Source organism: Camelina sativa, chromosome 7 (genome assembly GCF_030686135.1).
Source record: "Camelina sativa cultivar CO46 ecotype springtype chromosome 7, ASM3068613v1".
Lineage (NCBI taxonomy): Eukaryota > Viridiplantae > Streptophyta > Magnoliopsida > Brassicales > Brassicaceae > Camelina > Camelina sativa.
The window spans coordinates 22323368-22391081 of NC_141886.1; the positions used below are offsets into that span (position 1 = coordinate 22323368).

Consider the following 67714-nt stretch of genomic DNA (forward strand, 5'->3'; position numbering starts at 1 on the left):
TGATCGTGAGCTCACCTTGCAGAACGTGAAGTATGTACCTGACATGCATAAGAATCGCATCTCTGGAACAGTGCTAAGCAAGCATGGTTTTTCCATCAATTTTGAGGCTGATAAGTTAGTTCTTAAGAAAAATGGGATGTATTTTGGAAAGGGTTTTGTTAAGGGTGGACTGATCAAGATGTCTGTAACGACAATCCATCCGAAAATTGTAGCTTCTGCTTTTGTTGTTGAAATGAAAGAAAATCTTATTGCTTACTTGGTTGAGTCTTTTACTACTTGGCATGAACGTTTAGGACATGTCAATTACAAAACAATGCGAAAAATACAAAACTTGAATTTGATTTCGAAATTCAAAACTAACCAAGAAAAATGTGAAGTGTGCGTACAGGCCAAACTCACTAAAACTCCCTCACCACGCGTTAAAAGAACAATCAAACCTCTAGGCTTAATTCACACAGACTTATGTGATTTAAAGTATGTGCAAACTAGAGGCGGTAAGAAATACTTTGTTACCTTCATTGATGATTGCACAAGATATTGTTATGTATATCTCTTGCATAGCAAAGATGAAGCACTGAAAAAAATTTACGAGTTCATCCTCGAAGTAGAAAATCAGCTTCAAAAAACTATAAAGGTAGTTCGAAGTGATAGAGGAGGAGAATATAATGAGCCGTTCAATGCATTTTGCAAAGAAAAAAGCATTATACATCAGACAACCGCTCCCTACTCGCCAGAATCTAACGGAGTAGCGGAACGAAAGAATCAAACTCTGAAAAAGATGATGAATGCGTTGTTGTAGGAATCTGGGTTAGCCCAGAACATGTGGGGGGGGGGGGAAGCTTTGCCTACCACAAATTACATCCTCAACAGGATACCGCATAAGTTGACTGGCAAGTCACCATATGAGCTTTGGAAAGGTACATTACCTTCGTACAAATACCTCAAAGTGTGGGGGTGCCTAGCAAAAGTGGATGTACCACCTCCTAAAAAGGTCACAATTGGGCCAAAGACCGTAGATTGTATCTTCATAGGATATGCACATAACAGTAGTGCATATCGATTTCTGGTTCATAAATCAGATATTCCAGATATCCATGTGAATACAGTTATGGAGTCAAGAAATGCTTCATTTTTTAAAGACATTTTTCCTTGTAGGAAAACTCAAAAACGGACTCGTGAATAATGAGATGCAGCGACCTCTGAAGCTGGCAATACTTTGAGTAATACTACTGTAGAAACAGAACTTGAACCTAGATGGAGCAAACGAGCTAGAAAAAGTAAATCGTTTTGTGATTATTTTATGATGATGGCATTTCTAGTTGAAAATCTACCTAGAACATACGCAGAAGCTATGTCTACACCAGATGCATCTTATTGGAAGGAGGCTGTCAAAATCGAAATAGACTCTATCATGCAACATCATACGTATGAGATGACAGATCTACCACAAGGATTTAAGCCTTTGGGGTGTAAATGGATTTTTACGATAAAACGAAAACCCAAAGGCGATATTGAGCGGTACAAGGCTAGGCTTGTAGTGCAAGGATTTTGGCAAAAAAAGGTTTATATCTCTTTGATACCTATTCACCGGTAACAAGACTATCTTCGATCAGGATGCTCATATGTATTGCAGCCTTGAGATATCTTGAAAACCATCAAATGGATGTAAAAACTGCTTTTCTCCATGTAGATTTAGAGGAGGAAATCTACATGAAACAACCTGAGGGATTTGTTATTCTAGGACAAGAACACAAAGTGGGTAAACTTGCGAAGTCATTATATGGACTCAAACAGGCTCCTATGCAGTGGCATGAGAAGTTTGACAGTATGATGATGTCTAATGCTTTTCGCATTAATGAATGTGACAAATGCATATATTACAAAACTACTCCATCGGGTACCTTATATGTAGATGATATGCTCATCATCGGCAGCAACAAAGACATCATGACTCAAACAAAAAACATGCTCAAAAGTCATTTTGACATGAAGGACTAGGGTTTAGCAGATGTAATTTTGGGGATAAAAATCATCAGAACTGATGAGGGCCTTATCTTGTCTCAATCCCTCTATGCTGAAAAAGTGCTTGATCGATTCAAGCATTACTCAAATGGGACTGCAAAAACTCTAGAGGATCCTCAAATTCACTTGACCAAAAATTCTGGTGAACCTGTGCAACGGGTGGAGTATGCAAGGGTAATTGGCAGTCTAATGTACTTGACAAACTGTACAAGACCGGATTTAGCGCACTCTGTAAATGTACTTAGTCGCTACACAAGTAATCCAGGACATAAGCATTGGATGGCTATAACTAGAGTTTTGGACTATCTACGTTATACCAAAGATCATGGCTTGCACTATGGTAGAGAACCCGGAGTTTTGGAAGGTTACAGTGATGCCAACTGGATCGTAGACTCGAGAAACTCAACATCCACGAGTGGATATGTTTTTACACTTGGAGGTGCAGCAGTGTCCTGGAAATCTTCCAAACAAACTCTGGCAGCTAAATCAACTATGGAATCTGAATTCATAGCTTTGGAGATAGCTATGTCGGAAGCTGAATCACTTCGTAATTTCTTGGAAGACATCGCAATGTGGGCGAATCATGTGCCTGCAATACGTGTACAATGTGATAGCGAATCGGGCAGGGCAAGGAATACCCATTACAATGGCAAATCTCGTCACATCAGACGGAGACATAAAATTGTTAGACAATTTATCTCAACTGGTGTAGTTACGAGTGATTACATCCATACGAAAGAAAACCTAGCGGATCCATTTACAAAAGGTTTGGCGCGAGATCAAGTTATAAAGTCATCAAGAGGAATGGGTTTAAAGCCTACAACTTAAGAGGAGGTTTGATGGTAACCCCACCAACTCAAATTGGAGACCCCATGACCTAGGTTCAAAGGGACAACTAAATCAAGCTGAATCTGCTACAAGCAATAAGAGACTTTTGTCTTTTCCCAGTTCCTAAAATGATGTAAAGTATTTCATGTTTGTTACAGGTTAAGCATATGCTTTTAATGATTTGAAATGTAGCTTTGTAAAATATTTGAAATAATTACAGGATATTTCTTTAAATAAGAGCAGCTATTAAAATTACCTTGTGAGTGGGAAATGGGGCCGTTTCTAGGAGAATATATGAGGCTATACTCTCCAAGTTCACTCATGATTAACCATGCATGTTCAAGGCCACAATGAACACAATAGAGAACTTCATTCTACGAGAAAATGAAGTTGTGTTATGCTTGTTGTCTAAGTTTACATACAAATCCGGATGGTTCAAGACATCATGTTCACCATCTAGCGGAGTAAACTCGACAGGTATAACAATGAGTCGGTTCAAGGTTGAAAAACGCCACCAATTCAGATACAGTTAGTTTTCGCATGTACTCTCGAAAATCTGTCTAGTTTAGCTAGTAGTGTCAGTCTATAGGGTCAGTCTATAGGGTCAGTCTTTTCGTCATATGTTTAGACTTATTTCTATTCATGTGGGGGATTGTTGGAACTGCAATTTTCTGAAAAATTGCAGGTTTTGAGATAGTGACTTTCCGGCCAAATGGCTGCTCGGAATTATCGGGTCGATAGTGCAATGGAAAGCTGGTAACGAGTACTACAAGGTGGTATACTCATACGTCCAAAACGAAGTTGATTTGAATGAGAAATAAGAGTGTGAAGTGAGCTACTTGGGATGGTTTGGGAAATATCCCACATCGGAAATATGACTGATGATTTTTCACTCATATATATATAGTTTCACACTCTTCTAGTTTCAAAAGTGTGTAGAAGGAAGAAAGAAGTTCCCACACGCGCGCCGAACCGAACCGAATCGAACCGGGCCGGGCAGTACTCCGAAAATATTCAGAGAATGTTTTCTGAATATTCACGAGAGACCACCTCCTTCCACTATATATATAGGTGCAGCCTCTCATTATTACACACACATACAAAAACACAAACCCTCCTTCTAATAAGTCCAGCCGCAGAGCACTCTCTCTCTCTCCCTCTCCTTGCTTAGTCCAAAGTAAGTTTTTCTAGTTAGTAGTCTCGAGAGTATAACGTAGATCTGTTCGCTTGAGTTCTATTACTGGTGTGCTACTGTAATAGTTCGTGATCGGTTGTATCCTGAAATTCATAAATTGTGATTATCCGAAAACACTTACAGCCGATTTATTGAATTAAGGAAAGAGATATCATATCTTGCTTTCGTAATTTATTTACTGCTTCATATTATACTGTTGTAATTCGTTTATAATTTCGTTATTTTAAATATAATTTACATATTTTCTCGATTCAATTTTTGTGTTCCTAACAATTCTCACGTCACAAGTGCACATGTCATGACCTTTATCGTTAGTAGTATTATCAAACTCCATTGGAATCAGTGATTCTTTCACCATATTGTACTCCACTCCACTGACTTAGCTCTCAAACAAAAACATAAAAAAGCCAAGTCATTGCTAATTTACGTAATTGTTGTATATGTGTTTCATAATTACAGCACAAGTTATCAAGATGAAAATTTATAAGCACCATTAGTTTCCCAAGGTATGCCTGCAATTGAGATTGTTTTTGGTATGAACATTTCTTTGTGAATCTCGAGTATTAAAATAAATGTAACAATATGGACTAAAAAAAAGAAGAAGTAGATCTTGTTTACCTTGAGATGATCAAAACTTATTATTGGGATGATAGGGCTGACGTGAAGAATGAGGATGCTCAACCAAATTGCATCCATCAGTAGAATTTTTATCCTTCTTCACATCAGGAAACACCACCATGTAGCTTGGATCTCGATTTGGAACGTTGTAATAACTACTGTTCCACTACAAGACATATATGAAGAAACACCACCATGTAGTTCTGTATCCTCTCGCTGAACTCACCACCTGAGGTAACGCCACGTGGCCTTTTGAAAGGCTCGGATTCACGATTTTATTGTGAATACTCTGTATCTTGTCATAATTTAAGTGTGAACCGGTCGAGATTTTCCGGATGTTGACCGGTCCAATCAGGATTCGCAAAATATTCCGGCTAAACTCCATCCGGTAGACATTGACCTAGGCGGCTTGCTTTGGTTACAAGTCAACGCCCCCGAGTCGATCAACCGCGCGTCTGGTGAACCCAAAACTCTAATCCGATCACCGGTCGGATTAGAACCGGGAGGGTCGTTGACTAAACCGGGTATCTGAATTATAGATTCTCCCGGTACGTACGGAAGTAAGATATATCACCGCGGCAGAGAGGACACGTAGCGTGAGAGCGGAGCCAAGCGTCAATGAAGCAAGGATGGACAATACAACGTGGCAGCATTTAGGTATCAAACGCAGCGTTACGTTTTCATCGTCTTCGAACTCGTTTAATTAAACAAACAGGACCCTCGAGCGCTTCTTTGCTGCCGATCCTAAGCGTCTTCACGGTTGAGTATCGAGAAGTAGGAAACGTCTCGATGATCGACGCGTCCAGTTCACGCGTTGGTTGACGGTTCAGGGTAAGCCAGTTAGCGGCGTCGTCGGAGTTTTCGTAGTCCATTCCCATGACTCGCTCGAGACATCTTCGGATGTATAGAAATAGAATAGACGGAGAAGAACCCGAGAAAGAAGAAGATGCTGACGAGGATGATCATGATGTATTGCCATGGTTGGGTCAAACCGAGAGCTATCTCCGGTGACGTCTGAACCGCCGGGAGTGGCTTGACCCGCGGCGATTTGTAATCCTCCGTGGTTGGAGAAGAGGAGAGTAATGGGAGGATGTAACCATGATCATGACCACCGATAATAGAACGGTTGAGATGAGGACAAAACTTTAGTCGGTTTGGCTCTCCGGTCCATGCAATGAAAAACAACAATAACCTTGTTCACGTATCTTTCAACGAAGCAAACCGGTTAGTGCAAATATCGCCAAGGTTTGTTGTTAAATGTGATGGTTCTATAATTGTTTAGTTTCTACGTATTTCGGGCTTATAGTTCCTTTCTATCTTCCAAAATATTTCGGGCTTATATATCTCAGTTTAATGTCAGTGACTTTTAAAGTTTTTACTTTATAAATTTAAGTACAAAATAATAATTAAGTAATTTAACTTGAATATTATTAAGTATGAATATATTATATTTGAGGGATTCTTTATGCCTTGTGTTGTTCGTCTCACTGTGAGTTGTAGAAAGCAGTGAATTTTAAGGTTGATTTCTCGAGCAATGTGAAAAAATTACATGAAAAACATATTTAATCGATTAAAAAGTTATTTTACCTTAAGAGAAGTGATTTGCTCTACACATCTGAAAAAGGTTATAAGATTAAAAAGATTAGATACGCCATATTACTAAACAATGAGAATAATAATTTATTTGCTTGCAAATTCAAAATAAAAAAAATTGCAAATGATATATTCTCTATTATATATATGAACAATTATGATAATAAAAATGAGAAAGAGATATCTAAGATGCAAATGATCAATTATCGATTATCAATTATCCATTTATAGGCTAAGAAGAGTCCATTAATCATTATCACAAATTAGGTTTAATAAAATCAGATCTTTTTGAAGCTGAAAAATATAATGCAATGAAAATATATGTGGAATATTGTATATTACTATTTAGATTTTATATATGGGATGCACAATATTTGACTGTATTAAATATGTTTACATATGTAATATTTATATTTTAAATGTTTGATTTTTAATGTAACAAATTATCATAAAATATGTCACCAAATTAAATAACTTGATTTTATGGTAAAAATTTTAAACGATTTCCAAAAAATTTGGATCGATATTATTTTAAAATTTTAGTATCATTATTTTTTTAATGGTTATGTCAAGTGTTAATTTTTTGGGTGATTGATTTTATTCCGATTTCCTTATTATCTCTAAACAATTTTTAAATATGGTTATTTCTTTATAATCGAAATAATTAAGATTAAAGATTTCTAGGATTTGAATATTGTAGTTGTTACATTAGATACTAAATCTTCACCATTTAGATTTTTTGGTTACAATCACTTATGGATATTATTTAAATTTTTTCTTCTTTCAATATTTTCAAAATTAATATGCCATGTTCATGGAATATTTTGCTACGATTTATTGTGGCAATTAATGGTTTATTTTATTTAGATTTTATTTAATATGATTTTTAGTTAATAGTAAATTACAAAATTATCCTAATCTTCTTTCTTGAAATCCGATTAGTACAGATCATTTCTCCAAAATCACGCTAGCAATCATTTTTTTTCACGATTTTGATGTGTTTTGTACAAAAATATGTTAGATCCATCAATTAACCATTGATTTAGGAGTCAATAACAAAAACCATATTATTTATCAATTTTTTTTTCCCCCAATATGGCATAATTCCGGTGAATCACCACCGGTAAGCGCTTTCTCCGACGTCGTTCTTTGACCAACGAAGGATCGTGAGGGAGAAGAGAACTTGAATTTTCAAATTCACATATGAGAATTTTTTTTAAACATTATTACACATGAAATTCTAAAATTATGTTTATTGGAAAAAAAATTGAAAAAAAAAACTTACCTGTTAACCCGTTTTAAAACACGCGGATCCAATTCTGTTGATTTGCCCGATTTCAAATTTTCGGATTATTTTTTTTAAATAACCCGATCTAAAATACTTAAAAGTTTTATTTAACCTCACTTACATTGTATTCTTTTTTGGTCGTTGAGGGTATTTTCGTCCAAAGGAGAAGTTGTACTTACCTTTTACTAATATAGAGATTTACTGCGCTTTTTAGCCTTATTAATTAGGTGCTTTCTTAAATGAGGAAAAATATTAAGTTGAAATTATGGGCTTTATTGGTTTATTAATTAGTTTAGGGCCTGATAATGCGTTGATTCGGGAAATTAAGGTTTTATAATAATAGGTTTTGATCTCTCTCTTTCCTCTGCCGCACGCGTTACCGTCGACCCATGAAGATCATTGACGATAAATCCTGGTCGATCTTCTACGATCCATGTGACGCATATTTCATCAACGACGCTGAACAATCTCAATTTCCCTGCTGATATTTTCTTCCGGATCGAGAGATCCCAAGCTGAACACAAGCTAGCTTGCCTCGACTCAGACATCTGCACTTGTGGTGTTGTGTTCAGTGAGAGCTCTATTTTGTGGCACACCCCCTGTAACACTTTGGATACAAGTGCGGCCCTCCTGATCGTCCTCTCCCTCCTGGAATACTAGTAGCGAGAGATCACAACCAAACCAAGTGGATATTACCCCTTGATTTAACTGCCAAGGTCAAAGTCTCTCACTGCTCATCTTCCATATTCATTTCTTCTTATGTCTCTTCTCTTTTCTCAAAAGTATATATATATAGGTGATGTCTATGTTAACCTTTACCCTAGAAATTGCAAAGGCCGAGTGCATCTCCACAGCCTTCTCTGCTGCAGGAGCCATCTCCACTCCATCTGCGCTTGTGCTACACTGGAGACATGGAAGATTTTCATAAGCAAGTGCGCAAATATACAGAGTCTTAGTCTAATTGGTGTTCCAATTCGGGATGATGCTCTTTGAGAAAGGGGATCCAAGAAGAATGGCCGTTTCTGGAGTAAATTTATCAATTAACTAGGATCGGACTCGCGCTACAGCGCGAAGGAATATTTACAGAGATACATTTACATATGATTCGTAACATACCGAAAAAATAGTATATAAAAATTGAGTATATATTCGTAAAAAAAGATTTTTTTTTTTTTAAGTTGTAAAGATTGCATTCATAAAAATTACACACTCACAATGTATGTTACTACTAACCCAAAGTAACCCAAAGTAATTAGATTATACTACAGATATATTCTTAAATAAGTAATAATATAAAGTATGATATTGTTGAGTTAAATTTTTTTACATGTTCTGACCAGTTGAAAATTACATATATATATCTTTAAAAATGAATTTGATTAATTACTCCAATAATTGTTATAGGCAAAATAGACCTATATATCGATTTTAAGATGTTCTGACCCATTGAAAAACTACATATATATCTTTAAAATGAATTTGATTAACTACTCCAACAATATATCAATGATGGAGATATGATCTATGATTTGTCATAAAATAAAGAGAGAAAATAAACTTATAAAATACTATATATCAAAAGAATTAATGAAAATAAATATATCTATTGCTGACCATGAAAATACTATAAATATATCTATCGCTGAATTAATTTATATAAACAAAATAAATTATGAAAAGAAATACATCTATCACTGACTATGGGACAGCTAGTTTGAATACAATTTTTTTGCATAAAATTACTCTACAACTAGAAATAGGATTTATTTGAAATTACTCTACATATATGTTGATTCGAAATATTATTTATGATCATGGTCTCTCCTTTCTTTAACCCCCTAATTTCCTGGGGCATATTTACAAAATTTAAATATAAATTTATATATAAGAAAATATCAAATGATAACCTGAAAAAAATCGATATTATTCAGTTTGATAGTTATAATCTGAATGATAATTAGGTAAAATTTTGGATAAAATCATATACATACCCTTATCACATAAGACCATATGATATAATTACAATTTTAGATGTTCTTGCAAATACTAAAAATCCTTAATTTACATAATATTGGACAAAAAAAACTTATTGCAAACACATAAATGGGATGATGAAAGCTACATGAATTAAACAAATAGCTATCATAAATGATTGAAAAAATTACATGAAAAGCATATTTAATCGATTAAAAAGTTATATTACCTTAAGAGAAGTAATTTGCTCTACACACCTGAAAAAGGTTATAAGATTAAAAAGATTAGATACGCCATATTACTAAACAATGAGAATAATAATTCATTTGCTTGCAAATTCAAAACAAAAAAAACTGCAAATGATAGATTCTCTATTATATAGATGAACAACTATGATAATAAAAATGAGAAAGAGATACCTAAGATGCAAATGATCAATTATCGATTATCAATTATCCATTTATAGGCTAAGAAGAGTCGGTTAATCATTATCACGAATTAGGTTTTAAAAAAATCAGATCTTTTTGAAGCTGAAAATATAATGCAATGAAAATATATGTGGAATATTGTGTATTACCTGTTTAGATTTTGTATATGGGTTCACAATATTTGGCTGTATTAAATATGTTTACATATGTAATATTTGTATTTTAAATGCTTGATTTTTAATGTAACAAACTATCATAAAATATATCACCAAATTAAATAGCTTGATTTTATGGTAACAACTTTAAATGATTTCCAAAAAATTTGGATCGATATTATTTTAAAATTTTAGTATCATTATTTTTTTAATGGTTATGTCAAGTGCTAATTTTTTGGGTGATTGATTTTATTCCGATTTCCTTATTATCTCTAAACAATTTTTAAATATGGTTAGTTCTTTATAATCGAAATAATTAACATTAAAGATTTCTAGGATTTGAATATTGTAGTTGTTACATTAGATACTAAATCTTCATCATTTAGATTTTTTGGTTACAATCACTTATGGATATTATTTAAATTCTTTCTTCTTTCAATATTTGCGAAATTAATATGTCATATTCATGGAATATTTTGTTAAGATTTATTGTGGCAATTAATGGTTTATTTTATTTAGACTTTTTTTAATATGATTTTTTAGTTAATAGTAAATTACAAAATTACCCTTTTCTTCTTCCTTGAGATCCGATTAGTACAGATGATTTCTCCAAAATCACGCTAGCAATCATTTTTGTTTTCACGATTTTGATGTGTTTTGTACAAAAATATGTTAGATCCATCAATTAACCATTGATTTAGGAGTCAAAAACAAAAACCATATTATTTATCAATTTTTTTCCCCAACATGGCATAATTCCGGTGAATCACCACCGGTAAGCGCTTTCTCCGACGTCGTTCTTTGACCAACGAATGATCGTGAGGGAGAAGAGAACTTGAATTTTCAAATTCACGTATGAGAACTTTTAAAACATTATTACACATGAAATTCTAAAATTATGTTTATTGGAAAAAAAATTGAAAAAAAAACTTACCTGTTAACCCGTTTTAAAGCACGCGGATCCAGTTATGTTGATTTGTCCGATTTCAAATTTTCGGATTATTTTTTTTAAATAACCCGATCCAAGATACTTAAAAGTTTCATTTAACCTCACTTACATTGTATTCTTTTTTGGTCGTTGAGGGTATTTTCGTCCAAAGGAGAAGTTGTACTTCTCTTTTACTAATATAGGAATTTACTGCGCTTTTTTAGCTTTATTAATTAGGTGCTTTCTTAAATGAGGAAAAACATTAAGTTGAAATTATGGGCTTTATTGGTTTATTAATTAGTTTAGGTCTGATAATGCGTTGATTAGGGAAATTAAGGTTCTATAGTAATGAGCTTTATTGGTTTATTAATTCGTTTAGGGCCTGATAATGGGCTGATTAGGGAAATTAGGGTTTTATAATAATAGGTTTTGATCTCTCTCTCTTTCCTCTGCCGCAGGCGTTACTGTCGACCCATGAAGATCATTGACGATAAATCCTGGTCGATCTTCTACGGTCCATGTGACGCATATTTCATCAACGACGTGTTGATGTTTTCTTCCGGATCGAGAGATCCCAAGCAGAACACAAGCTAGCTTGCCTCGACTCAGACATCTGCACTTGTGGTGTTGTGTTCTGTGGCACCCTGTAACACTTTTTGGATACAAGTGCGGCCCTCCTGATCGTCCTCTCCCTTCTGGAATACTAGCAGCAAGAGCTCACAACCACCAAGTGGATATTACCCCTTGATTTGCCAAGGTCAAAGTCTCTCACTGCTCATCTTCCATATTCATTTCTTCTTATTATGTCTCTTCTCTTTTCTCACAAGTATATATATGTAGGTTATGTCCATGTTATCCTCTACCCTAGAAATTGCAAAGGCCGAGTGCATCTCCACAGCCTTCTCTGCTGCAGGAGCCACCTCCGCTCCTTATGAGCACTTGAATTTTTACGATTGCACTGCACAAGAGCCTCAACTTATCATTTGCATGAGGCGTGCCCACGGGAATATCAAATCACTTGTTTTCGGGTGGCCGTTCTTAACAAGTGTATCAACTACGTCCCTGGAGTTGCTACCTTATAGCGGGTGGGTATATGTTCCTTTAGTATCCTATCCTTTTTCCGTATCCTTTTGGCTTTTTCTGATCAATCTTTTTTGTGATCAGATCACAGCTACGAAGCCTAAACCTCACATATCTTGATGCATCTTATCCAAGTGACTACACTAATTTGTTGGCACCATTCTTTGCTAACTGTCCATTAACAGATTTCGGAATCGAAATCCATAATTACAGGTATGATTCTCTTTCTTTCCTTCTTCTTTTAAGTATAAATTTTGGATTCTATATATTTTTACATATATGTTCCTCAGTTTCAAGTCCATCTTGCTTATGAAAGTCTTTCATAAGCACAGTTGGAAAAGTTGTGCTACACTAGAGACATGGAAGACTTTCATAAGCAAGTGCGCAAATATACAGTCTTAGTCTAATTGGTCTAATTGGTGTTCGAATTCGGGATGATGCTCTTGAAGAAATTATCAAGGTAATAATGTTTTTTACTTGAGTATCTTTTTAATATATATTCTGAATATATATATCAATCTATTACTTCTCAGGGGTTGAAGCTTATGAGAAGTCTCGATCTTTCTCTGTCTGATGGATTCAGTGGGAAATTTCTCTGGTATATCTTCTTTTCTCTTTCTCATTTCCTTATAGTATTTAATTTTTTTTTTTATTAATCTTTTTTTATCAATAATAGTGTTCCATTTTTACTGGGGGTCGAGCTCCAAATTGAGGCACTAGCATTGTCAGGATGCTATGATTTATCCCAAAATGGACTTGGTCACTTTCTTCTCCAGCTTTCTCAAGATGACTCCTCCTACCGACATTTGAAAAAAATGGTAAATATAAGCAACACTTCTTTGACTCTGTTTTTTCCATTTGTTTTTTCTCTGTTTTTTTAATTTGTTTTGTTTTTTAAGGTTTTACCCCCAGCAGTTGGACTTTGGAAGAGTTTTGATGTGCTGTCAGACGTAGGCCTTGTCGAACTCGAGCTCTTATCGGCGCAGCTCACAGTAGCCAGCAGGTTTAATATATAGTTTATGATTCATCCTTGATATCCACTCAAGTTTCATCCTTGATAAAGTTATGGAAGACTTAAAAGCAGACGTTGGAGATGACTATGATGCAGAATTGCAGATGACTTTTTCATCCTCCCACCCGATGACATGTAATCAATCTCTTGGTGAAGAAGGTAACTTTTATGTACTCTAGTATTCTGTTTATACATGGAGCGTTGCTCAGAGCTTTCCTAATCTATATTCTCGTATTGCTTGGTTGTGTGTTCTGTTCATCAATTGATCTTTTGGCAGAGTTTTCGTAATGATTTCTTCGTAACGACCATCAGATTAATGGTCGTTAACATTTTGAACTAAATATTAATCTGATGATTTTCCTTACAAAAGTCTAATTTTGATTCTTTTTCATTTTTGCATTTAGGAACTAAATATAGGAAGGAATTATTTCTGATCTTATTGCCATTCTGTATTTTTATCAACCCTGTGGTTAGAAAGACAGAAAAGGCAGATAGAGAAGGGTTATGTTCTTTTCTTAACATTAAACTTGGAGTTGGAGGTGGTGGAGGAGATAAGATATGAAAAGGATATATATATCGTGTAACGGAATTAGGGTTTTGGTTACCGAAAAAAACAAATTAGGGCTTAACTTAATCCTTGGTTTATGATCTTCTTCGATTCATCGGTGGGTGAATTACAGGAACATTCTTTTAACTTCATAGTTTCGTCTTCTCTAACTATTGATCACTTAGATAACTCTCCAGCGACATGTACACAACTATCATACATTTTTACTCAACACATCGAAGCTACAAGTCCAAGATGATCAGTTACAACACCTCACACCCAAACGGGTTTGGTCCAAAAGAGCTCCCATAAGTCTGGAAGAAGGAAGCTGCCTTCCAGAACAATCTGATCAGCAGAATCACCGTAAACACGGTTCCTCCTAGATTGCATATTACCTGCGAGAAAAAGTTAACAACACACGTCCATGAAACCATCATATATACCTGAACTAATTGAAGTTAGTCTAATTCACAAAATTCTTAAGGTGATCGGTTAATTGCTTACAAACAAGGGCTCATAAACAAGACTTTTAAGCAAGGGACCCCAAACAAAACTTGCTAAGTACACATACAATTCAGATATATTCTGTAATATATCTAACTATCTGATGAATACTAGATGCAACAGGGAAACCACAAAACCCTTAACCAAACCATATACAATTCGATATACGAGTGACTCGAGAGTAAGCAAAATGCTAAATATTACCTCAAGAAACGCTCTTGTTATAGAAAGTGAACCCAATAGCAATATCCCATCTACTGCAAAAGACACCTATAAAACATAGAAACAGAGGTATCAAACAATGTGTAGCACAAAATAAGATTGAGTGAACTCTACAAAACCATTACGAAGCCACAAAATTATAAAGTTGAGTATAAAAGACACAAAAAATGGAAGAACTTTAAAAGTAGAAGAAGAAGGAAGGGAGACTCACGAGTCGAGGAGACATGGCTGCTGGCAAAACCCGACGCGATGCTTTCTTAGCACGTTTCGAGACTTTCTTGAACATGCTTCTCAAGAATCTGATCAAAAGATCGAGGCTGCTCTCTCTCTCGTCTTCTTCATCACCGTCATCGTCATCCTCATCGGGAACCACATCGTACTCGTACCCGCCAAAGAATCGATCGTCTGAATCATATCGCCTACGCGACTAAGAATAAAGAGATTGAGTAAATTCAAATTTTCCAATAACACAAAAATTGAGATAATCAGAACGTACCTGAGAGCTACGGTACGAAGCGAATGAGCGATTCAGGCGGCGGATACGACGGCGGAGGAAGATAGAGCTAAAAGACAAAGGAGCTGCAGAGACAAATCTGTGTGAACCATTGATGAAATGTAGCGACGGTGATAAGGTTGTAGCTACGGCCATTTGTGGAGCAGAGAGAGAGAGACCACTAGTGAGTGTGAGTGAATTGTAAATTAAGAGTGGACCTTTTTGATAATTAAGTACAATTTGGGCTATATTCGTAAGTGTACATAAACATAATGTACCGTTTCTTAAAGTAAACTAGTTTCAGGTGTTATGGACCTTTTTGATTATATATATAAAACTTTTAGCTGTGTTTGGAAAGCTACATAAATATACGGTACAATGTGTGAGTAATTTGTAAATAAAAATTGCCAATTTTAAGCATAAAATAAAATTAAGGATATGTTAGAAAAGATTCATAAATTTAAGGTACCATTTTGTAAATTTACTTTTTTTTTTGTTTGCCGTTTCAAAAAAAATATCTTTTCACTAAAACAGAAGAAAAGCTTTCAGCTTTTGTTTTTGTTTGTCTTCTCCCATTGGTAAAAAAAACCCTACCGCCGCGACCACCGACACCGAGAAAGTTCGCCGCCGTTAAACCACCAGTGAGGAGAAGCTTTTATCAAAGACTAGTTCAATGAAGAGGTGAATGTGCTTTTAGAGCTAAGATTCTTTATATCTTCTCCGGCGGTAATTTCATAAAATTCGATTGTTTCTCTTATAATAAAGCTTTCTGCTTTATGAAAAAAGACAAAGACTTTGTTTTAATGTTATTGAGAATTTTAGGTTTTTGTGTACATTGGTTTCATTGTTTCTTGAATTGGAACTTATCTGGTGAAATTTGTTTAGTGTTTTTATTGCTTTTGTGTAGGAGACAGAAGAAAGTGATGATAAGCAATGAGATGGATTTGTCAGATGCAGTGATTGTAAAATCTGGGAGATTGAAATCAGTTGTGTGGAATGATTTCGATAGAGTTAAAAAGGGTGAGACTTACGTTGCAATCTGTAGGCATTGTAAGAAGAGACTTAGTGGATCGAGCGCTAGTGGGACTTCCCATTTGAGGAATCATTTGATTAGATGTAAGAGGAGAATTAATGGTAACGGTGTTGCTCAGTATTTTGTTAAGGGGAAGAAGAAAGAAGGAAGAGCTGTTGAGATATCGAATGAGAGGAAGAAAGATGAAGAACAGCTTAGTGTAGTGAATGTTAGATATGAACATGATGATGATGTTGTTACTGGTGTATGTGCTGGTTTGGATCAAAGGCGGAGTCGGTTTGATCTAGCACGGATGATTATTTTACATGGGTATCCGTTGAGTATGGTCGAAGATGTTGGATTCAGAATGTTTATTAGAAATTTACAGCCTTTGTTTGATCTTGTTGCGTTTGAAAGAGTTGAGTCTGATTGTATGGAGATATACGCGAAAGAGAAGCATAAGATGTTCGAAGCCTTGGATAAGTTACCTGGAAAGATTAGTATCAGTGTTGATGTTTGGAGTGGTTCAGATGATACTGATGAGTTCTTGTGTTTGGCAGCACATTATATCGATGAAACATGGGAACTGAAGAAGAGAGTTTTAAACTTCTTCGTGGTTGATCCGTCTCATACTGGTGAAATGCTTGCTGAACTTATCATAACATGTTTGATGGAGTGGGATATTGATAGGAAGTTGTTTTCTATGGCGTCTAGTCATTCTCCACCGTTTGGTGAAAACGTGGCTAACAAAATCAGAGACCGGTTGTCGCAGAACAAGTTCTTATACTGTAACGGCCAATTGTTTGATGTAAGCTGTGGAGTTAATGTCATTAACCAGATGGCTCAAGACTCCTTGCAAACTTGTTGTGACACAATAAACATGGTTCGCGAGAGTATTAGGTATGTCAAAAGCTCAGAATCTATTCAGGAGAGATTCAATCAGTGGACTGTTGAAGCTGAAGCTGAAAGTGAAAGGAACCTATGTATCGATGACCCAGTGAGATGGGACACAACATGTACCATGTTGGAGATTGCTTTAGAGCAGAAGAGCGCGTTTTCACTCATGAATGAGCATGATCCTGATTCCGTGTTATGTCCATCTGATTTGGAATGGGAGAGGTTAGAAACAATTGTCGAGTTCTTGAAAGTCTTTGTTGACGTGACAGATGCATTCACAAAGAACAGTTGTTTACCCGCCAACATATACTTCCGGGAGATATGCGACTTACACCTCCGGTTAATCGAATGGTGCAAGAACCCGGATGATTTCATTAGCTCTCTAGCTGTAAACATGAGAAAGAAGTTCGATGATTTCTGGGATAAAAACAACCTGGTTATAGCCATTGCTACCATATTAGACCCACGGTTCAAAATGAAGCTGGTGGAATATTATTACCCTCTGTTTTATGATACTAGTGCTTCAGAGTTCATTGAAGACGTTGTTGAATGCATCAAAGCGCTGTACGATGAGCATTCTATAGGATCACTGTTAGCATCATCAGATCAAACCCTTGACTGGCGTAATCATCATCATGGGTCAAATGGTGTTCGTCATGGGAAAGAGCTTGACGATAGATTCATAGAATTTGATAGGTACATTAACAATACAACTACTACTACACCAGGTCATGACCCTAAATCGGATCTTGAAAAGTATCTAGAGGAGCCGCTTTTTCCCCGGAATTCAGATTTCGACATACTGAACTGGTGGAAAGTACACACACCGAAATACCCAATCCTCTCTATGATGGCACGTAACGTGTTAGCGGTTCCAATGTCAAATGTCTCATCAGAAGGAGACGCCTTTGAAACTTGTCAAAGGAGACAGGTTAGTGAAACTTGGCGTTCGCTAAGACCGAGTACTGTGCAGGCCTTAATGTGTGCACAAGATTGGATCCAGAGCGAATTGGAAAGCTCTTGAAACTCTTTAATTTTGTCCTGAGTTTTGTTTTCTTTGTTAGTTTAGATCTCTGCTCCAGCTTGTTTGTTTATTGTCTGTACCTCTACCTCTCATCAACAGTTGTTTTAGTCATAATTTATATTCAACCTAGCTAGGGCTTTTACTGTATAACAGAAGCATCGTTCATTTCTCTGTACAGAGTTTGGCTACAATGGAGTTCAGTGATAGAGTGGTTTCAGTTACTTGGACCATTAAATCTATGTAACTCTCATATCCGATGCACAACAAAATTACGGGTTTTTAGAGAACAATGGATAGTTTAACAAACACAGACATAAAGGAATATGAAATTACAAAAAGTGGTTAAGAATAGAAAGCAAAAGAGAAAAAGAGCTAGTATGTGGAATAGCAATTTTAGTTCTTTTGGTACTTACAAAAAATAATCTGGAGTCTTGCGAGTGGTTTCGGGTTCGATTTGGCGTGGGGCTGGATCAAACTGAAGGAAGTTCTGGTCCATATTTTCACCAATCTCTAGAATCGCAGCCATGTTGCCACAACGGTAGCAATAATTTGGGGCACTGAATACAGTCACAACGTTCTTTTCTTGGCACCAGTTATAACCTTCCATGACAAGTTGGTGTGCTCTTGAAATCAGAGAGAGTCCATTGGTGTGGTTAAACTGAGTAGCGATATCTTGTCCGAAAGTGTAGCCTGCACCACGAGGAGATATTCCCCAACCACACCGGTCATCTGGATCAGACCATAAGAGATCACACATTGGTCCTTCATGTGGAACCTACACAACAGACAACACACAAGGGTTATTGTCTCGTTATGTAATACAACGTAGAATCATCAGCTTTTGTAGGTTTGTATTTTGTAACTCACCTCTTGAATTCGATCTAACGATCTGATGTTGTCAAGTGTATCTAAAGAAGGTGAAAGACCTCCATGTAGACAGAACACCTACAGAAAACAAAGTTTCATAGTTTCAAGTCCAAAACGGGCAGAAGCAGATACAAGACTGTAAAAAGATGATTAGTTTAAAATACCTGACTCTCAATGAGAGCTGTAAGAGGAAGATAATCAAAAAGGTCAGTGAAGTGCTTCCATACATTAGCGTTTCCATATTTCCTCAAGCATTCATCATAAAATCCATACCTGTAAAAGGTATTTTGTAATGAAAGGCATTTTGAGACAGGGGACAACTTCATACCGAGAATGCACAGAATTCACAACTTAGTAATGAAAATGCGTACACTTGAGTAATTTGCCGGCTTTCATGATTCCCTCTTAGGATCGTAAGTCTATCTCTGTATCGAACTTTTAAGGCCACCAAGAGTGAAACCGTCTCAACTGAATAATACCCTCGATCTTCAAAAGTTAAACAATTGTGTTAGTTACCTAGATAAGTGACTTTAAAAAAAACAGAACAATAAGCACTTAACATAGATATAACAAGGTACTCAGAACACATGAAGTTTTCGCCTTTTCTTAAGCAAAAGCTTCCAAAGTAATTGCAAACATAAATCCAAATCCAAGTGCTCAGAAACATTAAACAAGGCTACAATGGAGTAAGCGCTTCATACAAGAAGCCTAAGAATAATAATCAAAAACTGCTAAAGCAAAAAGTTTAACCTTTCCAATAGCAAAGATCAAAACTTTTGGATAGATGAACAAAACAAAAACAATAAATTTTACCACTAATGGCTAAACACTCCCAAATAAGTACACATTAACCCAAAAAAGTCAAAACATTATCAAAATCCCCAAATCAAGTAATACGGTAGAAAACCCTAAAATTTTATAGAGAGAGAGAGAGAGAGAGAGAGAGAGACTGACCTACATAATCACCCATGAAAAGATAATTAGTATCAGGAGCAGAACCACCGATCCGAAAAAGCTCGATGAGATCATAAAACTGGCCGTGGATGTCACCACAGACGGTAACCGGACATTTAACCGGTTGAACATTATACTCCTCAACGAGAATCGTCTTCGCTTGCTCACACAACGTCTTCACCTCCGCTTCAGATAACGCTTTACACTCCATCAACTGCTCGATCTGACGATCGATATCTCCGGTCGCCGGCGGCATCTTCTCCGATCCGATCTATGTATATAAACAATCCGGATTCTTTTTAATCTTGGATCCGGATCTTCGTCTCTTGATTCAATCTATCTATCATCATGATGACTCCATGGATTGGATTTTTAAGAAGATAGAGAAAAAAAAAATTGTGAAGTTCGATTTCGTTGGAACTTTGTATTTTGTATTTTCTTTGCAATTAGTTTTTATTTATTTATTTATTTTTTAAAAAATATCTCATCGGAATTTGATTATTTTATTTTATTTTCTCTCCGGCAGCCGCACCGAGTCAAAAGTCCATCATGGGGGACTGACACGTTTCATTTTTTTTTCATGGCCCCTTTAGACACAGGGCTCGTTAATCGTTATAGATGGGTTTCTTTAAATTAGCCCAATCGGCCCAACAACCTTGTTAATTTCTTATAAATAAAATTCATCTTTTAACATCATAAACTCTAGTCTGACCATAGTTTTAAGGTTCGTTGAAACGCATAAATCTTTTAATCCTGAATTTAAATTCTGATGGTGATTAGCAACATATTTGGTCTTTATAATGGTGATAAACCAGAAATTTTAAATTTCTAAGATTATATATGGTACGTGGATGGGAAAGTTTCTTACATATTAAATTAGCAAATATTAAACGATTTTCATAATTTTATCCTTTATTCTTTCACTTTTTAGTTGTCTTTCTTATTAAGTAATTATATGAATAAATTTTTTGTTTAATTAAAATTTCTAGAGCGAGAGGAGCCGTCATATATGTAGTTCAAATTAATGTTATACAACTTTAAGACTGGTCTTCAGTTACTTTTTTTATTCTCGACGACTGGAACCAAAAAGAAAAGGTTGATTGATTATTGTGTCTCTGTTAAGTCTGTCTAATGCGTTACGTTTGGTAATCCATTCAAATTAAAGATATTCAAACGCTCTTACAATTGTGAACTTTAGAACGAAATATCGATTCGTTTGAACTTAAACTAAATTGGAAATATGTCGAGGTCACATGATCACTTTTGTTTAAATTTACAATTATATTTCGGAAATTATTATAAAAAAAACAGTAATGAGATTTTGCTTTATATGTGCAGATGTGATCGATAGTTACTTGTACCATGATAATATGATATAACGAAACCCGTGTTTTCGTAGAAGAAGGCATTTGCATATATTAATTTAATTTGTAATACTGATGTGGATGGTTGAAGTATAGTATACATAGAGGATTTTATGGAGCCGAACCGGAACCATAAACTCATAAAATTTATATATTACATTTTTTTAAAAATGTTTTCTTTATTACTTTAATTTATTTACAAATAAATAATATAATCTACACTATATATTTGGGTTTTCGGTTTTATCTTATATGGAGATGAGTTAGTAATTCTTTCTCCGAGAACCTTCTCATCACATAAACTAGTTATATACTACGATAAATCGTAATACCTAAGGAAAAATATACCAACTAATGAAAGAACAAAATGTTGTTTCATGTTCTATTACTAGTTCTCTTTTTGATATATATGTTGTGTACGGTGGTGATGTAGTAATTTAGTAAGCTAAGTTTACTAGTCTTTTTATGTTTTCACGATAAGTAAAATTAATCTACAAATAATGGAAAAGAAATGTAAAAAAAAGAGAGAAAGAGTAGTGGTGGAGTTAGCCCCACAAAAGAACAAAAGAATAAAAGATGGGAAAAAGCATAACACTAAGAAGCATTGTGGTCTCCTTTATTTAGAAGAACCATTACACACATTCTCCTTTTCTAAAAATTTCGGCATTTGGAGCTCATATTAATTTTTAAATGTATATACATGCTATGCATTTATAAATTACACAAAAAAAAAAAAAAAAAAAAATCTTTATGTATCCAATCTTTGTCGACATCTCTTTTATTTTCCCCCGAATAGATGCTTTCAGAATACATCAATAATAATGGATTCGACATTTTTTTAATGATTGGATAAGACTTTCAAAGTACAATTGTTCTTTACACAAACAAAAACAAAAGAAAAGAAATCCATCTTATATTTCTTTTGCAAATGTTTTTGTAATCTACGATTTCTAATCGTATTATGAGATTTAATTACGTCAAAAACTATGATGTTTTTACAGAACACTTGATCTATCTCTTATTAAATAGCATGTTATTTAGAACAACATAGGGGAATATTTTATAGGATATGGGAAAGAATGTTAGTTACAAAAACACTACTCGCTCGTTTTCGTGTGTTTTGCACATTAAAAGCTCTATAATCATCTACCTAATAAAATAATTGTTCATGATCATTTGGTGCTATTACCCAATATATAATTGTACAATACTACAAAAGTGAGAAAAAGCATCTAGACGTTATTTAGTGATGGATCAAATTAGAATTAATCCAATATAAGTTATGCAATATGTGAGAAAAAACGTTATGCATGTACGTATATTTCTTCTTTTCTTTCTTGAAATATTTTTTCATAATTCAGTATCAGCGTATTCATTTTTTTCTAATGTCTCCTAAACTAATATTGAAAAGTAGAAGTGTAGGGTCACAAATATTTTGAGCATATTTAAAAGATTCGATCCCAAATGAAAGGAAAAGAGAATCTAGCAGCATTACAAGACCTATGAATTTGCCAAACAATTATACTTCTCCCTCTCTCTCTCTCCCTGCTTCTTTCCCTAAGCTTCCACCGTACTTATGCTCTCCCCGGTGGTCGTCTTGAGTTCCTTGCTCTCCTGTATTAAGATAACGTAACATAGGTATAAGAATTTTAAAAAATAAGTTAATCCAAATTATGTGTAAACGATAACAAAATTATACAACCTTCGTTTCTTTATAATACAGTTTACATGAGTACTTCCTTTTACAAAATATGATCTTAAGTAGGTAACTAAGAAATGAGGAGAAAAAAAAAGAGAGAGGAAAAAGAGAGTAATTAAAGAGGGCTAAAGCTTCCATAAAGGAAAAAAACAAAGTTTTTAAAAGAAGCCATCTTATAGTGAGTCATTGAAAACAGATTGTTAACGTAAAGACTGAATAAAGCTAGCAGACAGCCTTTTGCGAGCTTCTGTGATATGTCTCACCGAATCTGAGTTAGCTAAAAGAAACAAAGTGTTTATTTTTTTTGGTAAAATTGTGCTAGAAGTATATAAGTAGTGACCCCAAAAATAAAACTTAACATAAGATGCAAATTGAGTCATATTAATCGGATTTATCACTAGGCCATATATTGTCCTTCTTAGACTTAGCACCGGATAAGTGGTCCGACTAATTCCGGGAATGAGCATGCCCCTTAGTAAGGAGTTTCCCGTAAACTCACATGTAAATTAAGCACATGATGAGTAGAAAATCCAAGTGAATAAGTGATCCACATGTATAATTTGCGCGTAGAGAATTTATAGGTTGTAGCGAGTTTAATTACACCCTTGACCTTAGACCCAATACGAATGTGTTACCACACGCGGGTATAGGCAATATATATTGTTATGTTGAAAAATCAAACAGCAACATGCAACACACATATATATGTATGGGTAAGAACTTGGTGAAAGTAACAAGAAAAAAAAACAAGAGGTTAGTAAAAAGAACCTGTTGTGTATAGGATCGGGTCCACGAGGCACTTTTCTTTTGCTGACAACGTAGCTAAGATCGCCGTGTCTTGATCTATCTTCGTCATGTTCTTGTTGTATTTCCTTGGCGTGTATAAAGGACGCCGCATTGGAATCAGAGTTGTTCATTGTCGCAGCTGTAGTAATCTCTTTTGTTTTGTCGGTCTCGTTGTTGTTTTGTAATACAAACGCATCGATCATAATAAGAGTGACTAAACCGACCGTAAATAGCGTACGGATCAACAGTTGGAGACGAAGGGAACGGTGATTTCGCATGGTTTCCTAGCCTTTGTGGATTTTGTTTTTGTTTTATCCTATCTTCCTTGGTTGGTAGAAATAAAGACAGATATTAACATGGATCAAAGTAGTAGGGTTTATATTCGAATTTCTTGAATGGAAACTATAATAGAGAACAAAGATGAGTGACAACAAAAGCAAGAGAAAGAGAGATAGATATAGAAGAAAGTTAGATAGAGAGAGAGAGAGAGAGAGAGAGAGAGAGAGAGAGTCTTATCACTTTGATGAGTTAGGATGGTTGGTGCTCTTTATAGGTTCCATGGTTTTTATTCGGTTCAATATGGTTTGCAAACTTTACTCGAAACATTAGGATAGAGAGAGATATATAATTTCTGCTATGAATCTTTATATATTTCCGTGAGATATAGAAATAATGTTATCTTTAAGCATGAATCCGTATGTGTTTATGTCGTCACTTTCTTTTGTCCTAATAATTAATCTAAACATATACCAGAGATATATATTTATTAAACGCAATATTCTATTTGAAAAAAAAATAGAACAAACAAATATGAAAAAGAGAGAGAATGAGATATAGAACAGCTGGTCCGAAACGTGACATCAAGGGAATTTATTTACCGGAGTATTATAATTCTTGTGTATTTTTAAGTTCATGCAGTTTTAACCAGAGCTTCTAGTTCTGGTGGTAAAGGACCCTCAGCTGAGGTATCCGCCATCATGAATTCGAGCCCCGACCACTGCGGAATTCACATGCGGGCTGCAACGTCTAGGAGGCGACATGTAGAATGTCATTTGGCAGTCCATGTAGCTAGTCCAAACGAACCGATAGCTAACATGTGGACCCTTGTTCTGTCGGGTATCCGATAGCTAATACGTGGATTCCTGCTCTGTCGTGGATAGTTGGGATACAAAAAAAAAAGGTTCATGCAGTTTTATGTACTTAATCACTAAAAATAATATACTGCACTCATATAAAATTGCACGTGCCAAAGGGTTCCCTCGTACTTTTCTCACGTACAATTCATCTCTTTCGTATCCAAAAAGTAAAAGCTAAGCACATAACTATGCCATGCATAACCTAACTTTTATACTATACATCTATAACCATATTTTATAAACACATAACAGTTATTTTCAGGTATATTATTCATTTCACAATTTTTTTTTCTATAATAGTTAATTTATACGCATGTGTGCATATATATATATATATATGTCGAATTTTGCACATACATAATATATAGTATCTACCTAGTTCCGTTCAAGCTTTTTATTCCTCACCGTATTTTTTGTGTTCTTTAATGTATCTAGTAGTGTATAGTACCATTTATAATATAATATATCATTACAAGAGTTCCCCTATGCAAAACATCGAATAATATATTTTGATTTGTCGAGATATGATCAGCAATAATTTACATTAACAAAACATAATATGCGTTAATCACCTTAACCATTCTTTATGTTTCTTAATTAAGATTTGCATATTTTAAAGTTTTTCCTGCAAATAAAGATGAGAATGACAAGATTGACTAGACCCATGATTAAAAACTGTTCCTTGGGAATATATTTATATCACTGTCACATAGCAGCCATAATTTATAAAATTTAGGAGGGCCAATGAAGCATATGGTACATAATTCATCTCATCGATCAGATTTGTTACGATTATACATGAATCCCACTTCAAAACAAATTACCTTTCCTAAAAGAGTTAAATGTATATTTTTCCTGAGAATCTTATGCCTTTGTTGTGTTACTACTCACTAGCTTCTACTCGAAGTAACCGAGAAATAGCACTTACATATTCATTTTATCATAAACCATATTAAAATAGTAAAAAGGTATTTTGTACGCAAGCTCCATTGCTAATGTGGTGACCACTTCTCCCTATAGTATTCCATATCCTTCGGTTCTCTATTTGTATGCGGGCTTAAACATTGTCCACGAAAAAATATCGTTAGAAGAATTGTTTGACTAATTGATATATTGCATATCGCTATATAGAATTTTTCTTTTCTATCATCATCAGTCACATTGTACTTATAGCTTTTTTTGATAAGTTACTTAATTTTACAATAAATTAAATATGCTGAAGATAATTTTTCATAAAACCAAATCAAAGTTTTAAGACCTTTTTTTATTATATACTCTCCACTCGGAAAAATGAGCTATTTCCCCCTAAGAACTATCATATCTCGCTGGATGGAGGCCGAACTTTCGACACGATCTATATAGCCATGTCCACTATGACCAACCCCTATTTCCCCCCCCCCCCCCCCCCAAATCAAAAGTTTAACACTTATATCACCCCGAGCCTGAATTGCGTCGGTTTATCAGGTGAACCGCAGACCAAACGATATAAACCCGAAATTAAACCAATTATGACCCGATCCCTACATAATTACGACCTGATTCCTTACCCAAAAATTCCCAATTTTCAAATATCACGAACCCTAAAATTGACTTGGCATTGTTCTTCTTCTATCTTCCGGTCTGGGTTCCCATTATCGAATTTGAGCTTCAGAATGAGCAATTTATCAACAAAGTCGACCGGATCATCCAGTTCTCGTGCGAGAGGAAGAGTGTTCGGTGTGCCAAAGAGATGTTGGTGCAAGGAAGCTGTTATGGCATTGATCTCGAAATCTGATCCGAATCCTTACCGGAGATACTACCGTTGTAGTTTTGCGGCAACAAATAAGGTAAAAGTTATGCTTTTATCCTCTTGTTTCATGATTTTGGTTGTAACTAATTATTGGGAAATTGGTAGTTTCAGAACGATGAACACACGTTCAAGTGGGTCGATGAAGCTTTGCTGAATGAGGTAGATGCATTGATCTCGAGGAATGCTGGACTTGAGCAACAGCTGAAAGAGCTTAGGACAGAAAGGTTGGAGTTTGATACTATGGTTTATCAGAAGATGGAGAAGGAGGTCTTGGAGAAGGTTGAAGATGGTTTAGGTGAAGCCAAATCATGAAATAAGAAGATGATGAGTGTTATATTGTTAGTTTGTATGGTCATGATTGGACTAAGCAAAGTAGTTGGTTGAAGATGGTGTATGCTCATGGTTGTAACCTTTTGTGTTAAGACAATTTGTATTTCAAACCTTTTGTGGTAAACATGAAGCTCCATTTGTGTCAAACATGAAACTATGCATTCATACAAAATACAAAAGAGATAGGGAGCAAAGAGATTAAATTCAATGTCATAAACGTTAAAATAGATCATACAAAAGAGATAAGAAAGGCAAGAGTTGATGTGGTCGAAAATACATTATAGGCAACCACAAATTTCACCATTTGAGACAAAAGAAACTAAGCGACCTAGGGGAAGACAAGAGTTTATGTGGTCGAAAAATACATTATAGGCAACCACAAAATTAACACCCTAGTTAGAAGTAGCTACTTGATCATTCTTGAGTTAGTGAACCTTGACTTGGTTCAACTTGAGAAGGCTGTCGAAAATGCTGCAAAAAAAAATTAGAAATTTAGTAAAACCATCAAAGTTAGAAATTTAAACCATCAAAGCAATAATGCATCATACCTTGGCAAATTCAGCCTTATGGAACCTAGAGTTATGGTTAGCTTCCCCACAAATGCCACAATGCATTATTTTTTTCTTCTGTTTTGGTTGCTTCTTAGTAGGTGACTCATTCACACCCTTCTTCCTTTTCTTGTCAGCCTTGGTCTGGTTTTCTTCAGGTGGTTCTGCATACACTTTATTCCCATTTGTAATAGGCCAAAACTTTGCACTTCTTTGTGGAGTTAGGCCTTCTTCATAATTTCTCCTCCATATAGCTGTTCGGAACCACTGGCAGACGTAGTCTTCAGCCTTTAGCGTCTTATGAATGATGAGACCATATGCATGCTCACATGGGATGCCACAAATTTGCCACTTCTGACACGTACAAGTCATCTTCTTTAGACAGACACGGTGAGAGTCTCCACTGATTTTGACTTCAAATGTGCCATTTGTGCTTATTGATACCTTAGCCGTAGACGCTGCTTTGTGCTCAGCCGCAAGAAACTTAACAACATATGGAGTACAGATCCCTGCAAACATTTGTGAAAAACATGAGTAGTATAAACCAAAAAAATAATACATAAGTCGCAAGGAGAATATATGTTTTACCTGTGTGAGAATTAGATAGGGCAGACCTCTTTGCAATTCGCACCATGGCCAGTCGTCTTATTGCCTCTAACATGGCAACAAAAGGCTTCTCTCTTGCCTTGTTGATGGAGCTGTCAAATGACTCAGTCGGGTTATTGTCGACATCTTCGCAGTAATTACCAACCTTGTGGAATGCTCTACACCAACTCTTTGGATTTGTCCTCATTACATCACTGTAAACGCGAGAATCATAAGCAAATATCCTCTCCAAATGCCGCATATACTCTGTCTCATTGTAAGACCATGCCAAATCCCATAGTAGTGGCTTCAATCGAGATTTATTTCCATGAACATTTTTCAAGTTCCCGAAGATGTGTTGAACACACATCTGATGCTCTATCTTTGGTAACTCCTCAGAAACAACTTTGATCAATCCCTGAGATAAAAGCATAAGTCAAGTTAAATAAGAGAAGCCAAAATAAAAGCATAAGTGAAGTTAAATAAAAAGAATAAACTTTCCTTTTGCCTATCGGACATCAGGATGAATCCATCACCATCATTTAACCCAAAGTCTTCTTTCATCAACTTAGCAAACCATAGCCAATTGTCATAGTTCTCAACCTTGACAACTCCCCATGCTATTGGATATATACCATTGTTTGCATCCCTGCCTAAAGCTACCAATAGCTGACCTTTAATCTTATTCTTCAAAAAGCAACCATCAATTCCTATGATCGGCCTACAAGTCGCCATCCATGTTCTTCTAATGTTGTCAAAACAAACATAGAACCTGTTGAACATGTCCTTCCCTTCATCGTTCGTAATACACTCGAACTCTACATGTGAATTCGGGTTTGATGTCATAATCTCAGCTGCATAATCTCTTGATCTATGGAACTGCTCATCATACTCCCTCTCAATCCACTTTCTAGCCGTCTTCCTAGCAGCTTGACACTGAGGCCTAGTGATACTGATCTTCCAATCTGACTTTATGATTTCTTCAATCTTCCTTGGCATGAAGTACTCTGGATCATCCCTAATCTTATCAACAAACAACCTAGCTATATGAGGCACTATTAACATCTCACACTCTCCATTTGGAATACAACTATGCTTATCAACGAACTTATTGATCCTCCACATCCTATCATTTGATAGAATCGACGCATAAACCTTCCACTCACACTTAGATCCATCCTCATCATTAACACCAACGCATTTATACCCTATTTTCGCTTTATCATACCTGTACTGTTTCAAATTTCTCCCAGTTTTGAGAACATAATCGAGAACCGCCTCCTTGAACGCAACTCCATTGAAAAACGTCTGCTTATAGAACAACTCCCCACTACCACGCCTCATATTCGTACGAGCTCTAACTGGACCGTTTTCATCGTCGTCTTCACTCTCTGGGTACACATCGTGGCGGATTGGAGGTTCGTCGACAAACTCCTCAACAAGCTGTTCGATGTAAAATTGGTCTCTATCTTCACCTTCTTCGTCGTAATCAGGCGTATGGCCGCCAGGATCTCTCTCAATTAACGCCATTGAATCTCTCAATGAAAGGAACTCGAAATCGCACTTTTTAGGGTTCTTCAAGTTTTGGAGATTTTTCGATTTAGGTTTTTTCGAGACTTTTGGGTTTGATAGAATTTTTAGTCGGGTCAAAACTAAGTTAAATCGATAAAATTCGGGTCAAATTCTGGTTAACTCGACAAATTCAGGTCAAATCAGGTTTAATCTGGTCAAATTTGGTTTAGACTTTTCGTTAGACGGTTAAGCAAATAGTAAACCGTCACAAACCCAACTCTGGGTGTAACTAGATCTACAATTTTTTATTCGGAGTGGTATAAATGTTAAACTTTTGATTTGGGGGAAATAGGAGTTGGTCATAATGGACATGGCTATATAGATCGTGTCGAAAATTCGGGCTCTATTCAGTGAGATATGATAGTTCTTGGGGGAAATAGCTCGTTTTCCCCTTTCCACTCACTCCAAAACAAATTCAATTTTGACGGTGCGACACTACCCTACAATAGTATCTTCAAAGTCCAGTTCTGATATATATTATATGACTTTGTAAAACTTTGTATGTCATTGACCGTGAGTCCACAATTCTTAGGCATACTCTGATAAGTGCATGTTTCAGTTACTGACCAAAGCATACTGACATTACGTATTGACGTACCAAATTAATGCGATCATTGCATTCATATCTTGAGGTTCTTGTAGGCACCATCACTCGACCACGCTCCACCATCGTTTAGCGACTATCATTTGACTGTACGTGTAAATACGAGAGATCTTCTAGTTGATCCCACATCCATCCATTTGCCTTCCTCTGTGTTTCACAACTCCTCCTCTCTATTCACTATATGTAGTGAAGAGATATTTATCGGAAAATTCTTGATTTGGGTAAAGATGTTGAGTGGTTGGGTCGGACTGCTCAAGTTGTTCCATGAAAGCGATCGACTGTTGTGTGTTTTTTCCTATGGATCGGGACATGAAACAGCTATGATCGTTAGCGTAGTTATTTTGTATGCCATGGCCGAATAGTACTGAATGTGCCTCTCCGTATGAGTGTAAATCACTAGTCAACTCTGCATGGAGCTTTTTGCGCAAGTTGTTGACTAGAGATATAAGTGATGGGTGCTGGAGCCGAAGCTCCCAAGACCATTGGGATACTTGTATCCGAGACCATAAGATAGGTGGCATCGTAAGCTAGTTGTTGGAACTGGTTCTTCTGGTTGAGCGAGATTGAATCGTTCGTAGTTCTGTGTGAAATGGGTTGCTTGACGTGACATCCACATGTTGTGTTCTCATTGGCAATCGAAAAATTACACCCTAACAGTGTGTATATTCTCAAGTTTTGTTTGATAAAAGCTTACATGAAAAAATTATGTTTAGCATATATTCAAAAGTTTCAACTAATAAAAGAAAAAACAAATTACTATGATGTCCCACAATCCACCACCTGCCCAGTGATCATTGAAAATGTTTTATACCATCGTAACAGATTAATTTATCGGTGAATAAACGCATATTTTCATAATAATGATTCGCACAAACATTAACTTGTTTCTGTAGGGTTAGTTTTAACATTAGTTCCACAAAAACAAATAAAAAAGTTCCTTAGTATTAATTAGTGTTTGAACAAATACGGCTACTCATAAATTTCCGAAGTATGTATGGGTTTACCCGACATCTTTCGGTCTATTTTTTTTTGTTTTTTCTTCTTTTTTAAAGTATTGAAGGAAGGAGAGAAGGAAGACATACTTTGTGAAGACAATGTCTTATATAGTTTGAATGAGAAGTCAAGTAGAAGATTAAATCCCAAAGTAAAAGATTAAATCCAATTAAAATTCTAATAAAAGTTGAGATAACGTTAGTTTAACTATATATTCATTGAATAAGAGTATTCGGGATTGTTGATACAGCTCATAGTCATTTTCATACTTCAGTTCTGAGACCAAGCTTAATCAAGATTCATTAGAGTGTTAGCCAAAGAATAGAAACGGTTAGTTAAATATCATAATTTCAAAAGATTTTTTTTTGAAAAATTTGATTCAATAAAATCAAAAATACGGTTTTAACTGACACAATAGAAACAAAAACTTAGTTAGTAGACACCTCCCCCAGACTTAAACAACATTGTCCCCAGTGTTACCAAGTAAGGAAAAGTAAAAAAAACAAAAATGTATTAAAAATTGTAAAGAAAAGTTGAACTGATTCTCGGGTTACTCATTGGTGTCGACCGACACTCTCGGCGGATGGTGAATTTTGGCTGAAACTCCTTGTTAGTTGCATTGATGTTTTGCTGGATCAATCTTTAGATGTTAATTATGTTAAAAAAACACTCAAACACAAGTTAAAAGCAACATGATAGATAGATAGTTCATACAAATTTCAAACACAAACTAACTCAATGCAAGAACTCAATCCTAAAAAGGGAAAGAAAACCATGATCACAAGCTAAACATCATCTGTGTCTGGACTAGTAGGAGGTGAAGATGGCGAAGGTAACCTGCTCCTAGTAGGACGAATGCAGCTACACCAAGACAACTGAGCCATTCCGTTCTAGATGGGACACATAGTAGAAGTCAGATACGCCTGATAAGCTCCATAGTAGCAGAATGCTATGGTGGCTCTGGAAACTCAAGTGCCGCGGTCCCAGAAGAAGAACCAACCTCAAAACCCCAACAAGGTCAGGACCATCTAAGTCCACAACAGCACCTCTGCGGCGACGAGCAGCAGGTGCAGCGACAGAATCCCTCATGTTAGGCTGAAATGCCAGCTGACGGTAATCCTCGCCAATATCAGTAAGTGCAGGGCGTGGCATCTCAATCATACGCTCTCCAATGGTGGAACGGAAAAGCCAGAATATAGGCTTCTTCATCCACTGAGTATGTACCATATAATCAACATCCATAAAAGGGCACTCAATAATGATACTGCAACTATCCACATCAATTTGAAAATGCCTGAAGATTGGAGTCAGAAGACTCCCAACGTTTTTTGTCTTCTTTCCTCTTCCAGTGAAAGGCTTGGTCTTCAAGGAATCCAAATGATGCGCAAAAACTGCTCCCATGTTAACTGGTCTATCTAACGCGGATACATGGCAAGTGTCAGCAACCAATTCTCGCAAGCCAAAATACAATAAGACCAACTATGCCACTCGCATCTTGTAAGGCTCCATCTTACACAATAGTATATGTCCAATAACTCGACTGACATACCTCAGGACCAGATGTCTAATATATGTCTGTGTAGGTGACTTAGAATCATACTACCCATGTCCAAAAATCTTGCACATGAGGAAACTGAGCAGGAAGTGAAACCTCTGTAAAATCTCTCTCAAAACCATAAATACCACAGAGATCCCTAAGTGGTAGCCTATAACGAATGCCCCTAATAAAGAAAGATAGAAATACTCATGTGCATTCTTTGCAGCCTTATTCTCATAATAAACTCCCATTGTAGCTATAAACTGACGAACAAGATCTGGATACGTATATGCAATGGTTCCCATACTTATCATAATTTTCTAGGGTATCATTTTTTTTTTAACCCCTTGCTCTTTTTTATGATATTGCGTATTGAGGGTAAAGTTATTTCTATGCTGGATAGGATAACAACTTTAGGAACCATTGCATCTAGGCAGTATGATATGTATCCCGATCTTGTTCGTCAGTTTATGGCTACAGTGGGAGTTTATTATCAGAATGAGGCGGCAAAGAATGCACAAGAGGAGTTTCTATCTTTTTTCATTAGGGGCATTCGCTATAGGCTACCATTTAGGGATCTCTGTAGCATTTATGGTTTTGAGAGAGATTTTACAAAGGTTTCACTTCCTGTTCTGTCTCCTGATGTGCAAGATTTTTGGAGTTTGTTTGGACATGGGCAATATGATTCTAAGTCATTTACACAAACAGATATTAGACATATGGTCTTGAGGTATGTCATTCGTGCTATTGGGCACACACTATTGTGTAAGATGGAGCCCAGCAAGATGCGTGTGGTGGAGTTGGTCTTATTGTATTTGGGCTTGCGAGACTTGGTTGCTGACACTTGCCATGTACCCGCGCTAGATAGGCCAGTTAACATTGGAGCAGTTTTTGCACATCACTTAGTTTCCTTGGAGACCAAGCCTTTCACTGGAAGAGGAAAGAAGACATAAAACGTTGGCAGTCTTCTGACTCCAATCTTCAGGCATTTTCAAATTGATGTGGAGAGTTGCAGTATCATTACTGAGTGTCCTATAATGGATGTTGATTACATGGCACAGACTCAGTGGATGAAGAAGCCTCTATTCTAGTGTTTCCGTTCCACCACTGGAGAGCGTATGATTAAGATACCACGCCCTGCACTTACTGATATTGGCGAGGATTACCGTCAGCTAGCATTTCAGCCTAACATGAGGGATTCTGTCGCTGCACCTGCTGCTCGTCGCCACAGAGGCGTTGTTGTTCCTGCTGTGGACTTAGATGGTCCTGACCTTGTTGGGGTTTTGAGGTTGGTTCTTCTTCTGGGACCGCGGCACTTGAGTTTCCAGAGCCACCACAACATTCTGCTACTATGGAGCTTATGAGGCGTATCTGACTTCTACTATGTGTGCCATCTGGAACGAGATGGCTCGGTTGTCTCGGTGTGGCTGCATTCATCCTACTAGGAGCAGGTTACCTTCGCCATCTTCACCTCCTAATAGTCTAGACACAAATGATGCTTAGCTTCTGATCATGGTTTTCTTTTCCCTTTTTAGGATCGAGTTATTTTTCTTCTTGCATTGAGTTAGTTTGTGTTTGAAATTTGTATGAACTATCTATCTATCATGTTGCTTTTAACTTTTGTTTGAGTGCTTCTTAACAAAATTAACATCCAAAGATTGATCCAGCAAAACATCAACGCAACTAACAAGGAGTTTCAGCCAAAATTCATCATCCGCCTAGAGTGTCGATCGACACCAATGAGTAACCCGAGAATCATTTCATCTTTTCTTTACAATTTTCAATATATTTTTGTTTCTTTTACTTTTCCTTACTTGGTAACAATGGGGACAATGTTCCATTGTTACCAAGTCTGGGGGAGGTGTCTACTAACTACTAACTAAGTTTTTGTTTCTATTGTGTCAGTTAAAACCGTATTTTTGATTTTACTGAATCAAATTTTTCAAAAAAAATCTTTTGAAATTATGATCTTTAACTAACAGTTTCTGTTCTTTGGCTAACACTAATGAATCTTGATTAAGCTTGACCTCAAAACTAAAGTATGGAAAAGACTTTGAGCTGTATATCATGGTTAAACTAATGTTATCTCAACTTTTATGAGGATTTTTAACTGGAATTAATCTCTTATTTTGGGAGTTGGAATACAGTGGACTAGACTTCTCCTTCAAGCTATATAAGACGATGAACAAAATGTTAAATCTGTTTACGAGTGAGAAGATGAAAGCTAACATACTGAAAAAGGGTTTTCTTAAAACCGAGAATTGCTTTGTGATCTTGCACCTGGTATCTTCTCTTCATCTGCAGAAGGCACACAGCTTCTGTAAGTTTTGTAAGACTGAGACTTCTTCACTTTCGATACAGGCGAATCATCATCCACCAACTTCCTCGTTTTCGTTTCTTCGCCGTCGTCGCGGTTCGATTGACCGTTCTGTGTTTCATCTCCTTCATCTTTCTTGTGTTTATCAACTTCTTTCACCTCTTTACATTTGAAAGCTATACGATAACCAGTTTCACTACATCGATACTTCTCTTTCCTCTACAAGAAACCCACACCATACTGAAACAATGAGTCTCCTTCACAACACAACAAATCATACCCAAGTCCAATTCACTGTATAATAATCTAATTGACTGAGAAATCACTGATTAAGCTAATTATGTAACCCTAAATCACCAAAATCAATCCTAATTGCGTAATCACCATCAAAATCAATACAGATCCGAGTGAAAGCCTAGAGATCTTTACCAGTTGAGCTATTGGTTCTTCGTAATTAACCTAATTCTGAAACCCTAAATCACCAAAATCAATCCTAAATGCGTAATCGCGATCCAAATCAATACAAATAAATCACCAAAATCAATCCTAATTGCGTGATCACGATCCAAATCAATACAGATCCGATGTAAAAAACAGAGCAATTAATCAAATCAGAGAGGGGATTTGAAAAAAACCTTTTCGGAGGAATTGCAGGAAACACAAGGACCTGAAGGAGAACATGCGAAGGTAACGTTACTTCCTTTTGGAGTTTCTTTAAAACCTAGAAGGAACCTACGGCCAACGCTTCTGATCTCTTCTTCATCATCTCCGCCTCTGTAAATCAAAACGAGTCAGATCGAGAAGCGAGATCGGAGTCTAAATTTAACTTGAAGAAAAAATTGTAAAAGTACGAAACTGTTCATGTGCTCTGACGAGAAGAGAGGATGAGATTGAAGCAGCGTAGATGAAGATGAAGAGGATGACCAAAAAAAGTGAAGAGCTCTGAGAAGCCATTTTCACTGTTTTCGTCTTCGCAGCGAAGAAGACGAAAAAAAAAATGCAGCGAAGAAGAAAAGGAGAAAGAGAGTAATATTTTTAGAAAAGCCCTGATATTACCTACTATTTACTAAATAAACCTATTACTCAGTGTCGTGCTTAAGGTTAAGAGGAAAGGCCATTTGCCCTAAGCCACCAATAATTAAAAAAAATTTAGGCCACATTTTTGTCTGCTATCTAAGCTGTATTTAAGTTGATAAGATAAACGTGTATGTAAAATAGGTCTTTTGTTTATAAAGTCCATGACATTATTAATAAAAAACAATACCTTATATCTATAAGGAAATTTCTACAGATGTTTTAAACTCTAAATATAATATAATAATAATAATACTTATGGAATATAATTAAAAATAAACGAAATCTGTTTTTGGAATAATCGGCATATTAATTAAAAAAAGAGATAATTGGAAGAAAATAAACTGATTTTGAGTTTTCGTTTTTCGAAAAAACCAATCGCTTGTAAATTTTTTTTATTAAAAGCAAGATTAGTTTTCGGGTTTAAGAATCGTTCACAATTGATAACATCAGTTTGCTAACGATTATTCACTGTGTCATTTCATAAACTTTTTTTTACTTCACTTTCATAATGTGAGTTTGGTAAATGATTTTTTAAGGAAAAAATAGCAAAATTGTGATTTAAGATTTTTTAAGTTTATTTTTGTTCTCTTTGAAACAATTTTATTTTTAATTTTGATATTTTTAATAATAAAAGCCACATTTTTTTACATGCCCTAACCCACATTTAGCCTTAGCACGGCACTGCTATTACTTAAAACTGTTTTAAATTAAACCTTGGTAGTTTCAATCGGCCAGAGCTCTCGTTTTGATAACCTTGGTGACTCGTAACAGTTGGTTTCCCGATTAATATCATGTTCGATTCAACACTTTGAGCTCTCTAACATTATGGGTTCCCTTAACTGTTAATTAGTGTTAGGTACGTAACTCTCAAACTTCACAGCTGATTAGGGCAAAGTGCCCCGCTGTATTGTGATTTACTAGGCAAGAGTAATATAAAAACTTTTCTATTTTCGCAATGTATGGATAAAAAAAAATATTTTTGATAGCAATATTATGTTAAACTAATCTTAAAGCTCTATTTGAAAACTGTATAAATAATAAAATAAATTTAAATTACTTTTAAAATTTTATTCTATGTTAATATTAATTATTAATATTTAATATGATATATCTAACATTTAATTTACAAATTTTATTTTAAAATCAAATGTAAAATTTATTAGATATACATTAAAAATAATATTAGTATTATCATTGAAATTTAATTTATTTATTATTTAATATATTTTAAAAATATTTTTATTATCTAGTTACCATTTACTAAATTGTTTATTCTCTGAAGATTTTCTTTTCATTCTTTTCATTCTGCATTGTTCTTTTTATTCATTTTTTTTTGTTATTCTAATGGTTAGAAGTAGGAGCCAAAGACTTCATTAATGCAATGAGAACCAGCATGTGTTACACATTATAATGCTAAACAAAAAACTTTCTTAAATAAAAAAAAACTCAAATTTTATTATTGAAATAAATCATAAATACTAAACCTGTTTGAGAGAGAAATCTTTATAATAAATTGGAGCCAACACATTTTGTAGACAAGATAAAACTTTCTAGTTTCTCTCTAACTACATTATTAAGAAGCAAAAAAAAAAAAAAAAAGCTGTTTAACCATCCGACTTCGTCACTTCTTGACCATCCTTCACACACAAGTATCCCATAACAGCAATTGCAAGGATAAGGAGGAAACCGAATAAAATGAAGAACAAAATATTCATCATTGTATATAAGAAGACTATTTGTTTTTTTTTTTGTTTTTTTTTAGAAGACTATATTAGAATGGAGGATTTCGTAGAACAGAAATAGAGAACTGAATAGTTGAGATTAAAGAATTTCAATTTCTTACTTATATAGAGAAATGGTATAGAAACTATTGTGTTTATAAATATTTATTATTTAGTGTAGCATCTTGCATCTGCCAAATGTTGATATACGTAGTTTCCAATTTTTCTACTTGGTTTCATTGTTTCCCATTTATCAAACTAATATTTTATTTTTAATTTAATGAAAAACTACTAAAAATGTAAAAATCAATAAAATGAATATTCTCATCATCTTTACGTCCAGTTTTACACTTTTTGAATTAGAAAATTTCCTTAAAAGAATTATATGTCAAGATGTGCAAAAATCTAAATTACGTGCTGAAGATTATAGAAACATTAACCGTCTTGAGCTTGGGAAGCCCAATTTAGTGCGAAGCCCAATACATTTCTGGTCTTCAAATATTTTTGGATAATACAATATATTGTAGCTGTTTTGCTCTTATCGCCAAAGTGATATTGAGTGCATTCCCTCAATGTATGCTGCAAACTGTAGTACGTGATCGATCGTTAGCTCAAGAAACTGCAGTTAGATTGAATTGAGGGAGGTTTTTGCTAACCAAAACCTGATATTACTTAATAGATGCAATTTGATTGATTATACAGCAACTCTTCCACAAGATATGTCCTTGCAGCCCTACTGTTTCTTTCCAGCTAAATATTATCAATAATGATGTTCTATCAACAATATGCATTGTATTGAGTTCAAATCTAGCTAATGAAACAAAGACTCAACACTATACTAGTACGTAGTTTAGTCACGAAACTACCTGTACTCTTTTTTTTCTTCAGTTTATTATATCCCAATGCAAATCATTATACAACAATATTTAAGCAAGAAGCTCTTCATCAGACAACCATTATCCTTATTAAGGATTTTTCCCTTGACATAAACCGTAAAAAACAGTATGAATTACCATATTTTTTTGATTAAAATTCGAAAATTTTCTGTTAAATTAAAATGAAAATTTTACTCTTTTATCAAATAATTTATAGCCTTCAGACCATTATTTGACAAAAGCATATCATAATATTTATGCTAACAAACTTCTCGATTAATAGTAGAGATGTTACAACACACTAAATGAAGAAATGTAAGAAAACCTTTTTCGATCAAATTACAAAGACTACTCTCAGTGTTCTTGTTTGTTAAAGATGAGAGGAAACTCATCACTATACTCAGGGAAGAAACCATATTGATCTCCCAAATTCTTCAAAGATTCATAAACTTGAATCATCAACGGTCTTTCCTTAGGCCTCGATACAACACAGCTACACGCGATTCTCAAAACTTGCATTATCTCATCATCATATCCTTTACCATATATGCTTCTATCAATTGCATCTTTGCTTCTACCATTACTCAAATGCTTACCCACCCAGTCTACTAAACTCTCTTTAAACCCTTCTTGACCATTGTTAATGGAAACAGGCTTTTGTCCAGTAACAATCTCAAGAAGCACAATTCCAAACCCATACACATCTCCACTTAAAGACGCAACCATGGTGCTTGAATACTCAGGCGGAACGTAACCGAATTCCCCTAACTCGCCGTCACTTAACGAGCTATCCTTAGAATCCCGGGAACTCACTAGCTTCCCCAAACCGTAATCCATAACACGAGCATCAAAATCTTCATCTAAAAGAATCACATTCGAGCTAATGTACTGATGCATACACGGCGGTTGGCTTGCATGATGCAACCAAGCTAGCCCTCTAGCCGCTCCAACAGCAATTCTAACCCGAGTTGGCCAATCCATAGGACAATCCTGTAACTGAGAATACAACGTCCCATTAGCCATGTGCTTATACACCAACAACCTCTCATCTTCCACAACACAAAACCCGAGAAGCGGAACCAAATTCGGATGCCTGATCTGATCTAACCTGCTCATCTCAGCCCTAAACTGCTTCTCACTAACCTCCCATCCATTACTAAGCCTCTTAACCTCCAATGCAGACCCATCAGGTAAATCAGCTTTGTACGAAACTCCAGTTCTTGACGTACCAACGATATTCCCGGGATCAAAACTGTTAGTAGCTACAATTAAATCAACCAATTTAATCTTCACTATTGGTTTCTGAAACAGAGTTACCTGAACAAGCTTGTGTGATCTCAACAAACCAATCCAATCACTATCATCCTTACTTTTTCCGGCGCCATAACTATTCTTGTTCCTCCCATCTCTTATAAAGAACCACCAAAACATCCCAAATCCAACACATAACGACCCAAAAGCACCAATAACGCCGGCGATCGCAATGATCGTCAAGTTTTTACCGTTTAACGCACCGCAACTCGATAACGGATTCCCGCAAAGTCCGGCATTGCCGCGAAAACCGTCTTCACCAAAATGAGAGAGCTCGGAAGGAATCGAACCGGAGAGATCATTGTCAGCTAGAGAGAGTCGCCGGAGCCGGTTTAACCGGGTTAACTGAGAAGGAATCGAACCGGTTAACTTGTTCTTGTTTAGAGCTAAAGTATTCAAGAATTTACAGTCAACGACCTGAGACGGTATCGAGCCACCGAGTTTGTTACGGGAAAGATTTAAAGTGACAAGATAAGGAAGCCATGAACATATTTGTGAAGGAATCAAACCGGAGAAACCGTTATCGGAAAGATCTAAAGATTGTAAACTCCGACATAGCTTGAGAGATTCAGGGATTTGACCGGAGAGTTGCATTGATTGAAGCTGAAGAGAAATAATTCGATTCTCTTTAGCGTTCCAGCAAGAAACTCCGGTGAGTTTGCATATTGATGAAGATGACGATGATGAATTGGGGAAAGACCAGGTGCTGAGTTGGTTTGAAGGATCTTTGAGTGATGCTTTAAGGCCTTTGAGACAGAGCACTTCGTCTTCGGCGTAAGACGATGGGATTAAGATGATGACAAACAAGAAGATAAAGATCGTCTTCATGATGGGTTTGGTTTGTTTCTTTAGGGTATCGTGTAAAGAGCAAAGCTTTTTTTTTTGTTTTTCTTCATTCTATGGCGGAAGAGACGGCCATTGACTGTTAAAGTTTCAAGCTTTGTGGATGGCACAAATAAAAATTTTCAAACTTTGCTGACTTTAAAAACAAATAAAGTGTATCTTTAACTAAACGTTGTCGTTTGAGAGCAGTATTCATTTTTTTTTTTCATTATTCAGGTAGTGAGTGTTTTGATTGATAAAAGTAGGTACCAAAGCACTTTCTGCGCAAGAATCAATTTCTTTTTTTTTTTGTTTAAAATACATTTTGTTTTGGTAAAAGTATGTATTATTTAGATAAATTGATTAAGATCAATGATTAATGTTGCACCAAAATTCTTTTATTTGACCAGAAAGATATATATAAAACGTGTTGAACTGTTAGTGTGTAGGACAGTCATTTTTGGAATGTATATTATTTTTTTTTTTGTTAAACATGTTCTGTGAGCACTTCAAGTATAAGTAGCTTGAAATGTTGAATGCTTTTTTTGATATAAAAAGCTTTAAATTTAAATGCATATATAATTTAAAAAAAAAGAGTTATAGACATATGATTTGCGATTATATGGTTTGTGAAAGTAGAGAAAGAGTTATACAAAATAGAATTTAGAAAGGAGAAAATTAGATCAGGACGAGAAATTAAGCCTCTACTAACTTTAGGAACGATTGTGCTCGACCACCACGACCATGCTATATATTGAACCGACAATTTCGATTACATGAATTTTGTTTTCTTTGGTTGAATTCTGTTTTGTGCGAGAAATTATTGATTTAAATCAAGATTAACAGGGGAGAAAATCAGTGGCACTTTTGGCTTGGAGTATCAAAATATATAGAGCCGTTGCGAATGAGGAATGACCATAACGGAGACTACTACAACAACCAAGAAAGAGTGTATTTCTCAAGTGTAATAAAATATCGTTAGCTCACCGATTGAGCCCATTAGACCATACTTATGTATTGGGCATTCATCAGTGGAACTGATTTTGGGGCTCTCAGCTCTACTACTAAGTATTAACATACACAAATTCTCCTTTCGACAATTTTACACTAATTTTTTTGTTTCCAGTTAGCAAGAACTCAAAAATAGACAGACCTTTGACCCTTCCACAAGACTTCACTTTTATAAAACTTACAACCACTGATAGTATATCCTAAGTTTGACGAGTTTTCCGGTATAGTTTAGAGGTGAAGAGTATAAATGGTTCTGGTTAGGTTTGTGTTTGAAGTGCATACTTTATTTTAGTTAAAACAAATTATTATTTTTCAAGTTAAAAACAAAGTGACAAATGACGATTAAATAAAAAAAAACTCATACCCTAATATATATTTTCGATATATTCTTATCTACACTTCTGGTATGAGACATTCTAGTAAAAAGTAACAATGTATGCATAAACTGGTATAGTTTTAGCCTTTTAGGCTGATATGTACCCTACAAGAATTCAATATATACTATGCAATAAGATAAAATGACATCAAACATAAAACAAAATGCGAACTGTTACTATAGTAATATAACTGTGTTTGGTTCATGAATGTGACACACACCCCGAGAAAAACGGCAAATTATATTGAAAAAGTCGTATCAGATAAGAAAAGCATATCAGATGAGATGCACTTAACCTTAACCCAATAACCAATTCTATGACACAATTAAATTCCATATAACTACCTTAAGCTTGAAGATTGAAGTAGTCTTCGACTTCTGAATCCGATTGAAGTCTTTGACCAAAACAACACAGAGACCTACTTGTTGTTTCACTGCATCATCATCATCCATATTATATTAAACACCAAAACATAACAAAAACGACAAGTCGTTTCTTTTCTCCCTTTCCCGAAAAAGGGCAAAAAAAAAAAAAACTGTACACAACAACTAATTCAATCTCTAAAATTCACCAGAGAGTCTGATCAATGTATCTAATTAGCCTATCTCTCAAATTTTTTTTCACATTAATCATTATCATCATTAGATATTTTTATCTTTATATAGTATATAAATTAATTAAAACATTATCTTCTTCATCAAGCCACTCCCATTATACTATCTCCATTACTCGACATTGCCTCGAACCCCGAGGCAAGTGATCCGCCACGTGCCTTCTGTTCATTGGACGATGAAGACGAAGACGTCGACGAAAGATTCAACGACAGCGGAAACATCTTCTCCGTAGTTGACGCTGGAGCTTTCTTGCTAAGGTTAAGACCAGCCATTTTCCGCGACGGTGGAATCGGAATCGGAACTGGACGGTTTAGTTTAGATCCTAGAGGTATCCCTTCAAGTGGTGTTCGCATTTGACTCTCTTCTTGTATAGATTCTATAAACTGATGACAACAGAACTGTATGTGTCAGTTTCATATGTTCTTTTATAATTCAAGATTTTGATAATGAATAGTTTTTTTTGTTACCGAATCAGGAGTGATATCGAAGAGGCTAGATCTACGACGGCGACGATTCTGATTTGTCCGCCGGAGAAAGTATTTCTGAGCATGACTCGCTACCTGAGTCGGAGTTCGAGTTTTCACAAAGTTTCTTGAGATCCCTCTCCAGTCACCTTTTCCAACTTTATGCAGTCCCGTGAGGAACAATCTATGTTCATCCTCTGTCCATGGAGTTCCTAAAAATTTCAAGAAAATGGGAAAAAAAAAGTAAGAAAAACTTTATAAAATTTCAAGAAAGTAAGTAAAAAAAAAAAAAAAAAGTTAACCTCGTTTGCGTTCACGGTTTCTACTACCGGAAGCGTGAACGACGTCGTCTGAAGCGTAACCACCACCGTCTTCAATAGGGCCGTTGGAATCGAGAGTTTGATCGAGTTGAATGAGATTGTTCATACTGACAGTTTTTCTAACAGAACGTGACGAAGCTTCCGTGACGCGGACGCCGAACAGCATGATGCCTTTTTCTCCGTCGCCGGCGTTTTTGTTGTCGTCGCCCGTGGTGGTTATTTCTGTGGGACAAGTGCGGGAGTTGTGGCCGTTGTTTCCACACTGTGAGCAACTACGAGACATCGAAGCTGCTCGCGAAGAGAGCAAAACACTACTTGATCGGAGATATAGAGACAGAGAGATATTTTGGAGATGAGAAAAAAAAAAAGGTAAAGAGAAAGAGAAGGAAAGAGAGGTTTAGGTTTGGTATAAATAGGAATGATTCCACTTTTATGTTGTGTTGAAGAGCCCTTCACCACAAAAACCTTTTGACTCTTGTGTGTTTTATCTCAAATGACTTTGTTTGTCCAATACAATTATTTTCTTTTGTCATTTCCTTTTTTCATTGGTCCAATGAAAAAGAAAAAAATCTCCTCTTTTTACTTTAGTCTATCTATATATTTTTATTCAATTTTTTTCCATAACGCCAAACACGGTAAAAACTTCTCAGTCAAAGTAACAGTTGCATGAGACGATTGGAAGAAACGACTGAAATATGTGGCTGCAGAAGACGGTTTCAAAAAGTTGTCGAGTATCGACAACTTAAAAAAGCAAAGGTGAGTTAATACATTTAGATATTTTTTTGGATTTTATACATATTTGAGATTTTGTGTCGTTTTTCTTTTTATTATTTATTTAAAACACTCCAATTTTTTTAAAAAAATCATCTTTATTTTTGTAACGGCTAACCACGACGATTAGAGTTCAAACACACTAAAAATTATCGGTCAAAGAAATGGTTACATGAGACGATTGGAAGAAACGACTGAATATGTGGTTTAAGAAGACGGTTCCAAATAATTGGCAAGTATCGACAACATAAAAAAGGTGAAGGCGAGTTAATGCATTTAGATTTTTATTATTTTTTTATTTTTTATTTATTTGAAATTTGTGTTGTTTGTACTTTACAATTTTGTTTAAATACTCCAAAAAGATTTTAAAAATCATTTTTTGTAACAACAACAACGATTAGATTTTCAAACGTAGTAAAAATAGTAAAATAATGAGAAGATTGGCAAATTTAGTTGCAGAATATGATTTCAAATAATTGGCGGATATCGACAAATTTAAAAAGCAAAGCTAAGTTAATCTTTGTATTGTCTTCCAAACAATATCAATATTTTAGTGATATTTACCATAATTTTATTTTGTGAAAAGTCTATAAAATCATGAATCAATAACATAATAATTGAATTCATTAACAATCATATATTCTCTTGTTTTAATTGAATAACACAAAAATTTTATTGACTTTATAAAAGTATGATACAATAACCCAAATTTATTAAGATTTTAAATGACTTTTTATAAATCACAAACTAATAACACTGAATTTTAAGAAAGTCTAACAACATCTTGATCTGATAACAGTAGATTCTACATAACATTTAAAACCTTTAAAACTTTATTCAATTTACAAACCAATAACACCCCCTTAAAGATTTAGTTTAAACACTCCAAAAATATTTTGTAAAAAATAATTGGGGTGAACAAACTTTTAATATGGGTAGAACAGTAACTTATTTTTTTTGGACAAACAACAATAACTTCTTCTATGCAAGGATATTGCATTGAAGTTTGCCTAAAAAAAAAAGGATATTGCATTGAAAACATCGAAAGACGAATTTGAACAAGAACTAAATTCCTCAAACCACAAACTACTATCAAATCCAAGAAATATCAATTCGTTTGTTTCAGCAGAGAAATAAATAACATAAATACTTCATTCAATTCATAAATAAGTGATCTAAGTGGCATACGATTCTATTGGCAATATTTCAAAAGTTTCGAAAACCTCACATTTGCTATATAGAATAATTTCTGTAATTGATAATTTTAACACTTTAAATCTTCTTATCTATGTTTTTGCCAATCGCCACTTACAAGCGTGGCCAGTTTTCGACCGTTTGAAGAAAGAAGACGTGGTTCGTATAATCGTATATACATGTATGGATTCGTTGTCGTTACGTATATAAGTATTTTAGTATTTGTGGCCAATTGTTAGGTTCGTGGACTTTTGTGAATGCTAGTAGTTATTGACATGTAAGTGCAAGTTACGAGAAGCCCGAGTGGATGAAGTTTTCTTTTGTCGGCGAGTGTATGAAGTTTCGGAGAAGATAACTGTAATTTTTATCGATAACACACAAAACAACTTTGCATCAAAACGTAAGCAAAAAGAGGAAAACTAGACCGTCGATGAAAATTTCTTTCTATTTCATAGATTGATTTTGATGATCGGCAGCTGACTAAAACAATTGCTATTTAAAAAGAAAAAGAAATGTAGCGATATATCGTGAACAAAATGTAACCATGATGTTTTAACATTCATCAAAATATGTTTGTTTGATATTTTAGTGTATGTGACTAGATTATATTTAACTCGATAAATATTATACAAAAGTTCAACATAACAAATACAAGATCACACACATGTATGGTGAAAATCTAGTTGATCTAACAAATTAGTTTAAACTATCAAAATAGCATGGTATAAAAGAATTTAAATGGCTATTTGTCATTTCCCTCAAAAACTATGTTTTCTATTGCCATATAATTAGTACAATTTTCTTATAAAATAATCGACCGTCCACGTAACTCCGAGTGGATGAGACGGTCCATCATTGCACTCTCCGCTCCATCATTGCACTCTCCGGGTGAGGATGCTCCTGCTCCATCTGAAGCGAGTTTAGTCCGCTTATGGCTACACTCCTCCGTGATCCATTTCTGATCATGCTTCAGTTCCCTCCAGCAATGTCCTAGCAGAAATGGCTTGCCCTTGTCGTTCTTGTAAAGCTCATACGCCATGCTCAATACATCATCTTCTGATTCTCCACTCTTTCTTCTTGAACTCGCTTGTGCGTAACAGCCCACAAACTTATTGACTCCATGGTTTATCTTGCTCCACCTAGCCTTACATTGTGTAGGCCCTCTTGCATTTGAAACAGATGACCCATAGTTAGCTTTGTAGTAGGCAGCAACCCTCTTCCAGAAACTTTGTAGCCGCTGCTCATTACTTACAACTGGATCCTTGCTTGTGTTTAACCAAGCGCTTATGAGGTTAACATCCTCCTCTGCAGTCCACCGCTTTCTTATTCCCCTTCCTTCGTCTTCTTCATCCTCATCAACCTCAACCTCGATACAATCATCATCTTCAGATGCCGGCCTAAACTGAAACGGCTGAGAAGAGAATCTAGGCCCACAGTTGACAGGCTGAGAAGAGAGGGTTTGGGTAAAGTTGACAGGCTGAGAAGAGAGGGTTTGGGTAAAGTGGACAGGCTGAGAAGAGAATGTATTTGGAAGAATTGGATTATCTTGGGAGTTAGAGTCTTTTTGAGAATTCATAAGATCAACAAAATATGTATGTGGATTACGAATAAGGCTTCTAGGATCCATTGGTTGTTTTAGTGAAAGCTGATGTTAAAAGAAAAGGGTTTGTATAGAAAAAGTTAATGGTTTATGTTAGTGCTAACATGGAGGGTTTATATTGAGCTCAAGTGGTTTTGGGTTTTCAAATTTATGGTTGTAAATTAACTACAACAACCACAAATTTATTACATTAAAACAACCTACTCGACAAGTATCTCTCTAATCAAGTACTATTCGTATTTAAGAACTCCAACAAACAAAAAAGCAATCATCAATGTCCTGACTTGACTATTACCTAATCTAACACTAATTCATCCCAACACACAATCGCAAACAATAACTATCAACAACATATGAAAGCTGTCGTACCATACCTTTTCAAATAAGAGAATCCAAAACGCTGCAGTCCGCTTCATGAATAATCATTCCAAATGATCTCCATTTGACCTCGCACAAACATGTAAAAATAGTCAATATAAATCACATAAACAGAAACAAAAACATTGTACTCTTAACAAGAACAACAGAATAATCTCATAATAAAAAGCAAACCTCTGGTGGTTTCGAGAGGAGCTTAAAGAGCCCCACGAAGTTTCACCTTTTGCAACCTCTCCATGTTTACACTCTTTGGCTGCTCTAATGGCAATCCAAGAGCCTGTGCACAAATCAGCTGAAACTAGAAAGAGAAAACATCATCAGAAGCAGGGTTAGTAGTATAACTTGGTAAATCTCAAAATTCATGTAAAAGAAGAAAGAGAGATGAACATAGTTAATCAGTTAACTTACATAAGCCACAATGATGGTCGTCGGTTTTTCAACTCCTAAGAGGAAAATAAAAAAGCCATATCAACAGTTATTTCACTATATCAAAAAAGAGAGTAAATATGGGAGAGATTAGGAAAACAAACAAAGAGAAGACTCCACTCTTTCTCAACCATCACCGAGAGATCTTAGTCCCAGAAACCACAAAAGGTCTTGCGCTTTGGCAAGTCATCATCTCCATTGATGCCTTTATCTGCTAGTCAAGAGACAAATCCTTGAGGCTGATGCAACAAAAAAGAAAAGAAAACATGCATACCAAAAGTTAGCTAGAGACAAGAGATAAGAAACAAAATAACAAGACATATATATAATAAGCAAGTCTAAGCTCATGGCTGCAAACTTACTTGTCCCTTCATATTGCTGCTAGTTGTGATCCATCCTTTGACAAAGCTTGCTGTTCGGGAGTAATTCCAAAAGAAGACCTGCAACAAAGAGAGAGAGAGTGAGACCCCCCCAAAAAAGAAAAGAAGTCGTTAAAATCAAACAGAGAGTGACAAGAATGAATAAAAACCCAAGAAGATCTTAGTGCCCTCCTCCTCAATCAAACCATCAGGGAGAGATCTTAGTATCCTCCTCAATCGCCGATCGATCAATACTACAGTTATCCTCCGCAATCAATCAATCTGGATTTACAAAAAAATATAATAATAGAAATATGAGTAAATATAAGGAATTCGAGTGAATGAAAAAAAAACCCTATGTAATAGAAATCAATTTAGAGATCAAACCCTAGAAGAAGTTGAGATTTCAGAGACGAAAGCCATGCTTCCAAAAAGCACCTGCGAGAGACAGAAGGAGAAGAAGAAGAAGAAGAAACAAGTTAGTAAAAAAAAAAACAGAGGAAGCAACACGATAAATCAATCACCGAAAGATCAAAGCCAAATCCTAGAAGAGGAACTCACCTAGAGGCCGTGTGAGCGACAATCAGATTAAACTTGCTTTAAAAAACCTGCAACAAGAGACGACGAAGAAACAAAACAAAAAAATCAGAGACGCGACGCGTTAAGAAAAAGAATAACAGAGCGATGCAATTGGATTGAGAGAGAGAGAGAACAAACCCTAGAAGGATAGGAACGAAACCCTTAAGAATGAAGAAGATCACTTGGGCAGACTGCTTAATCCAATTGATAACTCGATTCTTCTCTCTTTCTTCTTTTCCCGATTACATATGAATCGCCATTTCTTTCGCCGGAGTTCTCGAGAGAGAAGAGAGAGAGACTTTGGGGAAGAAAAGAAAAGAAAATGAGTAAAAAAAAAAAAAAAAAACGCTTTTATATTTAACAAACACCCATTCACAAGTCGCCACGTAGCGTTCTTCAAGTGTTGCTCAAACTCCTTCCCAGGGTATCGATTCTTCGATAATGGACCCATTTTTGGGTTGTTTAATATTATTTTGGGGCCCAAATAGTGGAGTAACTTTGTGAGTACTCCCCACTAATCATGCTCTGATAGATTAAACAATCTTCGGTTCCAATTAAAATATAAAGCTACGACCATTCAATTTTCATTAGATGTTTCTTATTTTTTTTGTTAGTGACAATTATTGATAGAGACTAGCAGAGTTAACTATTGAAATGCAATTTTAGATGCTTTATTGGAATTACTGATTGTATAAGCAACTCATGCGTGTCAAAATTTTAATGTTAGTTTTACCAAGAAGACACAGACACGTTTTCCTCACTTGAATTGAACTAGTCCCAAAATTTTATCATTATTATGGCAAAATCATAAGAAAAGATTCGATGCGTTTTACTATTTGGGTTAAAAAGTAAACACCCAAAATTTGATATGGTTTGGTGTACACATGACCTGCTTGAGTGCACTAACCCATGGTATAGGAGCATTTTGACAAACTTATTTTTTTTTTGGTGTTGGGACATGTTTCGTATGTTAGTATGGTTAATTCAATTAGAATTATCTTAAAAGTGGCCGCTCTAATTATTTTATCCTTTTTTTATGTAGTTTTGTTCTTGTTAATCACTCAGTAATTTAACATAAAATTTATTTATGCTTTAACTGTACTTGTCATAGTGGTTACATTATTACGACTGCATGCCATAATCACACATTTAGTTCATTCATTGTAGGTGGACCTAATACCGAACATGTCAAAATTTACTTTAGAAAAATGTAGATTAATTTAAAACCCACTCATGCTGAATTTCTTATAATACAATTTTCAGAAAAAGAAAAAAAAATCTAATCGTTTTGGATTTCATATAATACTCTTGAAGCTTTATTATGAAAATACAAAAATGTTTAACTCCTAGATACATCTCCCAGTGCTAATGTAATGTCATCAAGTAAAGAAATAAATATAGAGCGTTCGTATGTGTAGTAGTGTACGTGCTTAAGTGACCTTCTACCAAAGCTGTTTTGTGATTGGTTGATAGTGATATGTCATGTGAAAGCCTCCAATCATATTTAGATAATATTTGTCTTCTTTCACTAATTTATAAATGAATCTAATTTTAAGCGTATCAAAAGACGGAAAGGATGAGCAGTATTGGTCCCTTGAGTACTCCAATGATGCATTACATTATATATATATATATATATAAACTAGTGGAAAATGTCTTTTCTTTCTTATTTTGTCCAAAAAAAAGAAGAGCAAGTGCCTATACTTCTGTTGCAATCTATTTTCACCATTTGCACATTCTAAATTAACAAAAACATTCACTGTATAAAGTATTTGATGTACAAGATCGTAGCTCTTTGTTTGTGCTCGTGACCTGATATAGATTTCATGAGTTCTAACAATTTTGGTATGATGGACATTAAAAAAAAAAGAATGAAAAAGATAACTATATACCATACATCTCATTTTCTGTTATATAATTTTATTCAGTATATAACCATCAATTTTTAGTTTATAATTCCAAAATAATTATGTAATATGCAGCTATATATATATCCACAAAAATAATTCTACAAATCTATCTACTAATACGTCACTGGACAAAATTTCCGACCGAATAATCTGAAACAAAATGTCTATATACACACTAATGAAAGTGATTCTTATAAGAATTCAAAGTTTTATGGCCAGATCCAAAATTGTAATGAGTGTATTTAGAATCAAATAAGAAGACAACAAATGGGTTGAGAAAAAAGAGTGGTGGAGGGAACAAAGAGTGAACGGACGGTGAAGGAGGCATATTCGGTCGCTTCCCTTTTCTTTTGTTGAAAAAGATTTAGTTGTCACTTACTGCCTTCATTCATTCTTTCTTGTCATGGTCCCTCACCCTCACCAAAATATTCACTTGTTCCCAACTATAATATTTTAATCCCTTTATCAACATTTCACAATTATTGTCTACATATTTTTTTGTATGGTTTTGAATTAAAATATCAATTGAGAGACATGTATTATATGATTAACTTTCCCAGAGTTATGTGGACACAACCTTCCTACTTTGTCTAACATGCATGTAGAAAGTGACCGTCAGAAAACGATCCTAGACAATATAATATATTAATATGATATTTACCAAAAAAAATATATATATATTAATATGATGATACATTGTGATCTGTAAAATCATTATACAGTTCCCATACGCCATACCCCATGCGCAATATTTTTTTTTTCTTATAAAAAACAGCATATCGTTTGATTAGTTTTCTTTCAAAAAATTATTCGTGTCAAGAATTAATACCAAAATAGAATTTTATTTATTGTTAGAAACTATACCAGCTTAAGAGCCAATATATATATATATATATACACATATATATATATATATATCTTTTCTACCGCATACATCTCCTATATAATAAAACGAAAGTAAACAACATTGTTTTGTATACTATATAATTTTAATAAGTTGGTTACAAATAGGTTATAGATTAATTGGTTACAAATTAAATAGTGAGTACAACCTTAATTTATTTTCGGAAGATTTTATTATTATAGCACATTGTTTCCAAAAATCTTAAAGAGAATATTCTGAAGAATCATTTGATATAATCTAACTTACCATATTAATTTCTTTTATTAAATTATTTATCAAATAAAATCTTTTGATATCTAACTTAACATATTAATTTTTTAATTATCATTATACTTCACATCTCATTTTTATATATGAGTCTATTTTGTGAAACAAATAAATTATCATATTATTTATTATAAATAAAAAAGAATCTAATTTCCGGATATAACATAAGTTGAATTCTTAAAAACAAATATAAATGGTTCAATCTATAAAATATTCAAGTTTTAGTAATATTATTCTTTAAAAATAATATCTATTGAATTAAAATAATATCAATCCATCTCCAATAGTTTTCCCTATTTTTTTTTATCTATAATAGAGAGCTCTATAATAGAGACATTTTTGCTCCAATCCACCTCTATTCTCATCTCTAAAATAGAGATTGCTATTTTTTCCTTTATATCTAGAGGAACTCTATTTTTTTCCTCAATAAATAGAGGAAAATATAGCAATCTCTATTTTAGAGATGGGAATAGAGGTGGGTTGGACCAAATTTGCCTATAAAATATATTGCTATATTTTTCTCTATTTATAGAGGAAAAAAATAGAGATGCATTGGAGATGCTCTTATAATCTCTTATTTGCAAAACGATATGGGTGTTTCTTTTTTCTATGTTCCTTACTAAATCTACTTATTTATGCAAATACCATCAAATTCTTCCGCTTATTATTATTTTGTAATTTTTTTAATCCTTGGTATATATCTTTGTCCATGCACAAAAGAAAAAAAATCGTTGGTACCTAATACAATTTATGTTTCTTGATAAAATTATTTACGTATATAAGTAGACTAGGTAACAACCCGCACTATATGCGGGATAAATCGATTTAAAGAAAATTATTATAAGTAAAATTATTATTCTAGAACTAGTATTTGTTTGTGTCAAACATAATATGTAACTAAAGTTTTATTTATTTATTTAAAGCTGCAGTTTTTCATGTAAAAAATATGTTTCACCCGTGAAATCTTTAAATGTGTAAGAGAAAATATTGAAAAAATATTACTATTCATATCACTTATGTTTTATTTTGTAGTCATAACAATTTTACATGTTTCTTATGTAACCATAACAACATATACTAAATTACTCAGTAGTTTAATTAATTTTATTATATGTTAGTAACAATCGGATTCTAAACTAAATTTTCTGAAAATAATCTAATTTACTGATTTAATATATGTGAGTAGGCTATTTAAATCTTTTGAGTTAGTCGGTTTGTTAGTATTTTCTATAAATAACGGATTATTACTAAAAAACCATTATGAAAAAATTAATGAAATTTCAAAATCAACGTATTCGTGTAAGAATACATTTCACCCGTGAATTATGTGAACGTGGTAAAGAAAATATTTATAAAGTGTTACAATTTATGGAAATATATATTTTTTGTGTGCTTTAAAAATCAAAATTTTATATTTATGGTTAATCGAGTAACTATAACAATCTTTCATAATCTAATAATCACTCATTTTAAATATATTATGATTTTTTTGGGTACTAAGTTTATTTATAATGATAAGATTCATTTTTAATAGCACATAGACTAATGTACAATTAAAACGTATATTCCTATTCAATTATCAATATTTCCATTTTTAACGAATAATCACACTAAATGTTGAGTTTAATTAGTTTACACACTTATATATATATATATATATATAAATAATCACACATCATGATATTCCCTAATTTATTGTCATTTTTATATTTATTTATGAATATATATAAATCTATATTTCTTGGGAATTAAGTTTCCTTTAATGAGTTGGAGATAATTCAGGAGTAATATATTTCTTTTTATAACCAATTATAATAACTATTGAAAGATTTTTATTTAAATTATTATGGTAATAATACTAACATAAAAATAACATTTTTTATATGATTTTGTTAATAAGTTATATGTTCTTTATTTTTATTAACTTTATATGTTTTTATAGCCTTTTTAGAATATTTTACTTATATTGATTTTAAGAATCAATATTTTATATTGATTTTTTAAAAATAATATAACTTTGACTTGTATATTTGTAATTAAATTTTAGTGAAATTTTGACTTAAAATAGTATGTAATTATTTAATTAGTTTTAATATGTGATATTTAAATTTGTGTGAGAATTGATGATATATCTAATTATTATTCAGTTAATTGTTTTTTTTTTTGAAAATATAATGGCATGTTAATGTAATTAAGTAGAAAATTTAAGGTTTTTTTTGCTAAATGTGTCTCGAGCTCTCTGGCAGCGACACATCAGCTTTTTGAAGACAATGTTTCTCTATTAATATATATGTGATACTTGTTGTTAGAAAAGAATACTACTGTAGTAGTTTTTCTTGTCTGGAGGGCAACTACAGTACTACAATTTGGGTGGCGACTAAGAAAATACTGATTCAAAAAGATTATGCTACCAAATTGGATGGTAAAGGTATTTGTAGTTTACCAATTATATATATTCAGAGTTTTCCAATCTATATTGGGAAATAAATAGAATATAAAATTGTAAGATATTATTTGTGGTGTGAGGACAGTGATGCTGGGCGAAGATAACACAACATGGACCCATAGATCATCACCTTCTTAACCTTTTAAAGTTTTATACAGTTTTTGTTTCATTTATTTATTTGTGCAGATTATGTTTTTTTTTTAATTATTCTTCTCTTTTCATATGTTCTTCCAACAATTCAAGCACATTAATTAAACGGGAATTAAACTGATAACACACCAACTATTAATAACTAATGTAAGAGTAGTACTTAGACTTAATGACAAAAAGATAAAATAAAAAATAAATGACATAAAAGAGAAAATATAGGTAGCAAAAATACTAATATAGAAATGATATGGAGCTAGAGCTTATGCAACGGTGAGAGATTCTTAATTGATCATATTATAATAAATAAATTATATATTTAAATTTAAATAATAAAAATCAAAAATAATTTATTAAATATTGACAAATGGCAAGCAACATTTCCTAAGTTGCTTCAATAAGCACGATACTCTCATTTTCTCCATCTTTTTCTCTTTTTTTTTTTTTTTTATTATTATTATAATTATAAAATGGTACAAGAAACTCACATCAGTGGACATTGGTAAAAACTTTTCACTTTCAAAAGGTCGCTCTAATTCTCTCCCACCTCTCTCCTCTCTAAAAACCCAAAACAGCGCCGCTCTTGTTAACCGCCAATGTTCGGTGGCTTTATAGCTCCGGCGTTGTGCTTTTTTGTCTTTTTATTTATGTTTTTTTCTTATGTATCTCTATCTCTGGCCATTGATTGGTTTCTTTTGCTGTTTCGGAGGAGTCTCGCTTTTCCCTTGAAGATCCAGATCTGGTTGTTATGATGCTCGGTAGTTTATGTCCGAGGTTTTTCTTCTTTTGGGGAGGTGTGGTTGATTCTCTGTCTGGTAATTGATGTCAATTTCATCAAGTTAAGCGTGTATGGTATATCCCATGTTTGCTTGATGGAGGCTTTAGTATTGTAGCGGGTTTGTGTAGTGTGACCATGGTTTCATTTTTAGGATTGTTTAGTTTATGTGAGGTTTAAATTGATGGATATGACTTGTTGTCGAGTTTGAAATTGGATCTTTGCTCTATCTCTCCTTCAAGTCCTCTTGCCGGTTGTGTGTTTGCTCTAGATTCGTTCTTGGTGTGAGCCATTTGGAGGGATTTCGTTGCTGAGTCACCTACTAGCCTCTCTTTGAGTTTTCTTTGGATTCTTTGGAGTTATGCTTTAGCCGAAGCAGTGGAATCGGTCTCTAGTTCTTCTCTTGCGAGGACGTCACCAGTTTTATGTCTGTAGGTGGCTGAAACTGTGGTCGACGAGTGTCCGCGTGTAAGAACAACTGATCTTGCATGGTTTGTCTCCGGTCGATATCAAAGTTTTTTCTTTGTCCCTAGGGTTTCATGCTCTCTACATCTGGCTGGTGAGGTGCTATAGGAGTTGTATTTGTGTCTTTGATCGTGTGGGTATCTTGCTTTCCTCCCTGTCGGTCTGCTTCTGGTTTGGCTTCGGTCTAAGGTCTATCCGGCTTTATTGGTGCTCCCGGTGTTTAATGGTTCTATAGGGAAGCTTTGTGAGAGTCGCTCATGCCATTGTTCAATTAGTGGGCTTAGGTTACAGTTTTCCATTGACTTTGCTTTTTGGATTTGTGTTTTGTGTTTGTTCTTAACATGCATTTTCGTTTCTTGAGCTTTGTTTCTTTTTTAGACCGCGGGAACATTCAGTAGTCCGTCGCCTAATGACCGTGAGAACTTCAAATTGTCCATCGCCTCTTGTAATCTTAACTTAGTATCTTTTCTGGTGTTCAATAATAAAATTCAGATGACAAAAAAAAAAAAATATACCACTGAACATGCCCTAAAGACTAAAGAGAAAGCTGTTTTTTTTTTGCTCGTGTTGGTTCAATCAATTCTTTATATATTTAGGTACGTCGAAGATACAACGAAACAGCTGTATTGTATATCATGAAAATAATATTACCTTGCTTTAAGAGGGTAAACGCCTCCCAAAACCTGAATCGGGCAGTTTCTAGGTTCTCTACAAGAGTTTGTATTATTATCTTATCGTAAAGCATGCGAATATCTTATTTTCTGGACTTTAGATAATAGATTATCACACACACACACATGTACGTATGGTGTGTGAGGGCAAAAAAGATCATCAATATATATATATGTGTTGGGATACGAGATCGAGTACGAGAAAAGATTAAGGTGTTGATTGGTTGCTTCCAGTTGTCATCTTCATGACTAGTAGAACATACTTTAGAATACACAAGCAGTTACTTTTAATTTGAGATGCGGCGGTAGGTTAAAAAATAAAATATAATATTAAATTTGCTTAATTCTTAAAAAAATAATAATTACAATTATTCTTAGTCTTCTTTCTATGATTCTTAGCCAAAGAAGCTTGGATAGCTCAAGTCATAAGTTTTTATCATTTATGGTACTTATTACTCAACATTGGAAGAGATTAGGGTTGTGTAATTTATATTCGTTGGCCACATCATACTCCATCCACATCTACATCCAAATACTCTAAAGCCCAATATAAGGAACCTCTGTCTCACAACTTAATGTTATTTTCTAATTTTTCTTGTTGCTATACAATTCAAGTGTGTTTTCTCTCCCATACACGAGAATCGAGGAGATCTCATCAGTGTCTTCCTCCGACGTCGGCGAAGGAGAATTTAGCCGGCGTCGGGACATAACTCGTTTTCTTTCCCTGTTTTCTTGCACTCTTTGTTGTTTTTTCTCCTTAGTTTTCGTTAAAATTTTACTCCCCTTTAATCCCTCTAGTATCCTCCCCAACCACATGCATTCAATAGCCTATTTCAAATCCAAGGAGGTGAACAATTGGTCGATTCTTCACAGCTCTTATCCACTAACCGCCTCTTTCTCGGAAAAGCTATCCAAAGAATCAGCAACCGCCAGATCTAGGCTTTTGATCCACCAAGAAGAGATCCCATACCAGGTTCCAACGATGGCAGGAGTGAATCTGCTCGGTCCATCTCTTGCGTCTGGCCTGGTGGAATCGTCGACGGCACACGACGGCCAGCTCATCTTGGTGTCGACTCCTAGAACCGGAGACCTTCAGCTCCTTCTGATTTCTTCTGAGGCCTCAAGCTCTGCTATGAATCGACAACCGACATCCTTTCCCCTTCGGAGACGCTCAAACCCTTTAATCAAACCTCGTCTCCGTTTGGCCGCCGCGTGAAAACCCACCCGTCCCCGATTGGAAAACTAGGGTTTCCGTTTGTTGGCTTACCTTTTCTCGGCCCATTAAGCTTCTCGAGCCCATTAACAAACGATGATCCGCAAATTCTCCTTCTGCGTTTATCCAGGTTCGTTCGGAACTTAAATCTTTCCCACTCTATTCAATCTCTGTGTAGCTTTATGGAACCATCTCGGAACTTAAATCTTTTCCACTCTAGTCAATCTCTGTGTAGCTTTATGGAACCATCTGTTCGAAGACTGCATTTGGATGATAAACTGCCTTTGTTGATAGTTTGGTTAAAGATTTTATTAGACAACCTGTTATTAGAATCATCTAGGACTCTTGCCTTTGAAGTTAGCATCTTGAATGACCTCGGCATTATGATCCAGTCCATTCGGAACTGTGATTACCGAAGTGTCTTCATGCTCCCTTCTTCAATCCGACTGATTCATAAGCCCGTTAAACCGCCTCTCATCAACTTTTTGAAGTTCACACCAAAAAACCTGAAGATTAGTGGCATTATGATCCCAATTCAAAGTAGTTGGGGTTACCACAACATCCTCAAGCGTTTCACCCCTGAGACTAAGACCTCAACCAACCCCAGCTCTATCTTCAATCAGAGCACTCCTAACCCTGCTCCAACCCTTGGCAAAGCTCTCCTTCGGGTAGACATCCTCATTCCGGTGAGGTTCTCAGCTTTAGTCTTCTCAACACTACTTAGTCTTCGATCTAAGACAATGGTCATCTTCTCCTCCATCGAAGTATTCATGGAAGAAGCATCGTTATTTCTTGACCTCACAAGTTCCAAAACCCTTGCAAGGAGTTGGTGCATAGCTCTCAAGTCTACAATTTCGATGACCCTTATCTATTTTTATCTCTTTGTTGTATTTGCTTTGGAGATTGTCTTACTTTGCTGTTTCTTAAAACTCTGATCTTCGTGCTATATGTTGTATTCTATTTTAATGGAATGAAACATATCTTTATTAAAAAAAAAAAAAAAGGAACCTCCGTCTGACTAACTCGAATTGACAATGCAATCAAAATACATACGTAAATACGTACTTTTTAATACAAAGTAATAATAATAATACTATTTTCAGTATTCATCCCGTTTGATTCTCGCAATGTTTGATGTAATTTTCAGATCAACAAGACAAGGTGATGATGATCGTCGTGTTGTTTTTCATCATCATCTTAATTGTACATAGAGAACAACAAAACAGGGATGAAGAATATGAGCGTATCAGAAACTATGTCCCGGATATTATAATACCATCTATGGATTTAGTGCTTAATCTGACGGAGACTCGTCGTAGTGTTAAATGGGATTTAGTGATCAGGATCCCTTCAGACCTTCCTGGTTACTATACGTGTCTCAAAGGATCTTTTCAGACTTTCATACTTTACCAAGGTGTTAACATCGCTAATTCATCATTGAGGTTACACTTTCTTTCTTAAAAATTCTGTTTTCTTATATTTTTATTTTTTTTCTTAAACGATTTAACTTATATGTTCACATATTTTCGTTTTAACACTTTTTTCTAATGACGTTCTATCAGTTACAATCTGATACCAAATTGGCCTCAGCTGCTTAATACGTCATCGGTTGCTTTCGAAGGTGATATGGACAGTGTGGTTGTGAAAGACATTATGGAGGATATTAAGGAAAGAAGAGACATGCGGTTCGGAACACAATTGCTTTTTCCGGATTGCAGATCTGGAAGGACGATGAACTATACGTGTGATGAAACCGCGTTGCGGTTCGAGCCTGGCTCTCAGAGGAAGGCAGCTACGTTTGAAAAAACCTCCCCTGTATGCCACTATATTCGCCCTTAATTATTTTTTCATCAATATTGCTTCCTCTTTTTTTTTTTTTAGTTTGCAGATGTTGGACCTTCTTCTTTTGCGTTTCGATATATGAAATTGTAGCACATCGGACATCCAATGTTACACATTTACACTCTTTTACACTATGTAATATCTTTCTTTTTTTGGACAAACATTGGGTAATTTTTGATATAAAATCTTAAACTCCACCAATCCACCATCAACAAATTTGTGCGCCACGAAATTCAGATCATCTTGGCTGCTAGTGATCTTATTAGCCCATATTAACAGACGTCTGATCTTCATCACAACATATTATGAAGGAGGGATCTGATGTGTAATTCCTATATAGTTGTTGTATAGTTTGGTTATTTACTATCCGCTCCTAGATTTTGGTTTTTGATCAAATTCCAAATATCTCTTGGAGTATTTTGATCACCAACTTGGAGAATAAGTGATTCGGAAATTGACTGGAAAATCTATGTTGTAGCAATGTCGTTATTGTCAACATTGGTTGAACCAGGTTCTATCGTCTCCCAAACCTTATGTACGCGCAGCACAATCCTCATTTGCATAGCCCAGACAATATAATCTGTGGCAGTTAGCATAGGGCATTGGTGTTAGCTGCAACAATTTTTTCACCGTCAGCCATGGCTCGGCCGATGATATGTTCAAGGATCGATTATCCTTACAGCTCTGATACCAAATAAAGTTTCTCAAGCACAAAAGTGTTTATATAATTCTTGATGTTTAGTAATATAGCTCAAAAACTAAACACCTCTCAAGCTCTTATACTTTTCTTAATGATTATCACAACTCAACAATCTTATTTATAGAACTAGAAAACTTTTACTAATCCTATTCCTGTTAGAACTAGATACCTCCTAACTCTTAATAAGATTATGATGAGCCTCTCTTGTCATTATCCAACTTGATAAGGATATCTTAGACTCCAAGCTAGTTGAAGCTTATCCAACAATACCATCGCTAATTCATCCCAAAATCTAAATTTGACAATTATTACTTTCTAGGTTCTCAAAACGAGTTTATATTATTGTAAAGCACGCGAATATTTTTAGTTTTTGAACTTGAATTCCACATAAATTACTAGTTAGTACTCCTTAATTAATTAGGAAAATATGCCAACTTTTCGACACAGAAAAAGAAACCTAAATCTGGTGTACATATAAATATACACATCTCTTTCTCTCTTCTTACTCTCTGCATGCGTTACAATGGCTTATGGAAACGAAGAATTAGCTCCCAAATCCAACTTTTGTGCTAGACTTACACCACAACAAAATACGATATTGGAGATCTGTCTCGGGCTTTTCATTATCTCTATCATCATTGCTGGTACCATCGTTTATGCCTGCTTTGAAACAAGACGCTTCCGTGAAGAACAGCGTAAAGAACAGCAGTTTATAGAAAACTATGCCCCGGATATTATAATACCATCTATGGATTTCACGGTCCTTAATCTAACGAAGACTAGTCTTAGTGTTAAATGGGATTTAGTCATCAGGATCCCTTCAGACCTTCCTGGTTACTATACGTGTCTCAAAGGATCTTTTCAGACTTTCATACTTTACCAAGGTGTTACCATTGCTAATTCATCATTGAGGTTACACTTTTTTTTATTAAAATTAAAAAAGTTCCATTCATCTTATTTTTTCTTATTTGTTCACATATTTTTGTTTTAACTCCTTTTCATGTCGTTCTCTCAGTTACAATCTGATACCAAATTGGCCTCAGCTCCTTAATACGTCATCGATTGCTTCCGAAGGTAATATGGACAGTGTGGTTGTGAAAGGTATGATGGAGGATATTAAGGAAACAAGAGACATGCGGTTTGGAACACGATTACTTCTTCCGGATTGCAGATCTGGAAGGACGATGAACTATACGTGTGATGAAACCGCGTTGCGGTTCGAGTCTGGCTCTCAGAAAAAAGCAGCTACGTTTGAAAACAACTCTCCTATATGCCATTATAATCACCCTTAAGTACTTTGTCATCAAAAATTGCTTTTTCTTTTTTTTGGTCTTGTTTGCAAACGTTGGACACAAGTCGAACCTTCTTCTTTTGCAATTTGATATGAAATTTTAGCACATGGGACATTCAATGTTACATTTACTATGTAATATCGTTTTTTTTTTTTTTTTCCTTTTTTGTTTAACATCTTCAGATCGACAAAACTTGATCCGTCAATCTATTATGCGGGTAAAACACTAGAGAAATACAAGCAGTACCTAAAATCCTGCTTACAAGCAGTATCTATTACAAGTGCACCAAATATGGTGTATTCAAAGACCAAAGGTCAAAATACAAGCAGTACCTAAAATCCTTTTAGAGAAATAAACCATTTACAGATCATATACCAAATCTTAAGTCTATATTGGTCTGTGCTTTCTTTGTTGAAGTAAGTGCAAAGGGTTTGATTCGAGATTTGAACCTTAACTAAAAAAGATTTGAATTATAAATATATATATATATATATATATATATATTACATTTACACATCTCTCTCTTTCTCTCTTTGAATTACAATATAATGGCTGAATTCAAAGATTTTAGATTCCTCTTCGTCTTTTGCACGCTCATATTGTGTGGATCGCTCGTTTTTATCTACTTTGCAGCCGTGCAAGATCGTAAAGAACATCAGCGTATCAGAAATTATATCCCGGATATTATTATACCATCTATGGATTTCACGGTCCTTAATCTAACGGCGGCTAGTCTAAGTGTTAAGTGGGATTTAGTCATCAGGATCCCTCCAGATCTTCCTGGTTACTTTATGTGTCTCCAAGGATTTTTTTTCAGACTTTTATACTTTATAAAGGTGTTACTATCGCTAATTCATCTTTAGAGAGGTTACATTTTTTTAAAAAAAAAATTCTATAATCATTTTGTTTTTTTTCCTTAAAACGATTTAACTTCTCACATATCTTTTTTTTGCTAAACTTCGTGTTTTTCTAATGTTCGATCAGTTACAATCTGATACTAAAGTGGGCTCAGCTGCTTAATACGTCATCGGCTCTTAAAGAATATGGTTTCCAACAAAGTTTAAAAGACTACTCGTTATTCACCTAAACAATATGGTTTCCACCAAAGTTTAAAAGACTACTCGTTATTCACTTATGCGAAGACGTATCCATGTTCTTGTCTACGTCGATGATCTCATTGTCACTGGGAATTCTTGTCAGGTTATCACCGAGTTTGAGGTGTACTTGAGCTCTTGTTTTCATATGAAACGTCTTGGTATTTCTAAATATTTTTTTGGCTATTTGAAACGACCCGATCTATTTTTTTTTAAATAGTAAATAATAATAATAATAATAATAATAATAGTAATAATAATAATAACAATAATAATAATAATAATAATAATAATAAATAAACTACAACTAGTGATTCCATACCAACTAGCCACCTAACCACAATCACAACCAACAACAGAAAAATAAGCAGTACCAATATCTAATAAATAACCAATAATAAACCTAATATTATAACATAAGCAATATCCAAATACCAAACAACAGGAAACATGAAACCAGCAACCTAGCAATGTTTCTAATGACCCAACTCTAGCAACCTAACAATACCAGACAACATCCAATCGAGTCCCTAGAACATCCTCCTCTTCATTGCCTTGATTGCACTATCACACTTTGCCTTTACCTGCACCACAAACACAAATTGAGATGCATGAGTATTTGATAAACACTCAGTGAGGCAATCCTCCCATCTACTGGGCTATACACACAAGCAATAAGATCTCTACATGCCACAAACAACAAACAATACAAACAAACCAGGAAGTATGCAAAGCATCACGTCATCGTTGTAACTGAAGAAGGGTGTCGACCGACACCAGGTGGTGTCAATCGACACGTGCTCGACAAAACCCGAAACCCTAGTGGTGTCGACCGACACCTCCACATGGTGTCGATCGACACTCGCTAAAGTTGTCGAGCCGTCCTCGTGTTGGTGTCGACCGACACCGATGCCGAACATCGTTTTCCTTCGATTAGAAACTCCGAATCTCGCCTCCAATCTTCTCCAATCTGTTCATGCATCCCTAGAAGTAAAACCCAGCCAAAACAACGACGAAATACCATAGAGAACTCAAAGGAACAACCACCTAAGCACCAAAACACACAAAAAATAGAGATCTTAGCTTAGATAAGACATGGTCATGCACTCACCTCTTTACAGGAAGTTTCTGACCAACAATGAACGAATCCACACTCCCAGCAAGCTTCTCACACGTTCCTAGCCTTGAATCCTCACTCCCACAGCAAGATCTCACCCACAAAGCCTTGAAATCTCACAATCTTTCTCTAGAACCTCAAGAACAACTTTCTCTCTTTGTTTTTTCTAAAAATGGCGAGACAAACACCAAAACACGACCTAGGTCGTTTTCCTCACTTAAAAGTCCGGTTCTGTGGTTTTCTCTAAACCAAACCGACCAAAATCGACGATTAAATGAATCTGATCGAACCAGATAGCATTGGTGTCGACCGACACCACCCTTGCTGTCGATCGACACCCACCCCCAAAACACAGAGTTTTGGTTCACGGGTGTTACAATATTGAAGTGGCTCGGAATTCTACTATCATCTTTCTCAACGGAAGGATACTCTTAATATAATTTATGATACGGGTGTACTTGGGACACAACCCGTCTCTCATCCGATTGATCAAATTCATATGTTGGCTAGGGCTACAGGTGAACTATTACCAGACCCGTTCTGTTATCGACGCTAGGTTGGTCGCCTTATCTATCTTGGTGTTACTAGACCAGAACTTACCTATGCTATTCATATCCTGTCTCAGTCTATGAACGCTCCAAAGATGGAATATTGGGAGGCTGCTCGTCGGGTGGTCTGTTATCTCAAGGGTAACCCAGGTCAAGGTATTCCTCTCCGGTCTGGTACTGATCTTCGGATCACGGCTTGTTGTAATTCTGACTACTCAGGCTGTCCATTGACGCGTCAATCACTTACCGCTTGGTTTATTCAACTCGGTGGTTCTCCGGTTTCTTGGAAAACAAAAAAGCAAGATGTGATTTCTCGCTCTTCTGCTGAAGTGGAGTATAGAGCCATGGCCGAGATAGTTTCCGAAATTTTATGGTTCGTAAGGTGCTAACCTCCATGGGTGTTGATTGCTCTGCTCCTGTGCCACTGCATTGTGATAATCAGTCTGCGATTCATCTCAATAAGAACCCGGTGTTTCATGAACGGACCAAACATATTGAATCGAATTGTAATTTCATTAGGGATTAGATTGTGTGTGGGGTTATTGTCCCTCAATACGTTTCTACTAAGGTTCAGTTGGCCGATATAATTACCAAAGCACTCGGTCAAAAGGAGTTTGATACTTTTAAGCTCAAGTTGGGTATTCGAGACTTTCATACTCCACCTTGAAGGGGGTATAATGAACGAGGGATCTGATTTATAATTTCTATATAGTTGTTGTATAGTTTGGTTATTTCCTATTATGTATCTAGGCCAATGTTGTAAGCACATATATAAGGCGCAGCCCTCATGACATTATGAATAAGAAAACTTTTTACAGTAAACAAGGTTTTTGACACAACAATAGATTTTTTTTTTTCCAATTAAGCAGCAAGGTTCTCGGTCCGATCCTATGAAAACTTTGATATGTGGAACAGGAGACAATCCCTCATATTGCCTAAGACCATCTCCATCCCTCATCTTTATAGAGAGATATATTCATATTAAAAAAAATTATAGATAAAAACATAATATTGATTAAATTATTTTGGAATCTTTAAACTTAAGATATTGTGTTTTTAATGTCTTGGTGAAGACATTTATTACACAATGTTCAAAGTTTAAAAACACCAAAACAATTTAATTAATATTTTTTTTTGTTTATTATCTGTTAATCTAGAGACATCTCCTTCTAAAGATGAGGGAAGGAGATGCTCTAAGGTTAACTTAGGTTAGCAGTAACATGGGAAGATTAGCGCATGCATCAACCAAATTTTATTTGTGGTCAAATACAAAGTCCAAATGCCCCTAAGCAGTTCTTGTGTTGGGGATTTGGGTATAAGATTACAATTTTTTTTCTATTTATCAAAATCTTCTTAGAGAAGAAAACTTAATTACACGTGTACTAAATATGGTGTATTCAAAAACCAAAGGTCAAAAATAAGCACTTACTAAAATCCTTTTAGAGAAATAAATCATTTACAGATCATATACCAAATCTTTTCAATATATATATAAATACATAACTATATACATATATACATCTCTCTCTTTCTCTCTTCATGCGTTACAATGGCTTATGGAGAATTAGCTCCCAAATCCACCTTATGTGCTAGACTTACACCACAACAAAAAAAAATAGTGAAGAGGTGTCTCGTATTCTTCAGTATCTCTATCATCATCGCTGGTACCATCGTTTTTGCCTGCTTTTATATAAGACGCATGCGTGAAGAACAGCACTTCATAGAAAACTATGCCCCGGATATTATAATACCATCTATGGATTTCACGGTCCTTAATCTAACGGAGACTAGTCTTAGTGTTAAATGGGATTTAGTCATCAGGATCCCTCCAGACCTTCCTGGTTACTATACGTGTCTCAAAGGATCTTTTCAGACTTTCATACTTTACCAAGGTGTTACCATTGCTAATTCATCATTGAGGTTACACTTTTTTTTATTAAAATTAAAAAAGTTCCATTCATCTTATTTTTTCTTATTTGTTCACATATTTTTGTTACTCTTTTTCATGTCGTTCTCTCAGTTACAATCTGATACCAAATTGGCCTCAGCTGCTTAATACGTCATCGATTGCTTCCGAAGGTGATATGGACAGTGTGGTTGTGAAAGGTATTATGGAGGATATTAAGGAAACAAGAGACATGCGGTTTGGAACACGATTACTTCTTCCGGATTGCAGATCTGGAAGGACGATGAACTATACGTGTGATGAAACCGCGTTGCGGTTCGAGTCTGGCTCTCAGAAAAAAGCAGCTACGTTTGAAAACAACTCTCCTATATGCCATTATAATCACCCTTAAGTACTTTGTCATCAAATATTGCTTTTTCTTTTTTTTGGTCTTGTTTGCAAACGTTGGACACAAGTCGAACCTTCTTCTTTTGCAATTTGATATGAAATTTTAGCACATGGGACATCCATTGTTACATTTACTATGTAATATCGCTTTTCTTTTTTTCCTTTTTTTTTTAACATCTTCAGATCGACAAAACTCGATCCGTCAAATCTATTATGCGGGTAAACTAGAGAAATACAAGCAGTACCTAAAATCCTGCTTACAAGCAGTATCTATTACAAGTGCTTCAAATATGGTGTATTCAAAGACCAAAGGTCAAAATACAAGCAGTACCTAAAATCCTTTTAGAGAAATAAACCATTTACAGATCATATACCAAATCTTAAGTCTATATTGGTCTGTGCTTTCTTTGTTGAAGTAACTACAAAGGGTTTGATTCGAGATTTGAACCTTAACTAAAAAAGATTTGAATTATAAATATATATATATATATATATATATATATATATATATATATATTACATTTACACATCTCTCTCTTTCTCTCTTTGAATTACAATATAATGGCTGAATTCAAAGATTTTAGATTCCTCTTCGTCTTTTGCACGCTCATATTGTGTGGATCGCTCGTTTTTATCTACTTTGCAGCAGTGCAAGATCGTAAAGAACATCAGCGTATCAGAAATTATGTCCCGGATATTATTATACCATCTATGAATTTCACGGTCCTTAATCTAACGGCGGCTAGTCTAAGTGTTAAATGGGATTTAGTCATCAGGATCCCTCCAGATCTTCCTGGTTACTTTATGTGTCTCCAAGGATTTTTTTTTCAGACTTTTATACTTTATAAAGGTGTTAATATCGCTAATTCATCTTTAGAGAGGTTACATTTTTTTTAAAAAAAATTCTATAATCATGTTGTTTTTTTTTCCTTAAAACGATTTAACTTCTCACATATCTTTTTTTGCTAAACTTCGTGTTTTTCTAATGTTCGATCAGTTACAATTTGATACTAAAGTGGGCTCAGCTGCTTAATACGTCATCGGTTGCTTCCGAGAGAGATATGGACAGTGCGGTTGTGAAAGACATTATGGAGCATCTCAAGGAAAAAAGAGACATGCGGTTGGGATCACGGTTGCTTCTTCCTGATTGCAGATCTGGGAGGAAGTTGAATTATACTTGCATGTGATGAAATCATGCTGCGGTTTGAGCCGGGCTCTCAGGTGTTGATT

At 34.9% G+C, this 67714-nt stretch overlaps 13 protein-coding genes and 3 pseudogenes across 23 annotated transcripts; 7 read left to right on the forward strand and 9 right to left on the reverse strand.

Moving 5' to 3' along the window:
- Positions 1-4829: 4829 nt before the first annotated feature.
- On the reverse strand, positions 4830-10732 carry LOC109125649 (RING-H2 finger protein ATL11-like; annotated as a pseudogene).
- LOC104701640 (uncharacterized) lies at positions 5398-13815 on the forward strand. Of its 7 annotated transcripts, none has more exons than XM_087459131.1 (9): positions 5398-5908; positions 11488-11786; positions 11870-12114; positions 12194-12322; positions 12442-12569; positions 12643-12707; positions 12786-12927; positions 13009-13280; positions 13526-13815. In XM_087459131.1, exons 3-5 carry the CDS (start codon positions 11873-11875, stop codon positions 12509-12511), a joined length of 441 nt encoding a protein of 146 aa, XP_087315257.1. In that variant the 5' UTR covers positions 5398-5908; positions 11488-11786; positions 11870-11872; the 3' UTR covers positions 12512-12569; positions 12643-12707; positions 12786-12927; positions 13009-13280; positions 13526-13815. The 7 variants fall into 7 exon arrangements, with proteins under 7 accessions (XP_087315257.1, XP_087315256.1, XP_087315255.1 ...); XM_087459130.1 differs by having other exon boundaries at positions 5398-5887; positions 12400-12569; XM_087459134.1 differs by lacking the exon at positions 5398-5908 and having other exon boundaries at positions 12400-12569; positions 13009-13112; positions 13218-13280.
- LOC104701639 (protein SHORT HYPOCOTYL IN WHITE LIGHT 1) lies at positions 13740-15189 on the reverse strand. The gene is made up of 4 exons (XM_010417359.3): positions 14891-15189; positions 14606-14821; positions 14377-14442; positions 13740-14063 (listed from the first exon to the last, which is right to left on the reverse strand). The coding sequence occupies exons 1-4, from the start codon at positions 15041-15043 to the stop codon at positions 13932-13934; spliced, it is 567 nt and encodes a 188-aa protein (XP_010415661.1). The 5' UTR covers positions 15044-15189; the 3' UTR covers positions 13740-13931.
- A 201-nt stretch (positions 15190-15390) lies between these two features.
- Positions 15391-17967, forward strand: LOC104701641 (zinc finger BED domain-containing protein RICESLEEPER 2). 4 transcript variants are annotated; one of them, XM_010417361.3, is made up of 2 exons: positions 15391-15568; positions 15795-17967. In XM_010417361.3, the coding sequence occupies exons 1-2, from the start codon at positions 15561-15563 to the stop codon at positions 17818-17820; spliced, it is 2034 nt and encodes a 677-aa protein (XP_010415663.2). In that variant the 5' UTR covers positions 15391-15560; the 3' UTR covers positions 17821-17967. The 4 variants fall into 4 exon arrangements, with proteins under 4 accessions (XP_010415663.2, XP_010415664.2, XP_010415665.2 ...); XM_010417362.3 differs by having other exon boundaries at positions 15410-15568; positions 15773-17967; XM_010417363.3 differs by having other exon boundaries at positions 15412-15613; positions 15773-17967.
- A 110-nt stretch (positions 17968-18077) lies between these two features.
- Positions 18078-20171, reverse strand: LOC104701642 (serine/threonine-protein phosphatase PP2A-5 catalytic subunit). The gene is made up of 5 exons (XM_010417365.2): positions 19642-20171; positions 19059-19173; positions 18852-18960; positions 18688-18765; positions 18078-18595 (listed from the first exon to the last, which is right to left on the reverse strand). The coding sequence occupies exons 1-5, from the start codon at positions 19895-19897 to the stop codon at positions 18230-18232; spliced, it is 924 nt and encodes a 307-aa protein (XP_010415667.1). The 5' UTR covers positions 19898-20171; the 3' UTR covers positions 18078-18229.
- A 2251-nt stretch (positions 20172-22422) lies between these two features.
- LOC104701643 (CLAVATA3/ESR (CLE)-related protein 26-like) lies at positions 22423-24001 on the reverse strand. Its single transcript, XM_010417366.3, has 2 exons — positions 23473-24001; positions 22423-22619 (listed from the first exon to the last, which is right to left on the reverse strand). Exons 1-2 carry the CDS (start codon positions 23766-23768, stop codon positions 22580-22582), a joined length of 336 nt encoding a protein of 111 aa, XP_010415668.1. The 5' UTR covers positions 23769-24001; the 3' UTR covers positions 22423-22579.
- A 2277-nt stretch (positions 24002-26278) lies between these two features.
- On the forward strand, positions 26279-26727 carry LOC147941577 (uncharacterized protein At4g04775 pseudogene; annotated as a pseudogene).
- A 432-nt stretch (positions 26728-27159) lies between these two features.
- Positions 27160-29408, reverse strand: LOC104704779 (uncharacterized). The gene is made up of 4 exons (XM_087458575.1): positions 28382-29408; positions 27882-28298; positions 27294-27802; positions 27160-27216 (listed from the first exon to the last, which is right to left on the reverse strand). The coding sequence occupies exons 1-4, from the start codon at positions 29406-29408 to the stop codon at positions 27160-27162; spliced, it is 2010 nt and encodes a 669-aa protein (XP_087314701.1).
- A 5268-nt stretch (positions 29409-34676) lies between these two features.
- On the reverse strand, positions 34677-36059 carry LOC104701644 (uncharacterized). The gene is made up of 3 exons (XM_087456630.1): positions 35758-36059; positions 35537-35675; positions 34677-35120 (listed from the first exon to the last, which is right to left on the reverse strand). The coding sequence occupies exons 1-3, from the start codon at positions 35853-35855 to the stop codon at positions 34833-34835; spliced, it is 525 nt and encodes a 174-aa protein (XP_087312756.1). The 5' UTR covers positions 35856-36059; the 3' UTR covers positions 34677-34832.
- Positions 36060-38805: 2746 nt separating this feature from the next.
- On the reverse strand, positions 38806-40832 carry LOC104701645 (putative LRR receptor-like serine/threonine-protein kinase At1g69990 pseudogene; annotated as a pseudogene). The gene has a single exon (XR_015561331.1). The product of XR_015561331.1 is annotated as a putative LRR receptor-like serine/threonine-protein kinase At1g69990 pseudogene (transcript).
- Positions 40833-42523: 1691 nt separating this feature from the next.
- Positions 42524-44161, reverse strand: LOC104701646 (transcription factor KUA1). The gene is made up of 3 exons (XM_010417370.3): positions 43476-44161; positions 43177-43385; positions 42524-43092 (listed from the first exon to the last, which is right to left on the reverse strand). The coding sequence occupies exons 1-3, from the start codon at positions 43774-43776 to the stop codon at positions 42793-42795; spliced, it is 810 nt and encodes a 269-aa protein (XP_010415672.1). The 5' UTR covers positions 43777-44161; the 3' UTR covers positions 42524-42792.
- Positions 44162-46260: 2099 nt separating this feature from the next.
- LOC104704780 (glutathione S-transferase T3-like) lies at positions 46261-49319 on the reverse strand. Its single transcript, XM_087458576.1, has 9 exons — positions 48939-49319; positions 48783-48829; positions 48609-48659; positions 48392-48503; positions 48225-48302; positions 47967-48101; positions 47845-47879; positions 47433-47734; positions 46261-46968 (listed from the first exon to the last, which is right to left on the reverse strand). Exons 8-9 carry the CDS (start codon positions 47472-47474, stop codon positions 46261-46263), a joined length of 750 nt encoding a protein of 249 aa, XP_087314702.1. The 5' UTR covers positions 47475-47734; positions 47845-47879; positions 47967-48101; positions 48225-48302; positions 48392-48503; positions 48609-48659; positions 48783-48829; positions 48939-49319.
- A 7646-nt stretch (positions 49320-56965) lies between these two features.
- On the forward strand, positions 56966-59641 carry LOC104701647 (uncharacterized). The gene is made up of 3 exons (XM_019227478.2): positions 56966-57728; positions 58746-59040; positions 59161-59641. The coding sequence occupies exons 1-3, from the start codon at positions 57695-57697 to the stop codon at positions 59435-59437; spliced, it is 606 nt and encodes a 201-aa protein (XP_019083023.2). The 5' UTR covers positions 56966-57694; the 3' UTR covers positions 59438-59641.
- A 1009-nt stretch (positions 59642-60650) lies between these two features.
- LOC147941578 (uncharacterized) lies at positions 60651-61539 on the forward strand. The gene is made up of 2 exons (XM_087456584.1): positions 60651-61052; positions 61156-61539. The coding sequence occupies exons 1-2, from the start codon at positions 60664-60666 to the stop codon at positions 61430-61432; spliced, it is 666 nt and encodes a 221-aa protein (XP_087312710.1). The 5' UTR covers positions 60651-60663; the 3' UTR covers positions 61433-61539.
- A 4046-nt stretch (positions 61540-65585) lies between these two features.
- Positions 65586-66593, forward strand: LOC104704782 (uncharacterized). The gene is made up of 2 exons (XM_010420814.3): positions 65586-66111; positions 66212-66593. The coding sequence occupies exons 1-2, from the start codon at positions 65741-65743 to the stop codon at positions 66486-66488; spliced, it is 648 nt and encodes a 215-aa protein (XP_010419116.1). The 5' UTR covers positions 65586-65740; the 3' UTR covers positions 66489-66593.
- Positions 66594-67045: 452 nt separating this feature from the next.
- On the forward strand, positions 67046-67671 carry LOC147941579 (uncharacterized). Its single transcript, XM_087458577.1, has 2 exons — positions 67046-67365; positions 67482-67671. Exons 1-2 carry the CDS (start codon positions 67046-67048, stop codon positions 67669-67671), a joined length of 510 nt encoding a protein of 169 aa, XP_087314703.1.
- The last annotated feature ends 43 nt before the right edge of the window (positions 67672-67714 follow it).

Bases quoted from the DNA above. Each gene is read 5' to 3' on its own strand.
- LOC104701640 (XM_087459130.1), top strand. From the start codon at position 11,873: ATGTCCATGTTATCCTCTACCCTAGAAATTGCAAAGGCCGAGTGCATC. The intron at 12,115-12,193 runs GTGGGTATATGT...TTTTGTGATCAG, and splicing joins GAGTTGCTACCTTATAGCGG to ATCACAGCTACGAAGCCTAA. The intron at 12,323-12,399 runs GTATGATTCTCT...TATGTTCCTCAG, and splicing joins ATCGAAATCCATAATTACAG to TTTCAAGTCCATCTTGCTTA.
- LOC104701639 (XM_010417359.3), bottom strand. From the start codon at position 15,043: ATGGCCGTAGCTACAACCTTATCACCGTCGCTACATTTCATCAATGGT. The intron at 14,443-14,605 runs GTGAGTCTCCCT...TATGTTTTATAG, and splicing joins CAGCCATGTCTCCTCGACTC to GTGTCTTTTGCAGTAGATGG. The intron at 14,064-14,376 runs GTAATATTTAGC...TTTTTCTCGCAG, and splicing joins TAACAAGAGCGTTTCTTGAG to GTAATATGCAATCTAGGAGG.
- LOC104701642 (XM_010417365.2), bottom strand. From the start codon at position 19,897: ATGCCGCCGGCGACCGGAGATATCGATCGTCAGATCGAGCAGTTGATG. The intron at 19,174-19,641 runs GTCAGTCTCTCT...TAACTTTTGAAG, and splicing joins TTTCATGGGTGATTATGTAG to ATCGAGGGTATTATTCAGTT. The intron at 18,596-18,687 runs GTGAGTTACAAA...TCTGTTGTGTAG, and splicing joins CGTTAGATCGAATTCAAGAG to GTTCCACATGAAGGACCAAT.
- LOC104701643 (XM_010417366.3), bottom strand. From the start codon at position 23,768: ATGCGAAATCACCGTTCCCTTCGTCTCCAACTGTTGATCCGTACGCTA. The intron at 22,620-23,472 runs GTTCTTTTTACT...ATCTTAATACAG, and splicing joins CCCGATCCTATACACAACAG to GAGAGCAAGGAACTCAAGAC.
- LOC104704779 (XM_087458575.1), bottom strand. From the start codon at position 29,408: ATGGCGTTAATTGAGAGAGATCCTGGCGGCCATACGCCTGATTACGAC. The intron at 27,803-27,881 runs GTAAAACATATA...AAATGTTTGCAG, and splicing joins CCTATCTAATTCTCACACAG to GGATCTGTACTCCATATGTT. The intron at 27,217-27,293 runs GTATGATGCATT...TTTTTTTTGCAG, and splicing joins ATAAGGCTGAATTTGCCAAG to CATTTTCGACAGCCTTCTCA.
- LOC104701644 (XM_087456630.1), bottom strand. From the start codon at position 35,855: ATGGCTTCTCAGAGCTCTTCACTTTTTTTGGTCATCCTCTTCATCTTC. The intron at 35,676-35,757 runs GTTTCGTACTTT...TTTGATTTACAG, and splicing joins CTCGTCAGAGCACATGAACA to AGGCGGAGATGATGAAGAAG. The intron at 35,121-35,536 runs GTTTTTTTCAAA...GGTTTCTTGTAG, and splicing joins CCTGCAATTCCTCCGAAAAG to AGGAAAGAGAAGTATCGATG.
- LOC104701646 (XM_010417370.3), bottom strand. From the start codon at position 43,776: ATGTCTCGTAGTTGCTCACAGTGTGGAAACAACGGCCACAACTCCCGC. The intron at 43,386-43,475 runs GTTAACTTTTTT...TGAAATTTTTAG, and splicing joins AAACCGTGAACGCAAACGAG to GAACTCCATGGACAGAGGAT. The intron at 43,093-43,176 runs GTAACAAAAAAA...TGTTGTCATCAG, and splicing joins TCGATATCACTCCTGATTCG to TTTATAGAATCTATACAAGA.
- LOC104704780 (XM_087458576.1), bottom strand. From the start codon at position 47,474: ATGAAGCGGACTGCAGCGTTTTGGATTCTCTTATTTGAAAAG. The intron at 46,969-47,432 runs GTATGGTACGAC...TTCTCTTCTCAG, and splicing joins GGATTCTCTTATTTGAAAAG to CCTGTCCACTTTACCCAAAC.
- LOC104701647 (XM_019227478.2), top strand. From the start codon at position 57,695: ATGATCCGCAAATTCTCCTTCTGCGTTTATCCAG. The intron at 57,729-58,745 runs GTTCGTTCGGAA...TGTAATTTTCAG, and splicing joins CTCCTTCTGCGTTTATCCAG to ATCAACAAGACAAGGTGATG. The intron at 59,041-59,160 runs GTTACACTTTCT...ACGTTCTATCAG, and splicing joins ATCGCTAATTCATCATTGAG to TTACAATCTGATACCAAATT.
- LOC147941578 (XM_087456584.1), top strand. From the start codon at position 60,664: ATGGCTTATGGAAACGAAGAATTAGCTCCCAAATCCAACTTTTGTGCT. The intron at 61,053-61,155 runs GTTACACTTTTT...TCGTTCTCTCAG, and splicing joins ATTGCTAATTCATCATTGAG to TTACAATCTGATACCAAATT.
- LOC104704782 (XM_010420814.3), top strand. From the start codon at position 65,741: ATGGCTTATGGAGAATTAGCTCCCAAATCCACCTTATGTGCTAGACTT. The intron at 66,112-66,211 runs GTTACACTTTTT...TCGTTCTCTCAG, and splicing joins ATTGCTAATTCATCATTGAG to TTACAATCTGATACCAAATT.
- LOC147941579 (XM_087458577.1), top strand. From the start codon at position 67,046: ATGGCTGAATTCAAAGATTTTAGATTCCTCTTCGTCTTTTGCACGCTC. The intron at 67,366-67,481 runs GTTACATTTTTT...ATGTTCGATCAG, and splicing joins GCTAATTCATCTTTAGAGAG to TTACAATTTGATACTAAAGT.